The sequence below is a fragment of the Ruditapes philippinarum genome, unplaced genomic scaffold (assembly GCF_026571515.1).
Source record: "Ruditapes philippinarum isolate M1 unplaced genomic scaffold, ASM2657151v2 ctg4742_1_1_1_1, whole genome shotgun sequence".
Taxonomy (NCBI): domain Eukaryota; kingdom Metazoa; phylum Mollusca; class Bivalvia; order Venerida; family Veneridae; genus Ruditapes; species Ruditapes philippinarum.
In genome coordinates, this window is record NW_026861815.1 from 131027 (window position 1) to 203115 (window position 72089).

The 72089-nt window shown below is 31.4% G+C and overlaps 4 protein-coding genes across 6 annotated transcripts; 2 read left to right on the top strand and 2 right to left on the bottom strand.

Annotated features, from left to right (window-relative positions):
• Nucleotides 1-10410: 10410 nt before the first annotated feature.
• Nucleotides 10411-14148, top strand: LOC132716924 (uncharacterized). The gene is made up of 4 exons (XM_060700268.1): nucleotides 10411-10496; nucleotides 11861-11933; nucleotides 13507-13677; nucleotides 13869-14148. The coding sequence occupies exons 1-4, from the start codon at nucleotides 10482-10484 to the stop codon at nucleotides 14036-14038; spliced, it is 429 nt and encodes a 142-aa protein (XP_060556251.1). The 5' UTR covers nucleotides 10411-10481; the 3' UTR covers nucleotides 14039-14148.
• Nucleotides 14149-23421: 9273 nt separating this feature from the next.
• On the top strand, nucleotides 23422-33375 carry LOC132716923 (uncharacterized). 2 transcript variants are annotated; one of them, XM_060700267.1, is made up of 4 exons: nucleotides 23422-23567; nucleotides 29440-29512; nucleotides 31811-31990; nucleotides 32184-33375. In XM_060700267.1, exons 1-4 carry the CDS (start codon nucleotides 23538-23540, stop codon nucleotides 32351-32353), a joined length of 453 nt encoding a protein of 150 aa, XP_060556250.1. In that variant the 5' UTR covers nucleotides 23422-23537; the 3' UTR covers nucleotides 32354-33375. The 2 variants fall into 2 exon arrangements, with proteins under 2 accessions (XP_060556250.1, XP_060556249.1); XM_060700266.1 differs by lacking the exon at nucleotides 23422-23567 and adding an exon at nucleotides 25426-25549.
• Nucleotides 33376-37290: 3915 nt separating this feature from the next.
• On the bottom strand, nucleotides 37291-45696 carry LOC132716921 (uncharacterized). Of its 2 annotated transcripts, none has more exons than XM_060700265.1 (5): nucleotides 44283-45696; nucleotides 43831-43878; nucleotides 43463-43513; nucleotides 41390-41502; nucleotides 37291-40999 (listed from the first exon to the last, which is right to left on the bottom strand). In XM_060700265.1, the coding sequence occupies exons 1-5, from the start codon at nucleotides 44833-44835 to the stop codon at nucleotides 40109-40111; spliced, it is 1656 nt and encodes a 551-aa protein (XP_060556248.1). In that variant the 5' UTR covers nucleotides 44836-45696; the 3' UTR covers nucleotides 37291-40108. The 2 variants fall into 2 exon arrangements, with proteins under 2 accessions (XP_060556248.1, XP_060556247.1); XM_060700264.1 differs by having other exon boundaries at nucleotides 43463-43516; nucleotides 44283-45694.
• Nucleotides 45697-66543: 20847 nt separating this feature from the next.
• Nucleotides 66544-71028, bottom strand: LOC132716916 (uncharacterized). The gene is made up of 6 exons (XM_060700251.1): nucleotides 70402-71028; nucleotides 69955-70002; nucleotides 69679-69744; nucleotides 69256-69408; nucleotides 68725-68846; nucleotides 66544-68329 (listed from the first exon to the last, which is right to left on the bottom strand). The coding sequence occupies exons 1-6, from the start codon at nucleotides 70976-70978 to the stop codon at nucleotides 67430-67432; spliced, it is 1866 nt and encodes a 621-aa protein (XP_060556234.1). The 5' UTR covers nucleotides 70979-71028; the 3' UTR covers nucleotides 66544-67429.
• Between the last annotated feature and the right edge of the window lie 1061 nt (nucleotides 71029-72089).

Genomic DNA, 72089 nt, shown 5'->3' on the forward strand with positions numbered 1-72089 from the left:
AGACAGACAACGGAGAAGTGATCCCTATATGTCGACACTACTCTGTAGAGGCGACACAATAAATACTAGCTTCAATGCAATATTGAAAATTGTGCAATAGTGCCATATTATTGTTGTTCTGAATATAAAATGTGGAAATGGACTTTTATTTAAATTTTTGGGGTTCAAGCAGGGACTGGATTAGTCCAATACATTAGACGTTACAGGCTTGTTATAGTTTTATGTTGGTCAAGCCTGACGTCTAATAGTTATTGCTCATAAACGCATAGCATTTAAAAAAAATAAAAAAATGTCTATTGTCTTGCCTTTCAAGCTTTATTAAAAAGCTTATCTTCTTTTCTTTCAATTGCATGCTCTACCATTAACAAAAACTCTCAAACAAGGTACTTTGTTATTTCGTTGGAAAAATATTCCGTTAGAAACTTCTGGACTCATTTAAACGCTTGCATTTGAATTAGCCAATAAGATTTTGCGCACTGTACATTTGTATATCGGCTGTACAAGGAATTTAATTAAATGAGAGGATTTAATCATGATTTTTCGGATGTGACAGTTTAATTATTTTGTTAAAAGGTATTTATTTTTTAGTTTAGTTCATAAATAGGTCAATATTAATGTAAATACACACTGTTTTAATTGTCTAAATGCATTAGATCTCAGTGTTTCTTTTTCTTTATATAACTACTACCATAAAACGGTACTGTTCCCAATAGAAAATAGACATTAAAATTCCCAATTTCCAAAGTTTAACTTCCCAAAATGGCTGTTCAAAATTGCCACAAGGCCAATTGCATGGGTGCAAGTTAAAAATTTTGAAAAACCTGAACTATTTGTTTGGGGGCCAGGGGGCCGCAAGGGCCCCCAGTGGGTCCAGGGCAACGCCCGGCCAGGGGTCCAGGGGGCCGGAGGCCCCCGGAAGCTCCTGCATTATAGCACATTTGAAGGCCTAAAATGCAATTCCCTTGAATGATTACATGCCAGATAACATACATACTGTACAGTATTTTCACTTAAATATTGCTCACATAATTATTTTCTTTTCTCTCTCTCTTTCTTAATTATATAAACAAAAACATTTCAACAAAAAAAGAAATGTGCATTCATATATTGTTTCCACTATTTAATATTGTGGTTCCAACAGTAAAGAGTGATAAAACAAACCAATATATAAATAAATTGAAAAATGAATTGATTTGTATACCGAGTTTACGTTTTAATTAGGGCTGAGCTGACCCTGATTCCATACAAACAATAAATTGTTTTCAAAAAAGATAATTAAAACAAGCCTGGTTATGTTTCACAGTAAGTTTGTTTTTCATATGGTTTGGATCGTCTGTGTGCATTTAATTCTTTTTTTCCCGCTGGATTCATACTTGATGGATTTTCTACATACAGTGCAGAAAGCTACGCCAGGAACGTCTGGCTTTTCCAGGCAGTTTCCGTAGTTATCCCCGTTTCGATCACATACAGACAACCATTCCCATCTCCATTTATTTTTTGAGATCTTCTCGATATCTTTTGTTTTAAATCCTTCGTGTAGAAACTTCATTTTGACTAACAAATTGTACAATTACTTTCTGTTTACATATTACTCTGTAGCCGAATTGGTAACGAAGCCGCTTTTTCATTGGATGATTATAATTAGCGCGCCAATCTAAATCGTTGTAATAAATTCACGGATAAAATTGCATGCCGGGATTAATAATTCATGTTTTCGTAAACATCTCGTATATCTTCGGAAACTATCAGCAGTTTCCGCGAAAGTTTACTATTGACGCTTCGAGAACAACCGTGAGCATCCGTATGTTATATAGCGTTCTCGATTATGAACTTCTAATCGGTGGTACTTCTCAGTGTGAAAGAGTAGACCCGCACCATACCCCTCCAAATATCTCAACGGATTTACGCGATTCGCAAAAATGATCCCTCCGGCACGTGAAAAACCGGAACTTCCGGCACATGCCGGAAAACTTGCACCCATGCAATTGATTTCTCTGAAATCATTTTAAATACAATATTTTCATATAAAGCACCACTCAATAGTTCTACATACACAGTGGAAGCTGTAAGCTATCTTTATTCATGATGACTAATCTTATTTGTAGCTGAAAAAATGCATGAAAAAATTCCCAATATAATTCAAAATAACGCATTTTTCCCAATCAGTCTGGTACCAGCACCATTCCCAAAGTAGAGAAAAAAAACACTGGATCATCTAAATCGATGTCTTATGTCGATTTGTTTGCAAAGATCTGTTAAGACCTAACGTAACATGGAAAATGAAAAATGTAAAATATCAGATTAATGAATGATAAATATGAAATAGGTTACATATAGGTCTGATATAAGGACTAGGACAGGAGAATTTGAAGGGGGGGGGGGCACACTTTAACAGTCTGGACAACATCAATTTCAAATCCAGTGGTCCGGCAAACCACTACTAATAAAGTTACAGTCGAGACCTGTAATGGAGTGACGAGCACTGGTGCCATTGATTAATAAAATGTAAACACTGAGTCGCTGACAGTGCAAATTTCTGGTAAAAACAATTCCGTTTCGGGTCTGTAGATCGCCTTGCTTTATACATACATACTTAAGCGGGAAATAAGTTTATCTTAAAATATCAAATTATAGACTATTTATAGTTACAATATCATACTATACCTATTTTTTCCTTTTTATGCGATAAAAATATATGCAGGAAATTCGTCCATGGTTTACTTGATTAGATTTAGTTTTTCATCAGAACAATTTAATCGAACGATTCCAAATAAAACAGACAGAGATAACTTCGTGTAGGCCTATGATTAAATGTCAGTATTAAATACACATGCTATAATTGTTGAAATATTTCTTACATCAAAATTTTTGTGAAATTTATGTTTTTCCAAAGTATTTTTGCTACAAACCATTTTTATCAACTTGAAATAAGGTACATTGTAACTACCCCCTCTCACTATAAAGTAACAATGCAATCTACTTGTTAAATGGCCGATGCTGTTGCATTTTAGGTGAAATTTAGAAACGTGTGTTATAAATTGTGCACATGAAAATGAATCAGAAACCATCATTTAGTATTTAAAGTATTTATAACGGTCTCGTCTAAAGACAGACATTTCTGATATTGAAGAAACGTTACTTTTAAAGTGTGCACGTGAAAATAATCTGAATAATTTGTAGATTTATATTTTAAGAAATCGACTAGAATATAAAACTCTAGAGTCTGAAATATTGTGAAAAAATATGTAGACATTTCTATTTCAAAACGTGCACCTAAATTGCACCAGAAGCCACCATTTATAATATGTAGCTTTCATTTCTTCCCTAAGGGAAGACCCCAGACCCCCATTAAAAAGGAAAGTTTGGTCATTTCAAATTCAAGCCCCCCCCCCCCCTCCGCCAACCCCAACATCCATGCTTTAAACATTGTAGATAACACAGTATGAATATACATAGTGCCACGAAAATCATTTCCAGAATTTCCAAAAATACATGTAGATATGTATACATTACAACCAGAAGACATTGTTTAACAAAAATCATGAAAAACTGAAGATATTAATTCAGAGGTAAAACAATGCTAACGACTTTATTACTTAATTTAATTCGGAAGAGGATTTGAAAACATGTCCAAGACTTATATAAATTCATTTCCTCAGTGGGTTGGAAATGAAGACGGCTGACTACTTGAATACTGTATTATCACGGTGTATGTGCATAAACAGAGTAAAATGTTACGGAACAAAATATTCTGCTGCGATGATTTCAGACTTGCCCTACTCGCAATTTGTTTATTCTATGTATTCTGTCATCAATTCATTTTAAACACGACATTAAAATTATTTTCAAATAGAAAGAATATAAAAATTTTCAATCCCCACCTTTCTTCTGTTGACTCTGATATTGACAATGTGTCAGATTATTTGGCCAAAGTTGGTTTTGAAGGGAGAAGGAATGAACTTCTGAGCTTTGTCCATTACTCTAGGGCTTTAGGGTCTGATCCAAGCAACCAATCAGTGACTGATTCCACTTCATGTGCCAATTTAGCAATCAAGAACAAGCCTAGTGATCCTGCTGCTGCAGAGGCTGCCCAGAGATTCCTGATTCTGCCCGTGACAACAGCTGATTGTGAGAGGGGCTTCTCCAAGCAGAACCTTATAAAAACTTCACTCAGAAACTGTCTGACACTCCCCTCCCTTGACAATCTCCTGAAAATTTCTATAGATGGCCCTACTCTGCCCACATTCCCATACCAAAGAGCCTTCAGACTGTGGTCTACATCCAAGAGTAGAAGAATTATAAAAAAAATTTCAAAGCCCCTTCCTGATTCCTTGCAAACACATGTTACAGAATCCAGCCCCCTTCCTGATACAAGCCACTATTTACATGCATTTTTAAGAATGTGTAAGTCTAAGTAACATAATATGATATTGTTAAGATTTATAATTAAATATATTATGTATGAGATATGATATGTATGATACATGTATATGATGTGCTAATTTTAAAATGTAATGCTATTAAAGTTTACCTTAAAAATAAAAAGTTGAATGATATTCCTTGTTTTTGTTGATATCACATGCCTTTTTAAGTGTTCATTGAATAGCAGAAATAAACCATTAAATGTAAAGTAAATATAGAGATAGTAAAGTTCGTATAGATTGTTAACGAAAAACAGCAAAGACATAGTAATTTTGATGTCAGCCCGTCACGCTAAAACTGGCTCAAAGAAAAAATTAGCCAGTGCTAGCCCTGATCACCATTAGGATATGTTGCCTGCTTTTCAAATTTGTCTTTTGACGTCTTGCTGTGATATGCAGGCTTCATAACTACAGATCCCCTTTCAAAATCCCATTTTATTTAGTTCTGCCCATTGTTTTCTCGTTTAGAACACACGCATTCTTTTACTTGGGAACAATACGCCGCTTTTCATGGAATGACACTACTGTGTCAGATTGAAGGTTCCAAGATAACCGCCGTATGAACACATCTGCGGATGTTTTCAAAATTTAAAATTTCACCATTTTTGTGTTTAAATGTTGAATTCTGCTTAAGCCGGTGCTAGGGGGCGTGGACTTTAACTTGTACTTTCCAGTACCGTCCATGAACAGGCTCAATCAAACCATGCCTGCAACATTTTACAATTTTGCAGTGTTGGGCTATCTGTAGGCATTCTGTTTTTCTCTATTTCGTCAAAATAACGTGTAATGTTTTGCTACCGATAAGACAGTTAACTTAATATAATCTATAAATCATGCTTATGAATTTGCTCTGTAACATACGCCAACACTTTGATGTGAAACGTTTGGTGGCGACAATGTAATTTTGGACGCACTTATAAATTGCATGTACTTTTGTTTTGTTCAAAGTTGAAATGTTCAGAGCCATTTAGTAGATTTTGAACAGTACAAGGACACTGAAGGTTTGTAAAGAAAATATTTCTTTGAACTTGAAAGTTTGGACAAGAAGGAAGATTATGATTTACTAGTATAGTTTCAATATTACAACAGGAACAGTGTAAGTCTTTGACAATAGATTTGCGAAAAAGAATTTTAATAATATAAAGAACTACAGCCTAGAGGTAGATGAGTTACAAGTACTTGTGCTTTTCTATCACCAGTGAGATAGTATAAGGGGGAATTTTAAGTTGGCCATTCAATTTTGATTTTAGGATTTCTAAGGTTGCACTTGATTTAATTTCATCGGATAGATTGTTCCAGTCTCGGATGACAGAGGGAAGATATGAATCTTGATATAGTTGAGTTCTTGAGTTTACAATTGGTATGTTATTGAAGTTACGTAATTGGTATCTATTTTGTGTTTGTTCAGAGATTAAGTTTGGGTAATTTGGTGTAATGTGGTTTTTATATCCCCGCACAACAAAGTTGTAAGGGGGGTATACTGAAATCAGCTTGTCCGTCCGTCCGTCCGGCTGTCCGGCCGTCCGGCCGTCTGGCTGTCCGTCGGTTTTTTCTTGTCCGCCCAATAACTTAAGATTCCTTTGACCCTTAGTCTTCATATTTGGCATGGAGGTTAGTCATGATAAGTAGATGACCCCTATTGATTTTGAGATCACTAGGTCAAAGGTCAAGGTCACAGGGGCCTTGACTTCAAAAAGCTTGTCCGCCCAATAATGTAAGATTCCTTTGACCTACAGTCGTCATATTTGACATGAAGGTTAGTCATGATAAGTAGATGACCCCTATTAATTTTGAGGTCACTAGGTCAAAGGTCAAGGTCACAGGGGCCTTGACTTCAAAAAGCTTGTCCGCCCTATAACTTAAGATTCCTTTGACCCACAGTCTTCATATTTGGCATGGAGGTAAGTCATGATTAGTAGATGACCCCTATTGATTTTGAGGTCACCAGGTCAAAGGTCAAGGTCACAGGGGCCTTGACTTCAAAAAACTTGTCCGCCCAATAACTTAAGATTCCTTTGACCCACAGTCTTCATATTTGGCATGGAGGCAAGTCATGATTAGTAGATGACCCCTATTGACTTTGAGGTCACCAGGTCAAAGGTCAAGGTCACAGGGGCCTTGACTTCAAAAAGCTTGTCCGCCCTATAACTTAAGATTCCTTTGACCCACAGTCTTCATATTTGGCATGGAGGTTAGTCATGATTAGTAGATGACCCCTATTGATTTTGAGGACACCAGGTCAAAGGTCAAGTTCACAGGGACTTTGACTTCAAAAAGTTTGTTTGCCCAATATCTTTAGATTCCTTTGACCCACAGTCTTCATATTTGGCATGGATGTTGATCATGATTAGTAGATGACCCCTTTTGATTTTGAGGTCACTGGATCAAAGGTCAAGGTCATAGGGACTTTGACTTCAAAAATTTTGTCCACCCATTAACTTAAGATTCCTTTGACCCACAGTTTTCATATTTGGCATGGATGTTGATCATGACTATAAGGTGACCCCTATTGATTTTGAGGTCACTGGGTCAAAGGTCAAGGTCACATGAACCTTGACAAAAAAAGCTTTTCTTCTTAATTGCTAAAGAATGTCCTGTCCGCAATGTATTGATTTTGACATTTTCACATTTGAAGCATGTAGAATACATAACTTAGCAATGCACTGGCTTAGTAACCTCAGATTTGGCAGGGAGGTTGTCCTTGAGCTCTAAATGGCCACTGTTGATTCTGACAAAGTGGTATGCGGGGGTATTCACGCCATGATAGTGGCAGTTCTAGTTAATTTTGTAAAATGTGATCAGTTTGTGTTTGTGCCTGCGAGTTGCTAAGGTTTCCCAATTTAGTTTCATTATAAAGTTTTTCAATGCTACAGAGTTTATAGTCGCGCCAATGATAATACGCGCTGCTTCTATTTGAACAGATTCGATCTTTTGCTTTTCGTAGTTATTGCAATTATCCCAGCCAACATCACTATAATCTAACAGTGGTAGCATGAAAGTAAAATAAAGTTTTTTAAGATAGTTCCTATTTAAAGTAAATTTGAATGCTCTTGAAATTCCAATACGTTTCCAAGCCCGGGATACAACTGACAAGATATGAGAGTGCCATTTTCCTTCGCTTTGTTACATAAAGTTATGCCTATATGTTTATGTTCATCGAAATTTGTAATTGTTTAAAACATTTTATCACACACCCGTGCCGATTTTGCGACTCCGTAAAAATGGTATTGCACGGCAGTGCATATATTTTGACGTGACGTCATTAGCGTTATACAAACATAGTGTAAAGACGCGCTAAATGTTAGCGTTATACTATAGCCGCGCCAATGAAAAACAAGAAAAGCATTGATGCAAAGCATCAAAGGGCGTCCAAGCAAGAAAAGCAGCAAGTGAAGATGAACTAGAAGACATATGATTACAAAATATTCTTATACACTTTTCAATGGTAAATTGGTTTTTACCAGAATTGTATATCACTTATGAATGAGCGTGTTCATTATGAACTTTGATTGGCATGGTAGAGATTAGAATATTACTTTTTATTTTTCTTTATGATCGTGGTTATTAATAGCAACGGATATACATGTATACAATTATTTATAATCCATATGTGTAACGCATGATCAACACGTACCACACCTTTGTAATTGTCCCTTATTATGTTATCGCTATTAGCGAAGACCCCCTATTAAGGAATCTGTTCACACTTTGTAAAAATATGACAATGGTTATATTAACATGTTGATTATGTTGAGCATAATTGTTTATTATACAATAATTGTATTATCTATTAATTTTAATTAAAAAAATACAAATATGAATATTGTTTTCTTTTCTTTTTTGTGTTTTATGTCCTATTTTAATACTGAGTTTTTATGTTTACGAGCGTACTACTCTTTTTTTTTATTAAAATTGTAAAATAAATTTTTAAGAATTCAATTGTCATATTGACTGACGATTATAAGTCAAAACTTAACTGGAAAAAGTCAGTAAATTATGGTTTATCTTTCAATATATAATATTGTTTATTCTTAAACCATGTACATGTACATTTGTATTTTTCTTTATCATTTTTTAAATTATCAATCAATTGAATAATTCATAAAATCTAATTTGTATTCCTCGGCATCTTTACTAAACACGGATAACAAATTAAATAAAATGTTTCAAAGTTGATAATGTCTTATTAATACCATAAAAATGTACCCTTTTCTCAATTATTGTACATATTTATTGTTTTTATCTCATATAGATAAAATGAAACATGCTATTGTTTTTTTTTTAATTGTAACGATATCAAACATCTACTTCAAAACCGGGAGAGATCGGACAATATAAACGTGTGGTACTATTCGCCGGTCACTATAGACCGGGAGAGACCGGGAATTACCGATACGAGTGATAAATAGATATATCTTTAAATAGATTTTCGGAATATTTAGGTCATCAACTGATCATTCTAGGATGCATGTACAACAACAATAACATACCCTGATAACCCACTGTGTACTACAAAATGATAAATAAAAAACCCCGAAGAGCGCGATTTATTGACGGAAAAGGTTATTTCATTTGAAAATGTTTGCATTGCGAAATTCTCCAGTTCGCTATTCATTGCAACATATCGCGACATTTAATTCTTAATTAATAATCAAGCACCCTCATACCGATCGGAATTATCGGCTTTTATTATGACCGACTAAAAGGCTCGAGAAGTTGCTGTCGCCCTTTCACAAAATCTGATTTCATTCCATAAGAGCGCCGCGCTTCGGCGCGGACGCCAATGACTCTTATTTCTCTTTAAACGGTCTTTATTTTGGGTTATGTGATAAATAGAATATTAAATTCGTGTAAGTTCATTACTGAATTTATTGCACTCGTTGAATAAAATAATATTATGCTCGCCAGAGGCTCGCATAACATAATTTTATTCAACTCGTGCAATAAATTCAGTATTGCACTTACACTCATTCAATATCCTCTATTTAATTTTTCATTTTTAAGTCAGGGTGTAGAGGTTTGTTTTTTACGCGAGAATATCATAGATGGGATTGGAATCGATTAACCGGGGTTTTGCCCAATAATGTATATTTTGCATGTCATTGTTAAGAATAGAAGAGGCAGAGTCAGGTAAGTCAACAATAAGATAGAGACTAGTGTCGTCTGCAAAAAGTCTGATATTTGATTTTACTTTACTGACAATATCATTTATATAAATGAGAAATAACAGAGGTCCTAAGATTGAGCCTTGTGGCACACCAGCTAATATATTACTCCAGGTTGACTTTGAATTTCTTATAACAACACATTGTTGACTATTTGACAAATGCGAAGTGAAGCATTGGTGAAGTTGACCGTTTTTTTAAAATTTAGTTGGCCAGTTATAGAAAGACCGCAGCTCCCGAAACATAATGCGGGCATTTCTTTCACTTTTTTTTAAATTATACATATTCAGATAGAATTTCCTAAATTTCAATAAATTTCTGCATTGAAAGTATTTTATCCGAAAGATGAGCGAAGTATAACTTTAAATTGTGTCGAAATTGTTCATAAAAAGTTTATATCATTGTTTTGCTGTTGTTTTTTTTATATTAATAGCGGTCGTTGTAAACAAGTGGATAACTGTCTATTGCCAGTCAAGCGTTCATTTATATGCAATTTTTATTATGCAGCGATTTATGTGTAAATTGTAAATTTTTATACGAGCAACTGTTCACGTAACAGTAATTTAATAGACAAGCGGCATTAATAAATATTTTGCAACAACAACATCTTATTTTTTGTTTTGCAAACTTTTCCATTTATCTTTTCTCAGAATTTTCATTCAAAACAATACGAATTTAACTAAACCGATTCTAAATACCACAATAGAGGATTGTTCTTTTTTTTCAACGTCACTATTTTAAAATAAATTTCCCTAAATAAGCCACATCCGTCTTCAAGTCTGATTGTTTCCGTGATGTTGAGCCTATATAAGATAATCATTTTGTTAGAAATTCATATCAAGTAAAGACTTTATATTTCACCATCTATAGTGTTTATACAAAAGCTGCGCTCAACATGGACACAACAAAGGTATGTTTTTCTTTTATTGTTGCAGGGTCCTTTTGGTTTCGCGAGCAATGAAATTTTATGGAACGTCATCACTGTCTTTATTAATAGGAGCAAACCTTTTATCTGCTATGAAAACTGGTATATCGTAACGGGATGCGCTAAACATTATATTTTGTTCGATTTTCATTAATCAATCGAAACTATAGTCAATGGTTATTATATGATGCTCGATAATATAATGCTCTTTTTTGTTCATTTTCTATATTGTAGCTACTGCAAATATGTCGTTACAAAATGCTTGTTTATTATTTTTATGATATTTATATTCCATTACATGATGTTAGTTTGTCTAAGTAAGAAACATGTTATGATCCGATGACCTTTTCCTATTTTTTTTGATAGTCTATCATTTTAAACAATTTTATACCATGATCACGTGAACTTTCTGAATGCCTTAATCGGCCCATACAGAAACAGGAGTATATCTATATAAAACACGAAATAAATTAAGGAAAAATAAATAAAATAGCGAAAAAACAACAACACACGATTTTTATTATTCATTAAATAATGCACAGTAAAGACATTACGTTGGCTCTTATTCGACGCTGACTTCATATTGTATTGACTTCATACAATATAATACAATGATACTTAATTATTTACTGTATTATTATATCCTACTTACTATAATATTCTGCGGTTCTTATATATGTATATTTGAAACATCACTATGATTACAGTGAAGCATGCTTTGCACCTGTAATATATTCCATTGAATTTAAATTATATGACGAAATTCACATTCTTTGTTTGGGTCGCGTTTGCCAATTTTCAAACATACCTTAAAATTTGTTTTGTTTATATAGTACGGTGTCATACGGTGTCACGTTAGTGTCTCCGCAACACACACATAACTAATCACAAAATTACGATGGTGAAAATACGAAATAACGAGACCTCGATGGTGAAAAGCCGTGTTTTCACCATCGTACTTTCGACCTTTCACCATCGTGGTTTCGTTATTTCAACTTAACGCCATCGTACTTTCGATATTTTATCATCTAGGTATAGGCTTGTTCACGTGCTACAGGGGTAATTACGGGAATGTGCTTAAATGCGAACGTGCTTTCACGGATAAAACGGTGATGAAACATGTCTAAGACGGTTGAACCAAAACACTTTTAAATATTGTGTTATATGTGACTTCAAACACATTGTGACAGCAATACCGAATAACCATTTGATTTTAGTATTCAACTATCATCATTTGATAATTAAAATGAGGTAAAATGACAAGTTCGACTGAAACCTCTTTTCTTCAAAGTTTCCCATTTGAAGAATTCTAAGTTATAACTATGTACCAATCATAATTATATTTTCAGAATATCGTGAGTGTTAGTCTGCTCGTGGTTCTCGTGCTTGCCTTCACCTCCCTGTCGGTAGATGGGGCACCATGTAAGTGATTTGTATACTGTATTTGTTAATCATATATATCATATAGTGTATATCTAAGGAGCCAAACATTAGATAAGACAACATTTCAAAATTTCTAAAATGGAAAATTTAATCAGCATTTACAATGTCTATCGCCATTTTTGGCGGTCACAATAAACAAAAGAAGAACAAAGTATGTACTCGTATATATATTAAAGATATAAATATAAACATTTACAAGTAAATTATAAATGTTATATTATTATCATTTCCATGCATAGCCAAAGTTCAAAGTTTACTAAATTTAAAACTGCATGCTTAAAGATGAGCCAAACTATTTTTAAAAAATCAAATTTGAGAAAAACGTACTAAAAATTTTTAGGGAAAGTAAACATGTTCAAGATTTAAGTACATCTAATGATTTACATGTTATGTGCGGTTTATGACTGATTTTGCAGTACATGTAATATTGTTAATTATCGCGTCTGTTTTTGTAATCTTTAATCTTATAATCAGAGTTTATTATTTATAGAACATATAGAGGAAAATGAGATTAATTTTAAAGCACCCATGTACATGTACTAGAGCTTGTTTCAGAATAGGTAGAAAATGATTTTTATTGTACGAGAATATGACGAACAATTTAAAGATAGAGGATATTGAATGAGTGTAGTTTAATACTAAATTTATTGAACGAGTTGAATAAAATCATATTATGCGAGCCTCTGGCGAGCATAATATTGTTTTATTCAACGAGTTCAATAAATTTAGTATTGAATCTACACGAATATAATATTCTATTTATCACATATATAAAATAAGAACAATAAACTGTTAAAATGATTAATTTTTCAATGACGCGCCTATAGTACTAGTGTAACGCTTACATTAGCGCGCTTTAACGCTATGTTTATATATGGCACAAATGACGTCACGTCGAAGTGTTATTACACTACTGTAGTGTAATATCGCTTTTATTAAATGGCTTTATTACACTCCTGCGCCGCGGCTTATGTGATAAAGAATGATATTGCTGATTATACAAAACGAATAAAGTACACAATTGCTGATACAAAAATTAGAATGATATTGGTGATACAAAACAAATAAAAAATGACAATGGCATGGCCGATACAAACAAATCGATAATGATATTTCTGATACAAAACAATTGGAAAATGACATTTCTGATAAAATCATTTATAGAATGATATCTCATAAAAACAAATAGAAAATGATATATCTGATACAAAACAAATAGAGAATGATAAATATGTTACAAAACAAATAGAGAATGATATATATGTTACAAAACAAGAGCAGAATGAGATTTCTGATACAAAACAAGAAGAGAATGATTTTGTCGATACAAAACAAATGCTGATTTAAATAGAGAATGACATTGCTGGTAAAAAAACAAATTGAGAATTATATTGTTGATGATACAGAACAGATATAGTTTTAATTGCTGATTATACAAAACAAATATAGTACGATATTGCTTGATTAATGAAACAACTTTACACACTATTCTATATACATGTAACATAAATCAGAATGAAGTATATAAAACAATATATTTTTATTTCTTTAGCAAACTGTAAGATTGGCAGGTATTGTAACAGATGTCCAGCAGGTGATTTTAAGGTTGTCAAGGTTGGAACTAGAGATGTCAAAGTGTGTTGTCCAGGTTGCAAGAAGTATTGTAATGCCGGAAACAGAAAAAGTGACGGAAGACCGTTTTGTACGTGCAATTACCCAGAAGGTATAATAAGGAACATTTCATATACAATCTTTTAAAGTCAATTAGTGTATTTAACATCATGGTATTCAAAAGAAATAACAATAACGTTGCAGAAAAAAGCTTAAATATAGATACATGTTTGATTCTTAAACAATGTCTCTATTGACGTGTCCATTTATGTTATAATGTATATCATCTCTTTTAAATTTTAGAAATAAAAGGAACATGCTGGAAAGGACCGCAATGTGAACCATGTTTAAACGGAGCAAACAAAACATACGTTGGAAGCATCAACAGTATTCCAGTCTGCTGTGCGCATTGTGAGAGGTCTGGGCTAATGCTTGGCGGAAAACTGTGCAATTGTCTACATAATGGTCCGTAAACGTTCCAAATGATTGAATAATATTGTTAATGAAAGTAGACCGCAACTATGTTCTTTTCTTGATTTGTTGTTTAAACTGAAATAATATTAAACGATTGTCAATGGAAGTATTGATTTGTCGTTATAATTTACTTTTCTTTTATAAACTACTTTATTAAAAATGATTCTGTAAATATTACGCTGTTGTTCATTATGATAACATGTGATAATATACATGTAGTAATAGCGTTTGAAATAAAGAAAATGATAAATAAAATATTGAGATCGTTGATCACTACATGAACATTGATAATCAACTAATAGAACAAAAGAGAACATTTAAAATGACTGAAAAAAATATCGCTTTATATTACTATTTGCACACACCACATGCCATGTATTTGACATTTCGCATTTTTGCCGTACTCTCATAGGTCTAAATATTGATTTGAGATAATAAAGTTCTGACCTATTAAAGAATAATGAAACTAAATACTAAGGTTTCACAAGTTTTGATGTACTTGTTTAAGGTTTTATCCTGTACGGGTGTTTTTTCATAGACCAAATATTTTATAAAGAACACAGGGAAGTAAGAAACATGAGCGGGACGTATTCAATATAGGTAGCAGAATATTAGCAGATTAAAACTTGCATCCCCATAAAAGGGATATAATAAATATGATTCAACTCTTAATTAATATGCAATATTATTTACTTTAGACTTGTATAGATTCAAAAATAATAAATAATACAAAAAAGATAAAACTTAATATCAAAAAAAATGATAACACTTAATGTAAGACTATAACATTCTTTGCTGTACATTTAACTTGAGCAAAATTTAATGAACAAGTGTAAGTCTTAAGGTTTTATAAATAAAGACAACGATTAAATGTCTGTAGGCTATGCAGTGTTAAGCATATTATGTCTAAAATACATTATATTACTGATGCCTCGAATTTCTCTACATGCAAGCTTTTCACCTGATAATGTCATGGTTTGTTCATGTCTTGAGTAAATAAAGGTATTTGTTTAAGACTGTACGACAGTTGAAAAATCTTATGATCAAAATCAACTTCATAATATGTAAAATACAAATACATGTGTAAATCAAATTTAAAATCTTACAACTAACAATCGATAAAAGGATAAGAAACCGCACACACATATACGTTTAAAAGGTCAAAATGATTTAATATATTTAAAAAAAAATCATATTAAATTCTTGAATGGCACTAAATTAGAATCACATTGTCAAAACAAAATCATAGATCCGGATAATAATAACTTGAGCCTGTCAATTAAGACATGCTAAGGAAACAAAAACACCAACCAATTTACTTAAAGTCATCAACAACAAGTTAATTTTTTTTTATAGAAATGAAACATGCAGGCACATTGACACCCCTAAAAAGGTACAAAACACCAATACATTTATATTATTCTGCTCAATACCATATAACAAATTTATGTATAAAAGGCACAAAGCTATAATCACACAAATACTGAACTTTATGTTTTTCATATTAAAACTGTACAATATTAAAGATAGCTTGAAAATAAAAACTAAATGACAAGTATAAATACAATCAGATGTATCTTGTGCAATGTATTTGCACGAGTTGGAAACTTACCTGCTAATTGAGATCACCAAACGTTCAAATAAAGAACGCTGTAAGCAAACTGGAAATGCATGCTTCAAGAGACACGTGTACCAGCAGGTTTCAATTAAAAAAGAGATTAACGGAATTAACGGATGCTAAAACCGACAAACCTGAAAATGTTGCAGGCTAGGTTTGATCGAGGCTGTTCATGGACGATACTGGGCAGTGCAAGTTACCGTCCACGCCCCTAGCATCGGCTTCAGCAGAATTCAATATTTAAACACAAATATGATGGAAGATTTAATTAAGAAACATTCTGAGATGTGTTCATAAGGCAGTTATCATGTAATATTCAAGCTGGAACGTTCGTGTCATTCCATGAAAAGCGGCGAATGGTCCCAAAGTTATGAAAGCGGGTGAATTAATCGAGAAAACAATGGGCGCAACTAAACAAAATAACATTTTGAAAGGGGATCAGATTTCATGAAGCTTGCATATCACAGAAAAGATATAAAAAGTCAAATTTAAAAAAAGCAGGCACCATATCCTAAGGGTGATCATACTGGAACCACCCAACTTTAAAAAGGTCAAATAGAAGAAATTAAAAACACCACAAGCATGTGAATACAACAATTCTGTCGTAAAGTCTATCATCATTTCTGAACAGAGGAGTTACACATGTTATTCACGTCAACAATAATAAAATTTTGACTGAAAACATAAAAATGAACAAGGTAAGTGAAAATATTCAAACAATAAACACCATTCTCTCATATTTTCTTTATGGAAATTCATTAATCAAAAATAAGCATTATGCTCTCGTATTTCTGTTATCAAACGATCAACACCATTTTCTCATAGTTTGTGTAAATTATACAATAAAACAATTAATATTATTCTTACATAGTTCCTACGAATATAAGTTCTCAAGCCGATGTTTAGTTACAAAAGTTTAATGGTAGAATTGGTTTCTTCTTCAACTTGGTTGATTCCTTCTATTAGTTTTAGTGTTGCATATGAGCCTTTCTTTATAATGTTTCCCCCAACTACCATTGAAATTAACTGTACGTTATCTGGATTATCTTGATCGTCTGTACAAACTATTGCGACACTATCAAGTGGTTGACAGAAAACCTCCTTTTCCTTTCCTTCAGTAATGTTATCTTCGACAAAAATAAAATTTTCATCCATCCATCTACCTCTAACACCTTTAATCTTTGGCATTGAGACAGTCCCACGTCCTAATGGTGTGCACGCTTTACATATTTGAACGGGAAGTCCCTTCATTTGTTCCGTGGTGTTAGTTCTTAAAACGTCGTTTGCTCTTTTGTTTTCTGATGTTTTATATCACTTTGTTTCCAGATTTTTATATGTGAGGTCGAATTTAGATGTATCCTCCTTGATGGAAATTGCCGCGATATGTAAGACATTTTTTGGTTTTATTTTATTAGCAAATTAGTTATCAATGCATTTATATGATGCTACTGATCATTGAGACTGAGTCATTTAGTGCTTGTCTACATATTTTCTCCCTAATTAAATGATGAACTTGAATCATTTAAATTTTATATGTGCCTTATCATATGTAGTACTTATCTACCTGTGTGTGTGCGTGTGTGTGTGTGTGTGTTCGTGCGTGCGTGCGTGCGTGCGCGCGTGTGTGTGTGTGTTTGTTTGTTTGGGTTTTATGTCACATCGACAAAGTATAGCTCATATCGCGACGTTCCAGATTTACTGGTGGAGGAAGACCTCAGATGACCTTCCGTGCATTATTTCAGGCACGAACGAGTAGAACCACCGACGTTCCGTAAGGTAGCTGGATATCTTCCTCACCTGAAAGAATCCAAAGTCCCTGTCGGGATTTGAACCCACAGCGGTGAGGGGCAAGTGGTTTGAAGTCAACGACCTTAACCACTCGGCCACGGACGCCCCATGTGTGTGTGTGCGCGCGTGTGTGAGTGTATGTGTGCGTGCAAGGGCGCGCGCTCGTGTTTGTGTTTGTGTGATTTAATTTTTAGTTTTAGTTTAGCTCGTCGCCCAAAATTCCATGTGTCCGAGATCTTATAGCGACTATGTCGGTCCACTCTAGAAGTCTCATCGAAAACTTCTTTTGCATGCCGAGATTCCTTAAACCTGCTCTCCGTTCGTTTGTGGTTGGTTGAGGTACCACAATACTGTCAAGGCATCATGTTCCGTGACGGAAGCAAACATTAAACGGCTCTTGTTAGTACCACCCTCCAAGGTCAACCAATCGTCCCTGGTACTAGAGACGACTTGACCCTGACCTACCATGTGCCTTCTCCGCGACGTGACCCACTCGGGAGGGATTTTGAGAAGGCAACTATCTGTGCACTTAAATTTGCACATTTATTTCATGCACTCGGAAAATCTTTGGCTATTATTCATTATAAATGTCCTTATCCGAAGTCGGAAAGGGACGAAATGTTGCGATTGATATTTCACCGCTTAATTCGTGTAAGTCGGTATTGATAATGTTCCATTATTCATAAGCCAAATGTTAAAGATCCTGTACCTCATTTTTATGATTTTATAACATAAATATGATGCTTAAATGAAGATTTATCAATATTGTAAGTTCAAAAAGCATTATTTATAAAGATATTACCGAATTTACAGTTCATGTAAATAAAGGGAGGTAATTAGAAATGTCTAAGCCAAATTGTTCAATAAGAAATGAATGTACATGTATATATTTTAATGATAACATATGATGCGAGTAAACATTTGCAGTACAAATTTAACATATTCTTGGATGTTTGAAAACTGTTTTAGAGGAATAATTATATACGTATATAAAATTTTACTAAAATGATGTTACATCCTTAATTACAACATACTATATCTTAAAAGATATATCATATGGAAATTAAAATTTGAAACAACTGGTAATTATTTTACCAAAGACCATAGTATATTTTAATTTTTATGGTCAAGTTGAGTTGAGTTCAAAAGATTGACTAATAATGGTGTTTGACGAAAGTTGATACTGGAATATAATAGGATAAAATATAAATCTGCACAAAAATAAAACAAGACTGTCTCACACCCTTTTTTTATAAATTGAACTTATATACAAAAACTGGGGTGCCGTACCTTGGCTTGTTTTTACTATGCGCTAAGTTCAGTTCTTGGGCCAAAGAGTCGTTATTAACAGCGATTCAGGGGACATTTTAGGCGTAAATTGTTATTTAATAATAATAATAATAATAATAATAATAATAATAATAATAATAATCTCTATTGAAATCAAGATGTTTAGCATTTCTTTCTTCATTTTTTTGATTGTTTGTTTGTTTAAAATCAAGGAAAATATCGCTTTAAAATGACCTGTAGAACAATATAACTAACACAACAGATCAAATACTTTAGTATAACAACAAGTTATAGTATCCACACCACACCTACACGCGATCAGATAGGCCCCCTAAAAATACAATTTTAGAAGTGAGCAGTATGTCAATACCATATAAATGACACATTTGTAGGTAACAGGAAACATATCATAAAGATGTATGAAATTCATTTCTTTACTCAATAAGATAAGACAATTGAAATAACTTTCTGCAATGATATACCTTGTAAATATTTTATTTTACGGACTTAGATTTATAAAATATTTTCAATAAAAGGTTGAGTTCGCTTTGTGACGATAGATTTGGGCTATTGTTTGCAAAAATCAGATTTGAAGAGCGAAATCTATTCTGCACAATTTCAAATGAATGTAAAATGAAATGAATGTGACTGGCATATAAACGGACTAATAACTACAAGGTAAACTATAATATGAAGACATTCCATATAGCTAACCCCATTTTTGTTATGCTACAAACGCCAAGTTACAAACAACACATAAATGTGTAAATAAAGTGAACAAAATAAAAAAAATGTTCAGTTTGACTGATATTGAGTAATTTAGCACTTCTGGTTGGTGTTATAAATTGGGCATTTTCATCATTATATTGATTTCAACGAGGTAAATTATAAGAATTATAACATTGATTATTCAAAGCATGGGTCAACTCTTTTTAAAATAAACTTTACATTTTGTATGTCACTCCGTGGCAAACATTTTGTTTACTTAGTTTAAAAGGCTCATCCTTAATAAAATCCGCATATTGTGGTATAAATTGAAATAAACCTTGCCTTCTTAAAAGTTGATTAATAAGAATCCAGATAATAACCACAATGGGAAATTTCATGTTAAAATTACTCCCCGATGATATACCCAAGGAAATATTGTATTTTCTTGTATGGGTTTACTCCCTACTTTCATAACCTTTGATTGATTCACGATGCACTTTACATTATCCCTCATGTACAGACTCAATCAAACCGAGTCTGCAATTCTCTTGTAATTTTGTTGTGATTAATGCTTCCGAGGGATCACTTTGTTTCCAGATTTTTGTTCACGTTATCAAAATAGGTAAAAGGCAGAAAAGGGGATTATAGGAATGGCCTCCGTCTGTCAGTCCGTCCTTCTGTCCGTCCGTCAGAACACCTTTGTGTCCACTCCATAACTTTTAAACCTCTGGATTTTTTTAAATAACTTGGCATAAGTATCCCATTTGTCAAACTTAAAGGTCAAGTGTTAAAATGCCTTCATTTCATAATAAAAAGTCTACATTTCATGTCCGCTCCATAACTTTTTAACCGCTGGAAAGTGTTTGAAATAACTTGGCAGAAGTAATAACCATAATGAGACGATGTGTAGAGCGCAAAAATTGGGTTGCAACCCCCAAGGTCAAGGTCACACTTAAAGGTCAAATGTTAAAATGTCTTCATTTCATAATAAAAATTGTACATTTTAAACTGCCGATATTTTTTCGAAATAACTTGTCACAAGTGATAACCATTATAAGACGACATGCAGAGCGCAATAATTGGCTTGCTACCCAAAAGGTCTAGGTCACACTTATATTAAAAAGTCTACATTACGTGTCCGCTCCATAACCTTTTAACCACTGAAGTTTTTAGATAATAACTTAACACAATTGATCACCATTATAAGAAGATATGCAGAACACAATTATTTGGTTGCAACCCAAGATCAAGGTCACACTTAAAGGTCAACTCTAGAAAAGTCTACATTTCATGTCCCATCCCTAACTTTAAAACCTTTGTTTTTCAAATAGCTTGGCACAAGTGATCACCTTTATGAGACAATGTACAGAGTGCAATAATTGGGTTACTATCCAAGGTTAATGACACACTTAAAGGTCAAGTGTTAAAAGGTATACAATTCGTGTCCATAACTCCATAACTTTTAAATCGCTGAAAAGGTTTTAAATAACATGACACGAATGATCAACATTATGAGACGATGTGCAGAGCGCAATAATTGAATTGCTACACCCAAGGTCAAGGTCACACTTGCAGGTCAAATGTTAAAAGGTCTACATTTTGTGTCTGTCCATAACATTTAAACAGCTGCAATGTTTTAAGGTAACTTGGCAGAAATGATCACCATTATAACACCATTGGAAGAGCACAATAATCAAGTCACAACCCTGAAGGTCCAATGTAAAAAACATTTATTTTTCTTGTCCGCTCTATAACATATTGACAATTCTAAGGTTTTAAAATTACTTTGCCCAAATGATCACCACCATGACACAATCTGCAGAGTTCAGCATCCAGGTCGCTACACCCAAGGTCAAGGTTATATGTTCTCCATAACGATTTTACTTTATGGAAGATTTTAAATAAAATTGCACATTGTCAAATAATCACCACCATGAGTCTATGCTCTTAATATATGCATGGCATAACATCAAGGTCATGGCTGGTAAAAGGTCAAGAGGTACACATTCATGTTCACTGCGGAAGGGGATTCAGCTGTCCTTCAGACTGTCTTGTTCATTTTATACGCCTGTGCATATTCATGTATCGATAGGTACGCCACTGAGTCAATGTTATTAAAATAAAATACAATACAATACCATACAACTCACTTTATCTTTTCGTTAGATTTTTTTTCACAGATTACATGATATACATTTAACATGTATCAAGCAATGACAATGCACGAAAAATAGAATGAAGATTTAGTATTGGTAACAACATGATAAAAAATTTATAATTAATTATGTTTTGGATTGAGGGGATCCTGTAACACAAATGTTTATGGTTTTATATCATAAATGTGATGCTCAAATTAAGATATATCAATAAAAAAAGTTCCAAAAAGTATTATTTATAAAGATATTACCGAATTTAACATTTCAAACAATAACGGGAGGTAATAAAAATTATTTTCAATAAAGCCTAAGTCAAATTTTTCAATAAAAAATGAATGCATATATTTTAATGATTACATATACAATGTATGTACAAATACTTGCAGTACATATTTTACATATTCTTTGGTGTTTGGAAATTGTTTATAAGCATAACTATAATACATATTTAGTGTGGTATACAACCTCAATTACAACATACAAATTCTACTGATCAAGTTTATGTGTGAAAATTTAATGAAAATAAATTCAAATGAGATCCCTCATCAAAAAGCAAGGTTATCGTGATAAAACACATCAATATTAAAGTCGGAAAGTGTCATAATCTAAGTGTTTATAAGGAATTCAGTCCATACTTCAATGGTTGACAAAAAGCGTTTGCCGTTAGCAAAGACTTTTCTACTTATTCGGTCATTTGGGCCGAATATTCAATAAAATATATCAAACAGAGATTCGTCATCAAGAAGCATCGTTATCATAACAGAAAACATGTATGTTTTTCAGGCAAAGTTTCATAATATCCGATTTTACAAATACTTTTGCAATATTTTAAAGTGTGCTACTTTATAAACAGATCGATATTGAAAAGGGCGGACCTAGGTAGAGTAGGACTCATTGCAGTGCGAAAGTTAATATCAATCTATTTTGATTTCATGGAAAATTTAATCGGTTAGCTCACATATTTTTAATACATTTTGACCTTTTGGCGTTTCATTTTTGTAAAAATAGGAGTGAATCGCCTATGTGTAGGAATACGTTTTAAGAAGTGCTGCACGTTGAGTGTGAGATAAGCCCCTATCTCCTACGCAGTGATCTCCCCTTATCAGTACAGAGATCTCTCATTCGGAACTGCCTCGGCTATTATCTATAATTACCTCTGAAACAATACGGAGTGAAAGTAGTTCTACCACGGGGTTTCAGATGTAAACATAAAGAGAGGAGATGTAAAACGAATGTTCATATAATTGACATCCAAAAGAAAATTAAGTCTGTTTCGGTACAATTATGATTGAAAATATATCTGACAACCATTTTTAATTTAAATATGCCCACTGATGTACAATTTTAAACAAATGCGACTGAATGTCAACAGGTTGGCATTTTGTACTTTCGGTTTCTACAACCATAATAATAAATATACAAATAATGTATTGTTTGCTTTTGTATCTATGAATTCACTTATTTTAGGTGGGCATTTACTTGATATATTGGAAATAAACTTGTCAACAACTCCCAGCATTAAATTACTATTTGTTTACATGTCTAGTTTCTTAGCGTAGGAGTTTTGGATATACCCATGTATATTTTTAACACCGCTATTTTTAATAACATTTACGGATTTTTCTATCTGGTTTTTGAGAAAAGATTTTCCAACACCGCTATTTTTAGGAACATTTGCGAATTTTTCTATCAACATAACATTTACGGATTTTTCTATCTGGTTTTTGAGAAAACATTTTCCAACACCGCTACTTTTAGAAACATTTACGATTTTTTTATCTGGTTATTGAGAAACATAACAATAACATTGCAGCACTGGGTTTCCGTGGCATATCTATAAATATAACAAGTGTAATTCATAATTAATTGCAATTGATAAGTAAGTTAAAACAATATTATAGGCAAACACCAAAAAAAAAAGAAAAGAAAAAAGTAAAGATGGGAATAATTAGGATTAACCATCCCCAGGTATTTATAATAAATAAGTTAATGCGATTTTTATAAATTGTTTTTTTTTTCATGACAAACTTAACATGTACTACTATAGTATACTGTTACTAATTATTTGATTGTAAAAATCTTTGTTTATATCGAATTTTTGTTTGTAAATACTTGGTGTTGGGTTATTATAGTAAAATTTACTAGTATAGATATATTCAAATAGATATTTAGAAAACGTTAAGGGTCTTTGAATTATTTTGTTTACATTGAAATAGATATTTAGAAAACCTAATTTAAGGCTCTTATTACTGTGTTTGTTGTTTTAATTGTGTATTGAATACATATATACTCTATTTCTGATCTTTATGTCTGTTCTTGTCTACTCAACTAAATAATTAAAACCCAGAACCAATTCGCGTGAAAGTATTTTTTCAGTTAAAAGTAAGTGCTGTCGTGTGATTTATTGCGTTTGTTTTGTTTTGGCGTTTGTTTGGTTGGTAAGTTATTTGATTGGACGGAGTAGCAGTGTCAAGTCATCTGGTGGAATAATTGGTATTTGATTGCCGGTATTTTTCACAGGTGTTCGTCCAGTCTTGGTGCCCATACAAAAAAATTGAAATTAAAAACAAACAAACAAACAAAAAACCCCAACAAAAAACCCCAACTATTCTGGCTTGAGTGAAAGAAAATTTTTTTCCTATATACCAGGACTACGAAAGGGTCACCTAGTAGCCATAACGCTATGGAGCTTTACTAGGACACGCTGTGGAACAACCACAATGTCCAGTTCTGTAACAATACAGGCTACTTTGCTAGTCTTTACACATAATGCATTTAGAAAATAAATTGTTAACATTCTTCTTCTACCTTATATACAATCTTAAATGACTTACAATTAAACTAAGATACTCCAATTTGTTAAAATCTTGCAAAATTCCCTTGATGGTCGGACATGTTGTCGAAAACGAAAGTACAAAACCTACACTCCTGGTTTCGTACGACTACGTTCGCACCTTCGCAGAACAGTAGACAACGGTAACCAATTTATTGGTTACTGTTGTTTATTGTTCAGCGAACGTAGTCGTAGGGGACCAGGACAGTGGAACAATATGGTGTATATTTTGTACTTTCGTGTTCGACAGAATGGCCGAAAATCACTGTTGTTTTGCAAAATTTTAACAAGTTGGAGTGTCCAAGTTTAAATGTAGTTTATTTAAGATTGTAATCTATGAATCCACTTATTTTAGGTAGGCATATACTTGATATATCGGAAATAAACTTTTCAACAACTCCCAGCATTAAATTACCATTTTTATACATGTCTAGTTTCTTAGCGTAGGTAAGACCGAAAAAAAACGTCTTCGTTCTGTGTATTCATACTATTGTAATCGATGTCCTTATCCGAAGACTGACGAAAAGGGCCGAGTAGTTGCGATTGGAGGTCTCTGCCATCACAAACATTTTTATCAAATTTTGATATTTTATATTTTTTAGCTTTTGAATTCATTTTATATTATTTTGCATTCTTTTAATATTTTTTTTGGATGAAATATAACGAACATAGGTACGAAAAGTTAAAAATAAAACAGAAAGGGAAAAATGATTTTCTATGCAACGGTCGGTTCGACGTTACGTCATGTGACTTTCATCATCATGTGACGTCTGTGAAGGCAGTGATTACAATTCTGTAATCATTGTGAGAAGTTTGGATAAACTCATGTGAGATAAGATTTTCCAACACCGCTATTTTTAGTAACATTTACGGATTTTTCCATCTGGTTTTTGAGAAAGGAATTTCCAACACCGTTTTTTTAGTAACATTTACGATTTTTTCTATCAACCTAACAGTAACATTGCATCACTGGGTTTCCGTGACATGTCTATTAATAAAACAGGTGTAATTGATAATTGCAATTAATTCAGAAAGTTAAAACAATATTATAGGCAAACACAAAAAAAGAGAAAAGAAAAAAGTAAAGATGGGAATAATTAGGATTAACAATCCCCAGGTATTTAAAATAAATCAGATAATGCGATTTTTATAAATGGTTAATTTTTGTAATGACAAACTTAACATGCACTACTTAGTAACTTAGTAACTTAGTAACAGTAAACTGTTACTGATTATTTATTATTTGATACATAAACTTCTTTGTTTATATAGATTTTTTGTTTGTAAATACTTGGTGTTGGGTTATTATAGTAAAATTTACTAGTATAGATATATTCAAATAGATATTTAGAAAACGTTTAGGGTCTTTGAATTATTTTGTTTACATTGAAATAGATATTTAGAAAACCTAATTTAAGGCTCTTATTACTGTTTGTTGTTTTAATTGTGTATTGAATACATATATACTCTATTTCTGATCTTTCTGTCTGTTCTTGTCTACTTAACTAAACAATAAACACACAGAACCAATTCGCGTGAAAGTATTTTTTTCAGTTAAAAGTAAGTGCTGTCGTGTGATTTATTGCGTTTGTTTTGTTTTGGCGTTTGTTTGGTTGGTAAGTTATTTGATTGGACGGGGTAGCAGTGTCAAGTCATCTGGTGGAATAATTGGTATTTGACTGCCAGTATTATCCACAGGTGCTCGTCCAGTCTTGATGCCCATACAAAAAATGGAATTAAAAACAAACAAACAAAAAAAAAAACACACACACACAACTATTCTGCGCAGCGGCTATGGCAAGTTGAGATGGCTCAGACTGTGGCATAGCTTATGCTAGCACAGGTTTGAGACGGAAAGGGCATATTTACTATGATCAATTAACTTTTAGCTTTAAGGTGGGCTGTCTATGATACATTTCACGACTATCTTTATGGCAACGATTTTCTTGTTTATACAATTAACAACCATTTAACTTATGTCCTGTTCATTGCTTTGTTCGACGCGACAGGTCATCGTTGGATTGTTGCTTTGATTGCCTAATATTTGGAGATCATATATAAGTCAGGCAAACAGAATCAAGATTGTGATGGGCTACAAATTGGTTAATAGAATAAAGAACTGCATTTTTGTTTTTCGAGTTGATTATAAGTTTTTTTAATATATCCAGGTTTCATAAATAATTGTTTCATAGGAAAATGCCGGTGTCATTTCTTACTAGAGGGGGAGTGTGTAGATGTGTGTAGACAGGGTTAAATAATCCAAGTTTTTATTTTTTAATGTATACGGTAATTTATCTTAAAGGCCAGACCAGATCTATTGTGGTGTTGTGTTTATGTTTGTCTTTTGTCCTTTTGTTGTTGGTGTTTGAACTGGTTTTGAAAGTTGAATGATGGATTATTGATTTCGTATGAAAGTTATTTTTAGCTCGACTTTTTTTAAAATAAAGTAGAGGTATTGCTGTAGTCGCGGCGGCGTTGCCATTGCGGTCCGCAAACTTGTACCTCGATCAAAACTTTTTTTATTTCTTGGTGTATTGTCTTCATACTTGGCCACAACAACCCTTGGGACAAGACCTTTCAGTAGACTTACACTAACCTTGACCTTCATCCATGAATGACCTTGACCTTCAAGGTTAAATTTTGCTTGTTCATGCTGTTATTGGTTGTAACTGTGTTATTTTTGAATGGATTGTCTTCAAACTTGAACATAAAAATCTTCAAAGATATCCCTTAAAAATAACCAGACAGACCTTGACGTTCACTCATTAATGACCTTGACTTGAAGTTCAAATTATTGAAATTCACATTGTTTTTGCTGTAACTGGCTGTAACTTTGCCATTATTGAAGGGATCACCACCACGTGAAACCACCACGTGTCACCACCACGTGACTCCACCACGTGTATTTATTTTCAGAATTTTTTATTTATAGAATTGCGTGTTTCTATTTATAGAATTGCGTGTTTCTATCTAAATATATAATAGTATATTTATATATACAAACTATATAGATAAAACTAATGTGACAAAATAGACCGATTAATTTTATAAAAAGGAAACGTTAATATTTTGTTCAAACATTACTTTGTTTGCTTTTAGAGAAAGTAAAAAGTCGAGGGTTGCCCCCGTCCAGCGGTGGCTCTTGTTAGATGATTTGGTTCTGGGATAGCTAACATTTCCTGGTATATGACCACACCTTTCATTGCTTCCAAAGTAATAGGATAACTTTATAAAATCTTCGTTGTCTCAGTAATTTCTTAAAAGAAATACTTGATATTTATATTCATTTTATTTAAATTAGATTTCTTCTTGCAAAGCCTGGTTTATTCTTTACTGAAAAATATACATAAATATCACTGAGTGTTTATTTGACATAAACCCCACCACTACATAGCTAAAGCTTGTAAAGGTCTGACTATCATTTGTGTTAAGCAGTTCCTTAAAAATTAAGTACATTTTGTATAGTATAGAATATCGTTCTGAAAGAAGGACATATTAAAAGGTAATGCATCTCATCGCCAATGTCTCAGAAGTAACATTTTGTCATGGGTTTCCAACGACCCGTTTTCCCTAAGAAACGATGGTTATCAGGGTTAGAAGGGTATCCTTTGTTTTATAAACTGGCTAAATAGCTCCTACTCTAAAATTATTTTTAAAAAAAACTGGCGATAGAATTGGACTATTATTGATTATGTGTGTTTGATGTATTCATTTGATGTGTTATCAAATTGTGTCTCAGCTTGGCCATTTTTCAATTTGAAATTAGTTTGCGATTTATCTATTAAGTGCATTATTATTTAAAGAATTGGGAATTTCAGATTTGATTGATTAAATTTCGTTATCATCTTTTTTGAATTTATATCTTTAAAGAATTTGAAAACTTTGGAAATATTAGGGGCGTTCATAACTGGTTTGGATAACATTAGTAATCTTTCAGTTGGTTGGAGCTTATCACACGCAAAGTACGTCCATCATTATACCTGTGTTTACATATAAATGTATTCTGTTCTGGTATATATTGTAAAAATGAATTAATATATTGAAAATTAGGTATCATATAAGAACATCTAGTTCCATATATATGGCTACTTTGGTACCATATATTGAAGAACTGGTATCATATAATGTCATAATCAACTCATATGTTGCTACTTTGGTTCCATACATTGATAAATTGGTTTCATTAATAGCAAAAATTAATTAATATATTGACAATTCGTTTTTATGTAAGGACATCTGGTTCCATGTATGGCTAATTTGGTAAAATATATTGAAAAATTGGTATCATATAAAGTGATAATCAACTTATATATTGCAACTTCGGTTCCAAACATTGATTAAATGGTTTCATATCTTGTTAAATGAATCAATATATTGATCTTTTGAATCTATATATGGCTAATTTGGTACCATATATATTGAATATAAACGATATATTGTCATATATTGTGATAAACAACTAATATATTTCTACTTTGGTTTCATACATTGATAAATTGGTTCCATATATTGTAAAATGAATTAATATATTGCTAATTCGGCTTCATATGAGGAAACCTGGTTCTATAATGGCTTTTTTGGTTCAATATATTGAAGAACTGGTATCATATATTGCGAACATCAACTAATATATTGCTATATTGGTTTCATACACTGACGGTATGGCTTCATATCTAGGAACTGTGGATTAACATAACGGATTCCGGTTTAATAAGAAGGTGTTTTCAATTCATGAATAGTCGAAGTTAACTTATATATTATCCAAATGGTTAGATAAATTGAAAATAAACAATATAAGTCAGCCACGGCTTTCCTTAGAACGACGCCTTTCCTTGTTGATCTTGTTTATCATATTTAAACACATTGTTTTGACAGCAACACCGAAAAACCATTTGAATTAAGTATTCAACTAAGAATCATCTTTGCTATTTAAAATGATGTAAAATGACCTTTCCATTTGTAGAGTTTTTAAGTTTTAACTGTATCCAAGCATAATTATACTTTCAGAATATCGTTAGTGCGGGTCTGTTTGTGATTCTCGTGATTGCCCTCGCCTCCCTGTCGGCAGATGAAATACCATGTAAGTGTTTGGTATACTGTATTTGTCAATCATAATTATTATCATAAAGTGTATATCTAAAGAGCCAAACATAAGATATGACAAATTTCAAAATTTCTAAAATGGAAAATTTAAATCGCCTTTTTTGGTGGTCCTAATAAACAAAAGAAGAAACAAAGTATACATAAAGATATAAATCTAAACATTTACAAGTTAATTATAAAGAAAATGAACTAAGACTGTTAAGAAATAGTAAAAATATTCAAGATTCATGTAAATCTATTGATTTACTGTATGTGCGATTAATGACTATTTTTGCAGTACATGTATTAATCACCATATTTGTAAAGTATCGCGTCTGTTTTTGTAAACTTAACTTTGTATAATCACAATTTATTAATAAAAAGCAAAAAGTGGAAAATGACATTAAATGTACATTATCCAGAGCTTGTTTCAGAATAGGTAGAAAATGATTTTTATTGTACGAGATTATGACGAACAGTTTATAGAGAATGATATTGCTGATTATACGAAACAAATATAGTACACAATTGCTGATACAAATCAAAGTGCTGCAGCACTGAATGCGACGGACATGCAACCGGAGAGACATTAAGGCTTTTAAAAAAAAAAAAAAAAAACAAAAAAAACACAAAATATATAACAGAGAAAATTTGTTCCATACAAGTTCGAGATTTGTAGAGCAATATATTTTGTGTCCCAAACTGATATAATTCAGATTTTCTACTTTCAAGCACTTAATGAAATGTATGCCTAAAAACTCTGGTCAAACTTGTAAATCAGTGTCCTTATCGATTTATTCCAAGAAATGATATGTAAATAGAAAAAAAAAACTGTCAACGAAATATTTCTAAAATAAAACCATGCAAATAAATTTCAAGCAATTATTTCTCTTAGATATGTCTCATTAAAAACTTTTTGGTTAAAATCATCAGCAATTAATAGTGTATTTTTAGATTTTTTTTTTATTTACAAGGTAAAGATGTAGAGGCCAGAGCACATTGTTTTTATTTTAATTTAAATGTCACTTAAGCACTACAGTGTTTAGTTGTCCTTTTCAATTTCACACTAAATTCCATTTTCAACTTGTTTGCTTCTTACAATTGTATAGAATTTCTAAAAGTATTGCATGAAATCCCCTGGTTTATTACATGTATAATGTGTACTCCCTAATCGCCTGTCCAAAAATCAGCACAGTGAAGCAGAATCTATTTTAGAATACCGAAGGTATACATAAGGTGACCTAGAATAATAATATTATGTAAACAAACCACAAGAATCGGAAGTAGAACTGATATTATAACTTCCTTACCATGAAAGACTACATGGTGGTAAAGTGTTGAAAATCTCTCTTCTTACATGCATTTTCAAAAATAGATATTTATACTAACCATTGTACTGTATCTAATTTATTAATAACTGCTGAATATTTAGCTAAAGCCGCGGTATGAGTCACGAAAATAGTTCTTCTTTTATTAATGCGCGAGTTATCCTAGAGTCACGAAAAACTTTTGATTTGTTAATAATAATGTTTTGTATAATGTAGAAATATTTATTTCCTACTAATTATGTCTTGGAACTCAGAGCTTACATCTTTATTGTAGTATAATTTGCTGTCCTACTTTTTCGACAGCGGTAAATCGTTTCGGCAGTAATTTGCATATTGCGCAATAATACTATGGGACTACAACGTTTTTATCAATAATATACGTTCATATTTTAACTTGGATAACTTAATTTGAAAATGATGGGGCTAAATATGGAAGATTTTAAGATATCCCGACAAAGTATGAGAGTTTTGAAGGATCAAATTCATGTACTATTTCTTGGGCTGTTAATCGGTTTAGGACACTGCGCGATTGTAGCCGACGAAATCCCATGTGTAAATGACTTAGCTCTGAACGCCCCCGAGGGCGCGTCCGTCGCAAAAATGATATTGGTTATACAAAACAAATAAAAAATGACAATGACATGGCCGATACAATCAATTAGATAATAATAGTTCTGATACAAATCAAATAGAGAATGATATTGCCGATACAAAAAAACGTATAGAGAGCAATATATTCGCTGATACAAAACAGATGCTGATAAAAATAAAAATGACATTGCAGATAAAAGCAAAAAGAGAGTAATATTGTTGATGATACAGAACAAATATACCTTTTATTGGTGATTATACAAAACAAATATAGTACGACATTGCTTGATTAATGAAACAACTTTACATAATTTATATAACATTAATTAGTATTAAGTATATAAAACAACATACATTTTTGTATTTCATTTCTTTAGCAAATTGTGAGATTGGCAGCTATTGTGATAGATGTCAAGAAGGTTATTATAAGATTGTCAATGTGGAATCCATATATGTCAAAGTGTGTTGTCCAGGTTGCAAGAAGAATTTTAATGCCGGAAACAGAGAAAGTGACGGAATACCGTTTTGTACGTGCAATTACCCAGAGGATAGAAGAAGTAATATTTCATCTACAATCTTTTAAAGTCGATAAGTGTATATAACATCATTAAATTCAACAGAAATAAAAGTGTTGCAGAAAATAGCTTAAATATAGGTACAACATGCATTCTTATTCACTGTCTCTATTTTCGTGTCCGTTTATATTATTATAGACGAGAAATTATGTATATAATAATTTTTAAATTTTAGAAATAAAAGGAACCTGCTGGAATGGACCGCAATGTGAACCATGTTTAAACGGACCAAACAAAACATACGTTGGATTCATCAACAGTATTCCAGTCTGTTGTGCGAATTGTGAGAGATCTGGTCTAATGCTTGGAGGAAATGAGTGCAATTGTCTACATAATGGCCCATAAACGTTGCAAATGTTTGACTGGTGTTGGAAATGAAAGTGGACCCAACAATGTACTTTTCTTGATTTTTATTAAACTAAAACGTTTCAACAATTAAATATATATATATGTAGCTAATAGCTTTGTAATTAAAGAAAATAATAAATAAAATATTAAGATAGTTGATCACTCAATGAAAATTGATAATTAACTAATACAACAAAACAGAACATTTAAAATGACTGAACAATATCGCTTAATAATACTGTTTGCACACACCACATGCCATGTATTTGACATTTTGCATTTATGCCGTACTCTCATATGTCTATTTATTGATGTTAAAAATAACTAAAAGAAATGCTTTAAGTTTTCACAAGTTTTAAGGTTTCACAAGTTTTGATGTGCTTGTTTAACCCATTACTTCATAAGCATTTTGTGAAAAATGGCGGTTTTCAGTGAAAAGTATCCCGTTACAAGTTCAAATTGCTATAAAACTATAAAAACTGCTTCAATACTAATCAAACTTGGCACAAATGTTATCTGGACAATTTCATTTGTAACAACATACTCAGGCTTAAATTTCGTATTACCATGGCAACGAGAGGACATCTCAAAATTGCCAAAAATCACTATTTTGCATTGAATTTTCCATCAAAATTGATTTCAAAGTGCTGCAACTTCTCAATGGATTGAGAAAGAGTCAGATGCTTTTCAGCATTTGTTACACGTTACATTTTGATCGATCTTGGGTCATTTTTAGCCTCTCACAAGTCCAAAATTTTCTTCTTTTTTTTTTTTTTTTTTTTTTTTTGGGGGGGGGGGGGGGTCGAAAATGCGTTGTTTCGCATATATATGAGGTATAGGGTTAAGGTTTCACAAGTTTTGATGTACTTGTTTAAGGTTTTATCCTGTAAGGGCTTTTTATAGACCAAATATTTTATAAAGAACACAGGCAAGTAAAATAAAATGAGCGTGATGTATTTAAAATAGGTATCACAGTATTAGCAGATTAAAACTTGCATCCTCAGGGGTATAATTAAAAACTTGTAAAAGATTCTACTTTTTTATTAAAATGCCCAAAATTATTTTGAAAAGATTTAAAAACTATAAACGCAAACCCATAATAGCTTGATTTTTGTGAAATTTGAAAATGCAAGGAAAAAAAAATAAAAAAAATTGAAAAAAATCAACAAGGGAAAATGTCCAACAAAAAACACTTGTTTTAAAAAAAAAAATTTAAAAAAGAACATGCAGCACATTAACAGCCCCAAAAAACTCAAAAAAACCAATATTTTGTATATAATTTTTGCCCCCAATGTCAAAACACAAAGGTATTATCACACAAATACTGAACTGTCTGTTTTTCATATTAAAACTGTACAAATAATAATGGCTTGAAAAGAGTTACTAAATGATTACATGTATTATAATAAAAGCAGATATGTTCATTAGGTGGTTATCATGCAGACTTCAAGCTTACACGTTCGTGTCATTTCATAAAATAAAACTGTTAATGGTCACCGCGTAAAAAAGTGTGTGAACTAAACGTGCAACAATTTCCTTTTAACATATTATTTTATTTGAAGAAATCATATGTATATTCCGTTGTATATTCCGTTGTTGATAAAAATGATAACATTCCTATATACATATAACTATTGTATCATATTTTACGGACCTTAATTTCTGTTGAAAATGTATCAGAGTTAAATTGTATACATATACATGCACAGTGCGTTAACTGGAGTGCAAGTATTAGTTACCCGCACTCAATAGCATGCCCATTGATTGGCTCATTTTTGCTGGGGTTTAAATAGTGTGACGGCAGAGAAAAGGAAAGCGACAGAAATATTATATTCTGATGCTTGTTCATTGGTTACTTTTCCCGGGGTTTCATATTGTGACATCAAGGAACGTGCTTTTATCTTTGACTATGATACAAAAGAGAAAGAACATCCAAACACTCGGCAATCTGATTTAAACTCGGGGGCCACTCCCCCTCGTACAAATCAGGTAGCCTCGTGTGTCGATGCTTTTTCCATTACATAACTTTTCAAATAACAAAATTGATAAACAAAATATTGAGATCATTGATTGCTATATGAACATTGAATAAACTAATAGAACTGAACATTTAAATGACTGAAAAATACCGTTTTATTAAACTGTTTGCATATCACACATGTCATGTATTTGAAATGTTGCATTTATTCCGTAATCGTATATGTGTATTTATTGCTGCGAGGTAATGAAGTACTATTCTTTCAAAAATAACCAATAGAAAATCTTTATGTTTTCACAAGTTTTGATGTACTTGTTTATGATTTTATCTTGTAAGTTTTTTTTTTCATTTACCAAATATTAGAATAAAAGAGTAATAAAAGAGTACAGTCAAGTAAATGAGTTATTAATATCAACAAATGTTTTTGTTGTTTTTCCTTCACAATGGATGTCTGCTCTGGTTGCAGAACTTTTATCAATGGAGACAACATGTCGAGACACTAACACAATGGTTTTACTTTCATTGCAAATGTGTGACTGAGCATAACCGAATCCACCTAATGTCTGGTTTCGTCATCATCAACAATTGCTTTAGCTGTCGACCCAACCTTACTTAATTCTTGGATGTTTAAAGGCTCTACGGAAAATAATACGACTTTTTGTTTCCTCACTAATTTCTAAATTTGGAATGTATTGTGTTTTTACGGATATTGTTAAGAATCACACTTTATACTATGCTTTTAAACTGCGTGTGTAGTAATGTGTTTGTATGTAATGTTTCTAACTTCACAGAACGATTTTTATCAAAACTGATGCATAATTGCCACAATTCTTCCATATTTGTCTTTTACATATCTTAATTTGAAAGAATTGTATTCTCAACAATGCCTTAACAATAAAATAATCATTAAACTTTGCTGAAATTCGAGTAATTGGAAATAATTGGATTGTTATATAATAGGCATTATACGAAATTTGGTATTTCATTTAAGCAGTTAATTACAAAAGAGACAACCCTGGTATGTCATAAACTCATATCTATACCAGTTTTCTCCCTTTAAAAACAGTTGTTTTCTCTTAAATCTTTGTTTGAGTTCATTACCATAATGAAGTTTACGTTTAAAACTTATACAAATATGAATGTATGTTTAACACTGTTAAGGAATATTATGTTTTCGTAATATTTAAAGGTTTGAGTTGCTTTAATTTAGCAGTAATTTATTTTTTCTCTTTTATTAAGAAAATGGCTGCCAGTTAAACTATGATGCAATGTTACTAATTGTTGTTTTCCATTGTTTCGTCGAATGACTTATTTTCTATTGATTATTGATTATTCCTCAAATCAAGCAAAAAGTATTTGTACACTTAATGTGGAAAAAAATAAATATAAAAATAGACAGGTGCAGGCCTGCATCCTGTCGGCTTCTTAAAAGTCACGTGTTAGTCACGTGAATACCATTTGACATTGTGACTTTAAACATATTGTGACATCAATACCGAATAATCATTTGTATACTGTATTTGTCAATAATTTATTTCATATTGAATATCATAATGAGCCAAAATATTTCAAGATTTCACAATTTAACCTTAAACAAAAGATTGACAATTTGAGTAGCTTTACAAAACTTTACAATGTCCATCGCGATGTTTCTGCGGTCAAAATAAACAAAAGAAGACAATGTGTGTACAATATATTTTTAATAAAGATAGAAATATGAATATCAACAAATAAATTATTTATGTACCATTATTGTCATTTTCATGCATAGACAAAGTTCGGAGTTTATTGAATTTAAACCTTCAGGCCTCCAGATGTGTCAAACTATTTCAAGAAAATCAAGCTCGAGAAAAATGTTCTAAGATTTTCGGAAAAGTAAAATGATTCAAGATTCAAGTATATCTAATGATTTACATGTTATGTGCAATAATGACTGATTTTGCGGTACATATAAAAATTACCATATTTGTAAGTATTGCGCCTGATTTTGTAATCTTAACTTTGTATAATCAAAATTCATTAATCACAAAACATATAGAAAGAATATATCAAAAATGATTTTTTATAGGAGACTATGACAAAAACTTATAGAGAATGATATTGCTGATTATACAAAACAAATATAAAGTTGCTGATACCAGAAAAGGAGGATGATGTTGGTGATACAGAACAAAATTTAAATGAAAAATTGACAATGACATGGCCGATACAACAAATAGATAGTGATATTTCTGATAAAAGCAACTATAGAATGATAGCTAATAAAAACAAATAAAGAATGATGTATCTGATATAATAAACATAATGAGATTTCTGATACAAATCAAATAGAGAAAGATACTGCCGATACAAAACAAATAGAAAACAAAATAAATGCTGATTAAAAAAGCGAATGACATTGCTGATAAAAAACAAATAGTGAATAATATTGTTGATGATACAGAACAAATATAGTATTTTTATTGCTGATTATTCAAATCAAGTATAGTACAATATTCTTTGATTAATGAAACAACTTTACACACTATTCTCTATAACATAAATTAGTATGAAGTATATAACAACAACATATTTTTATCTCTTTAGCAAACTGTAAGATTGGCAGCTATTGTGACAGATGTCCTGTAGGTGATTTTAAGGTTGTCAAGGTTGGATCTAGAGATGTCAAAGTATGTTGTCCATATTGCTAGAAGTATTGCAATGCTGGAAATAGAAAAAGTGACGGAAGACCTTTTTGTACGTTCAATTACCCAGAAGGTATAATAAGTAACATTTCATCTACAATCTCTTAAAGTCAATAATTGTATATAACATCATGAAATTCAAAAGAAATAACAACGTTGCAGAAAATAATTTAAATATAGATACATTTTGTACATGTTTGGTTCTTAAAAAATGTCTCTATTGACGTGTCCATTTATGTTATAATGTATTTAATCTTTTTTTTAATTTTAGAAATAAAAGGTGACTGCTGAAAAGGACCGCAATGTGAACCATGTTTAAAGGGAGCAAACAAAACATATGCTGGAAGCATCAACAGTATTCCAGTCTGTTGTGCGCATTGTGAGAGGTCTGGTCTAATGCTTGGAGAAAAGTTGTGTAATTGTCTACATAATGGTCCATAAACGATGCAAATGTTTGAATTTGCAAATGGAAGTAAACCCCAACTCTGTACTTTTCTTGATTTGTTATTTAACTAAATCCTTTCAAAAATTAAAATAATACAAATCGATTATATGTTGATTTATCAATTTGTCGTTACAATTTACTTTCGTTTGTTTGTTTTACATACGACTTTAATAATGAAAATGTGAATATAACGTTGTTGTTCATACTGATGACATACATATATACATGTAATCAATAGCTTTATAAATAAAAAAATGATGAATAAAATATTGAGATCGTTAATCACTATATGAACATTGATTATCAACAAATAAAACAAAATAGAACATTTTAATTGACTAAAAATATCGCTGCACACATCACAAACCATTTTATATTTCGCATTTATTTCGTACTCTCATATGTCTATGTATTGATTTGAGATAAAAAAAAAATACTGTCCTGTTAAAAAAACCCCAAAGAAATGCTTTAAGTTTTCACAAGTTTTGATGTACTTGTTTAAAGTTTTATCCTGTACGGGGTTTTTATATACCAAATATTTCATAAAAAACACAGGCAAGTACGAAACATGAGCGTGAGGTATTCAATGTAGGTATCACAGTTTTAGCAGATTAAAACTCGCTTCCCCGTAAAAGGGATATAATTAATATTATTCCACCTCTTAATTAATATGCAATATTATTTACATTAGAATTGTATATATTAAAAAAATAACAAATAACCTAAAATGATAAATTTTAACGTTAGACTAAAAAATATTTGTTTGCACTGTTATCTTGAGCAACTTTTAATGTACACGTGAAAGTCTGAAGTCTTTATTAATGAAGACAACTATTAAATATCGATGACCTATTACATATTATGTTTATATATACATCAGCAAAAGAAGTGTGTTCCAGAATAAAACAAGAAAGCAATTTAATATAGTTAGTCAAGTACAACCAAACTAGTTTGAAATATACAATAGCGATTCACGGAGTTTATCGACAAGTTGTCTCTCATATAATCTATTTTTCCACTGAAATTATTCAGAGAAACCATGGTCTTTGCCGTGGGTGGTAACTGATTCTTCGTTCATACAATCATGTAAAAGCTTTCGAACACACGATTAGAGGAAGGGGGTCGTTCGCTCTAGGACCATTGATAACCTACTCATCGAGGTGATATTTGTTTTCACAAGTTTTGGTGTTACTGGTATAAGTTGTTAATATACCAAGTATCAAATTATAATATACACATATAAAGTCTTCGTAAATGAAGACAACGATAAAATGTAAATTGGCTATTCGGTGTTATGCAATATTATGTCTAAAATACTCTATTACTGATGCATCGAATCTCTCTATACATGTATCATTTCACCTTATAATGTCATAGTTTGTTCATGTCTGAAGTGAATAAAGAAATTTGAATTTGAACAAATTCAGGTGGTATGTAAGATCTAAACCAATTTCAAAATGTGTAAAATATATATAAACAAAATAAAAAATCGAACATTACATACTTGAATAACAAAATGATGGAATCACAAAAATAAAGTTTTTGTAAAAAAAATTATAGAAATATCATTCTGGACAATAATAATTGGAGCCAAAAAACTTATCAACAACAAGTAAAATATCGACAAGAACAACGCATAAAGAATAAGAAATTAACAAAATAAAAACAACAACATAAAAATAAGAATAAAACATCTAAACAGGTAAAAACCAAATACCTTTAAGTTAATATTTTTGTGTTCAATATCATAAAACGAATCTTAAAGGCATAAAATCTGATGCATTTTATTTGTACTAGTTCGAAAGTAATGTACTCATGGAGATTATGAAATGTTCGAATTAGGAAAGCTGTAATTAAAATGGGAACGTAAAATGCAGGTGAAATATGTACCAGCAGGTTCCCGTGAAGTCCACCATCATTTCTGAACAAAGGATTTTTTAAATACCAAGGAATGAAGTATTGATTGTGTTAAATTTTACAATCAAGGACCGTGGTCGCTATATTCCATTACATTCATGATTCTTAATAATCAAATTTTACCAAAAAACATAAAAATGAACAAGTTTCGTAAAAAAATCAAACAATAAACACCATTCTCTCATATTTTCTATATCAAAATTCTAAAACAAGAAATAAGCATCATTATCTAATATTTCTGTAATCAAACAATCCACACACACTTGGGATGGGGACATGAAAACGCTTTTAAAATCCAAATAAAATGTATAATTGTCAATCCCAGCACATAAACTGATCATATATATATAAAAAAAACTTAAAATAAGCCGTTTTGAAAAAAAATCATATTTCAACGTCTATAATAATATACACACTTCTTTAAAATCCAAATAAAATGTATATTTGTCAATCCCAGCACATGTTCTGATCTTATATATCAAAAAACTTAATATAAGCCGTTTTGAAAAAAAATCATATTTTGTTAAATAAAAAATGGCTCTTTTTAACATTTTGCCGTTTTTATTTTATATATGTGTTAAATAGAATATTATATTCGTGAAGATTCAATACTAAATCTATTGAAGTCGTTGAATAAAAATCGTTCAATAAATTTAGTATTAAACGTACATTCATTCAATATCCTCTATATGTTTTCTATTAATATAAGTTATGATGCTGATGATTAGTTACAAAAGTTTAATGGTAGAATTGGTTTCTTCTTCAACTTGGTTGATTCCTTCTTTTAGTTTTAGTGTTGCATATGAGCCTTTCTTTTTTATGCTCTCCCCAATTACCATTGAAATTAACTGTACCTTATCTGGATTATCTTGATCGTCTGTACAAACTATTGCGCCACTATCACGTTCTTTACAGAAAACCTCATTTTCCTTTCCTTCAGTGATGTCATCTTCGACAAAAATAAAATTTTCATCCATACATCTATCTCTTACACCTTCAATCTTTGGCATTGTTACAGTTCCACGTCCTAATGGTGTGCACGCTCCACATATTTGAACAGGAAGCCCCTTCATTTGTTCCGTGGTGTACGTAGTTAAAACGCCTTTCGCACTTTTGTCATCTGATGTTTTATATGTTGTGTCGAATTTCGATTTGTCCTCCTTGAAGGAAATTGCTGCAATATCTAAGACATTTTCGTGATTATCACCAAATGATTTATCAATATCAACAGATGCTCCTGTTTTTTTCCCTTCAGAATGGATAAATGCACAGGTTGCAGGACTGTCACCAATGGTAACGACATGTCGAGACACTAACCCGATCGTTTTACTTTCATTGCCACTGCATGATTTAGCATAACCAAATCCACCTAATGTTCCACACTTTCTGGTTTCGTCATCATCAAAAACTGCCTCAGTTTCTGATCCAACCTTACAAAATTCTTTGATATTCAACGGCTCTACAGAAAATGATGCGATTTTGTGTTTCTTCAGCAGGTGTTTCAGCGAAAATTTTAGATTCTGCGGATCGCAATCTACATCAACAAAAATGATTAAAGTGCAACCGCGGTATCCGCAACTTCTTATTGATGAACTTTTGTTTTTAAGATCTTCCTTCAACTGAAAATTGATAAATTTAGTTTTTATGAATCGAATGTAATTGTGTCAAGATTAAAACTTCTAATCCCTATTTATGGATAAAAACATATTTATTCACTATTAAAAATATCGTTTTGCATTTAAGACATTTAAGAGACAGATTCGTTTATCAATTATATACAATTTATACTTTCTTAACAATACCTTTTATGGTATTATAAACAGTATTTTGAAAAAAAGACGCTCTTTTGGAGCAGTAGAGCATGACAAAAACAAAACTGTCAGGCTCAGTTTGACCTGCATTAGTCAATACCAGACATATTATCGTTTTTGGAATGTAATATTTTTAAGGGTATTGTTAAAATTACTTAATACTAAGACATTGTTTAAAGGTACATATTATGAAACTACCTGTTTAGTAATGCGTTTGTCTGTAACAAGTGGTCTTTCATCATCTGGGATTAAACTTCGGCTAAACATGCCAAGCATTTCTTCAGAGAGGCGCTCTTTTAGCTGAATTGTCTCTAAAGATAGGTATCATATATAATATAAAAGTCCAAAATATAAAAAACTTCACTGAACGATTTTTATCAAGACCGATAAAAAATGCCAAAATTCACACATATTTGTCTTGGGCATATTTCAATTTGAAAATAGTATCCCATACGATGCGTTTACCATGAAATAATCTTTAAGTTTTACTTGAATTTTTCTCATGAAGGAACTTGTATACCGGTTGTTTGGAAATTATCGGACTTTTATATAATAAGCATTATACGAAATCTTGTATTTCATAAATGCAATTAATTACGAGGGAAACAACCCTGGTTTGTCATTAAGTGATAACCATACACTCAGATCTGCCTCGGCTAGTATCTATAATATCCGAAGACTGACGGAAAGGGCCGAGTAGTTGCGATTGCATAACCATACCAGCAATCGGAACATCCTCGGCTGTTATTCATTATAACATCGGAAACAATACGGAGTGAAAGTAGTTCTACCACGTGGTTTCAGATGTTAACAGAAAAAAAGAGTGTTATCTTCGATTATGTAAAAGGAATGAATATATTTGTTATATTGGTATGACCCTCCTTGTGTCTTTAAAATATACGAGCATGGAATCAAAAATATATTTTTGCCAATATGCCACATGGGCGCGCAGTCAAAAATACATGTTTATGCCAAAATGGGCATTTGTAAGTATGTATATTATATACCAAGTATGACACTTCCGACTTCCGGAGTTATGTATATATTAGTCTTCAGGAGTTACTAAATATATACATTAATGTTAGTATTGCCAATACGCCATTTTGGCACGCAGTCAAAAATGTTTTATGCCAAATGCGCTTTGTGATGCTAAATTAGCTTTTAATTTGTCGCCAAATGTGTTTTTTATATTTATATTTATTTATTTGTATGACACTTTCGACTTCCGAAGTTTAATGCTAAAATGTAATACTCTATTATGTTTGTCTGTAATTTGTCTAAAAGTGGTCTTTCAATATCTGGGATTAAACTTCGGCTAAACATGCCAAGCATTTCATCAGAGAGGCGCTCTTTTCGCTGTCTTGTCTTTAAAGATAGGTATTATATAGAATACCTTATGCCAATATTGGTTTTTACTCTGCACATGTGTTATATAACGTTTGTGTGCTTCTTCTGACTTTCGGAATGATAAAAAATACTATGTTTCTATGTTATATTGCTTATTCACTATCTAGGCATGCAGTTGATACATGTGTAATGTCAGATAGTCCTTTTAATTCGCTGTGCCAGATGGGTTTTAAGTTATACGTATATCGTATATATGTGTGTTTGTTTGACATTTAGATGGTTTACAACTCTTACCAGGAGTTAATTACAAAATATTTGTTCTGTGCAATTTTGTCCCTGTTCATGTTTGAGTATGTATCCAGATTTGTTCCATATAAATGTTTCCTTATCCATTTATTCTAGATGGTATTTAAAATAGATTTAATAGATTTCAATGAGTAAATGCATATACATATATGCATGCGTGTCTTAAACTTAATGAAAATAGCAAGCCAAATGTAACATTAACTGTTAATTAGTTATTCTTGCTATGCAATTTATAATATAATGTTTGGCTGAACGTTATAAATCAAAATAGCCATAAAAACTTATATCTTAGATTAATATCTTCTATTTCTTTGATAATTATTTTTGTATATTCAATCGCCAAAAATAACACTTGTATTCTAGAACAAATACAACCTTTCCTAGAATTGTCATAGCTGAATTATATACAAGTTCAAACAAACAAGTCTAAGATTTAATAGCAATTCAAGGGGTTTGTCGAAAGGTTGTCTCTTAAATAAGCTCATTTCGAACTGACATTGTTAACGGACGTTATGGTTTTTGCCATGTTGCAATTATTAGTAACTTCTTCAGAGTATTCTTTTACATATGATTCGAATGTATTCATATACAGCGTATGATTTGTAAATAAAGGCATACCAAATATATTCCTCTCTTTAGCTGAGCTAGTTCGCTTGGGCACGTATTCTTCTGCTGAAATAAGTCAGTTGTAAAATGTTATAGTAAAACGTTTTTCTTATATTCTTTTTTATTTTGTTTCATCTCACAAAATAAGTAATACTTAAACACAATAGAATATCTTCCGCACGAAAATTATAATTATGTAATACAACCATGTTATGCAGCAAACTTTTTCAAGTGAAAAGGCTATGAAATAAAAAAAGAATGAAAGCATACGGACGCATATTTGAAAAATGTAAACCATAAGTGAAGACATATAAGTAAGGTGCTGGATGATTTTCTTGCAAACTGCTGATTAATATATAAATATATAACCTCCAACATACCTCCTGATATTATGTCTTCTACTGACTTCGATCGTTGTGGCAATGACTCTAAAATATATATGTAAGATAATATTTAATGTTTAATTATCACATATCTCATAACCTGTTTCTAACCGATTTTAATCTAAAAACAACAACGAAAAACACACGTACACGCACGCACGCACACGCGCGCGCACACACACACACACAGACACAAAACCCCTATAAATTTATGTTTCTTAAAGTGATGTAAATAATCATATATTTACACACAAAAAAGACAAAAAAATATTCGGAGATGATTTTGTATATAAAAATATCGTAAATGTGAATAATAAATGAATTTTAGTATGTTTAGTTTTTAGTATATTTCTTTTCATTCATTAAATATTTCTTTTAAACCACTTAATATTTTCAAAGGAGGACATTAATTAATCAAACATGTAGAATCATATTTTTACGAAAGATACCTGTCTGTTGTTTTTCAAAAATTGTATTCAAATCTTGCAGCAGATATTGACATTTGCTTTTCATTCCTGATGCTTTGTATAAAATCAATTCAATCATTGCGCTGACACTTTCGTAAAGTTTTCCTTTGGAAACACAAAGCGTTCCTTGATACCAATCCGCATGGCTGTCATTCGTGTCAGTCACCAGGCAGATAGTCCCAACGTTGTTGTTTGTAGGTATGTCGTCTTCATTGATATCAGAAGCAACAATGATAACAAAAGAGTTTTGAAGACATCCTTTTCGAACAAGCTCTTTAACATTAGCGCATTTTTCTGTAATGCGATCAGGTATATCATTTTGTTTTGTTACACTTCTGATATCAATATCTTGATCATCGCCCAAGGTTTGTAGACATAGCTTGAACTCCTGTTTGTTGGTATAATCTCTGTACGAGGTCTGGTTCGAGGGTAGATAGATCTCATCGTAACGACGAAGAAGCGGGTCCAAGTGTTTGGATGCATACTTTACCCTTGGATAAGTAGAGAATGGAACGGTGTAAATCTTAAATTCCATTCAAATTGTAATTTGATTAGTGCTTCCTGTTTGGGAACTATGTATATGCCACAACTGGAATAAAAAATGTCAAGTATATTATTTTGTAAAAGATATATGTGTACAATAGTCTCATACATCCAAAACATCTTCAGCATTGCGAGTTAAAATCTATACAATTCTCATTGTCTTCGTGACAATTTCTAATGTGATTTTCGCATTGCTGATCAAATTTATTAAAACATGACATTTTCAAATAAGGTTATGAATTATAAAATTCATTACCAGTAATCATGTTCAAGGCCCTTGTGTGTATACATGTACACATTTATAAGAACTTGATTTTTAATTCGTTTTATAGTAAAATTAAAGCGGTTTTTATTTTCCAAATCACTTTTGTGTCGCCTCGACAGAGTAGTGGCGACATATAGGAATCACTTCTGCGTCGTCCGTTATTTGGGGTTTATGTGCTAGTTCTTGGATATTTATGTTGCACTTTCCCCAGTAAACAAGTAGACTAACCACATTAACCAGTCGATTTATGTGATTTCCTCCTTTTTAAAGTCAGATTATGCACGGACTACCATTGGATGTTTGCACGGACATCTGTCTGCCCGCACTCACAGGAGAGTAATTATGTGGCTAGAGGGACAATAGGTAACTGTTCTTTCTCTTTGATGTCATTCATTCCGTAATGCTTTTATGTGGCTATTTTCTTTTGCGTGGCTAAAAAGAACAATAGAGAGAACAATAGAGTAGCCACATAATTACTGTCCTGTGAGAACGTCAGTCCGTCAGGAAAACTGTCCGGACTACTCGACAAAAACGACGCAATTTCATTCAAACTTTACAGGAATAATCAGTACAAAAGCAAGTTGTGCATATCGCCGGCATTTCCCGGTTCAATGATTTTTTTTGTAGAGTAATGCCCCTTTAATGATTTTTATTTTTAAAGTTTGTCAGGCCTACTCTTCAGTTACCACTAATGCAATTCAATAAAACTTAACAGGATTGATCTGTAGGTCTAGTACTTGTGCATATTACACGGGTTTTCAGGTTAAATGATTTTGGACGAGCTATGGCCCTTGAATAAAAAAGGTGTTTTTTGTGTGTTGCCAGCAATTCAGACTTTTGTCTCGACTTCTTCTCAGAAACTACTGGTGCATATCATCCAAACTTTAGAGAAATGATCTGTACTATGTCTAGTTGTGCATATTTTTGGCGTTTTTTTTTTTTGGGGGGGGGGGGGAGGTTCATGATTTGTCAGAGTTATAGCCCTACTCCTCTTATACCACTAATAATTTCAGTGAAACTTTACAGGATTGATTGGTACCTCAAGTTCAAGCGCGCATTACATGGGTTTTCGCTTGAATGATTTTTGTCCGAGGTATGGTCCTTGCATAAAAAGGTGATAATAAAGTTTGTCCGGACTACTCCTCTTATACCACTTACATAACTTCATTAAAACAAAACAGGATTGATTTTTATTTTAAGTACTTGCGCATATAATACAGGCTTTCCGATTGAATGATTTTTGACCGAGTTATGGGCCTTCAATAAAAAGGTGTTTTTTGTGTGCTGCCAGCTACTTGTTTGGACTACTCCTCAGAAACTTCAGATGCAATTTCAGCAAACCTTTACAGGAATGATCAATACTTTATTTAGTTGTTCATCTCAACAATATTTTTCGATTTAATGAATTTTGTGCAGGTGAGAGTTATGGCCCTTTCAAGATTTTAATTTCAATTTTGTCTGAACTGCTCCTTTTATACTACTAATGTAATTTCAATAAAACCTTTTTGGATTGATCGGTATCTCTACTACTGGCGCTTATTTCACAGTTTGTTTTTGGTTGAAGAATTTTAAGTTGAATTATGGCCCTTGAATAAAAAACGTGTTTGTCCTGTTAATAATATTTATGTCTCCTGCTACACAGTAGCTGCAACATGCAATTGGCTGTCGTGAGGTGACACATATCATCACGGCCCTTGTTAATGTGATACATTTATAAGACAGCAGAACATTGTATTCTGTGAAGTGATCAATACGTGTGTATCATGAAAGGTTTATTTCTTTAAAACGCTTTTTAACCGTGTCTAAAACATTCATGCAAAGTTGGCAAAGAAAGGTTGAATTATTTTCAAGTGTCCCAAAAATGATTTTTCACACACACATGCATGCAAAATATCTACTTAATTTAGGTATTTTACATACTTGTAAGAGGGACCTTAGCCTTCATACATCGGATATGGAAAAATCATTATGTCCTCTCACATTTGAAAAAAATATATAAAATTTCTAGAATAGTCGTCTATTATAGGAACTGTAATTTATTTTTCATCAAGTGAATTTCAAGAGTTTGTGAAGCTTTTATTGCAGGTGGGCTTTTATAAAAAGCTAGTAAATCACATGAAGATACAAACACGCATAAATCTAAAGAAAGCAAACATGTAGATCAATAAAATTTCGTCTTATCTTGAATAGTATTGATTTAAAGGAACTGTTATATACTTTTCAAGAGTTTTCGAAGTTATTGCATGTAGGCTTTAATAGGCTAATAAAAACAACTGGAGACACAAACACACAATAATTGAAGTAAAGAAAACATATTAGTCCAATAAATTTCGCCTTATCTTAGGCCAAGTAAACAAGTCACAATGAAAAAATACCCGAATTTTCGTGTTTTTTATGTTTACCCAGACATTTTATGTCTAACACGTATAGTTTATATATAGAGAGAATTTAAGATTGATTAATAAGAACAAGAAAACTTGAAATGGTTTGAAGTACCATTAACTAGCATAAATTTTAGTGACATTTTTATGTAGATTTCTTCTTTCTTTATTTCTTTCTTTCATTAATGTCAGTTTAATATGTATTCAGTTTTTCCTTCGCGATTTTATGGGTTTCAAATTTATCTTTAAAATTATGCTCTGTCATAAATAAGTTTTTTTTTTATAAACATTCTCTTTGATCTGACCGACACTTTTAAATGTTCCTTACTTATATCGACTAAAAAGGGCAACCAATTTTGCTTATCATCGGTTGGAGTTTTGATGCTTAGGAATTGACCACAAGTCGCCTAAGTGATTTTGCATCAAAACGACCGGTATTATTTCTTAAATTTTTGTTAAGCTTGAATATAATGATCCGCTGACCATTTTAAATTGCACCTCATAAAGGACTATGTATACAAAAATTTATTGTTCATATAGTATTTCAAAAACTATAAAAATGGTCACATTCATGTTTTAATCATTACATGTGCTAAGTAAATGAAAAAAATGTTTAAAATTTAAATAAAGTTAATTAAAATTAAAATGAATAAGGTTAAAAAATTCTCAAAATAAAAATATATATATAACAAAAATCTAAAGTATTTTAAAGTTTCATTACATTCATAGAATAAACGTTTTAAACTATTATTAAGTAACTGCTAATGAAAAGACTGGTTTTATAATATACATTATGCGATTAAAGTTATATGTACCTTAAAGTTCCTACATTTCACATACATTACATTCAATACAAATATCCAAAATACATCAGTACATTTTTAAACTATGAAATAAAACGTTTCAGTCACTTTCAGGTTTTCGCTTCAAAGACAACTTTTCTTCCTGTCGTATATGGATAGATTCTATTTGCTGTATATAATGTAATTCTTTTGAATATGGGATGATAAATATTTTTTACTTTAAACAGGTGAAATTATCGATTTTGGCTAGATTTCAATGAAATGGTAAAGGACAAATAAGATAAATAAATCCAATACAAAAAACTACTCTTTCATAAGTATATAACTTTTTATTTAATAATAAATTTACATGTGAAATATTTCGAAATGTAAAAGTAAAAGACACACACAAAATTAGGCAACTCAGAATTACAACTCGTCAGACTGATAATCTCAGGATCTCTAACAGCGTGGGTTCAAGTCCTGTCGTCGGAATGTCGTTGTTTACTCGAGCAAAACACTTTACACTCATTGCATGGTACTGGTCGGTTAGAGAGTGTTTCAATAGGAGTAGAGCTTCCAAAACAACCGAACTTAAATACATTCAGTTTCAGTTTCAGTTTTTATTAAACCAAGGCATATAATATGCAACCGGTTATAACAACAAACAAACAGAAAAATAACAGTCAAAAATCACTAATATCACAATATAAAAATACAAATATGACTAGCTTAATAAACAAAAAGGAGATCATATTGTTCATTTCAAGTTCTGGATTCAATACAACATGTATTTTATATTGTAACAAATGAGAACGGAGAATGAGAAGTATTACTTATCTAAATTTTAACATAATGTTTTTACAAAATAAAGATAATTTTAGAAGAATATTTTTATCACAACTATTCATTAATGTGTCAAGTTTAAAAATATTGGGATGAGTGTAAAACCTGGGAAGAAGAGATTTACGTCTTATGTCATTAAAGTACGAACATTCAAATAAGTAGTGAAATTCATCACCAATAGCTTGATACGGACATAACGAACAGACCCTATTATTATGATCAATTGCCAAGTGTCTGCCTTTTTCGATTGGTAATAGGTGATTCATTGTTCTAAATTTACATAAATATTTGCCTATGTCAAAAGGAAGTACATCTAGATATTTTTCAAAACAATGAGTATTTTTATATGTACGATACACTAAACACTTAGAGGATGTATCAATAGTACTATGCCAATCTTGTAAAAATTGATCTTGTAGTCTAAGCTTCACAACATTTTTAAAGTGATTAATATTATCTACCTTCTGTAAATGAAAATATTCTGACATGCCAAGAATACTAAGTGTTTCTTTCACAAAATTTATCCATTTAGAATTAACAATATTCCTAGAGGACAAAGACAACATTGTGCAAAATAGAACTAGCGATAGGAATTTCCACTTAAAAAATTGCGTTAGTGCTTTTCCTTATTTTGTCTGATTAGAATCGAAATAATATCGATTTGACCGGTTTTATCGACTATTTAACACTGCTGACCATTTTAAATTGCACCCGATAAAAGATTATGTATACAAATATTAATTGTTCTTAGAATATTTCAAATACTTCAAAAATGGTCACATTCATGCTTTAATCATTACTTGTACAAAGTAAGGAAAGAAATGTTTAAAATTTGAATAATGTTAATTAAAAATGAATTGAATAACGTATGTAAGAGAATTGTTTACTTTATTTAATTCATTTTTAATTAACTTTATACAGATTTTAAACATATATTTCCTTACTTTATTTGAAATTTACATTATATTTAAAGAATATATTTAAAAAATGATGAATCGGTCCCTGCTAATGAAAAGGTTGATTTTAATTAATACTTTGTGTGAAATTCTAAATGATAAAAGTTATGTGTACCTTAAAGTTCCTGCATTTTATATAAATGTATCCAAATATCCAAAATGCATCATCAGTTAAGTTTCCAAACTAAAGCCTGAATATTTTTTTGTGTTATGAAAAAAAATGATTTTGTAGTCATTCTGTTTTTCGTTTCATTCCAAAGACAAAGTTCTCTTCTTGTCATAAATCGATATCAATTTATAATTCTCATTGAAGATAAAATGAAATCGATTTGAATCGCTGTTAATGGACAAATCAAAAGAAACCCTGAGCTACATTGATTTATAACAAAATTTAACATTGGATAACGAAAATCAATAAAAAAACACACCATTTCATAAGTACATAACAAATTAGATCATTTATTTTAATAATCGATTTTCATGTGAATATTTTGAAATAAAATATCATATATTAATTAGTATCGTATTGAGGGATGGCTTGTGGTTAACTAGAAATCTCAGGATCTCTTGGTTCAATCCCCATCAGGGAGAAACTTAACACCCAATGCTTAGTACTGGTTGGTTTCTGAAACGGACACGAGAGTGTTTTAATAAGCTACGACACCTCTACTAAACAGTGGCTCTTTCACATTTTGGAGATTTGTTCAAATCAAAGCAATCGACAGCCATCGACTTAAACAAAGTTGAAATAGGTAAACACAGCTTCTAAATATCCTCTTTTAAGAAATATGCTTGTTTTCTCTCAGAATGCCATTTAGAACTGTTTCTCATTATTTTGGATACAATATTGATACGAAATATCAAAATTGACGTTCGAACTGATGTGTTTTCTTACGTTGAGACAGATCTTTAGTGATTTCTTTATCGTAAAAACATATAAATGTCTGCTCAATTTTAAGTGTACGGAACATGATCTTAACCTCCCCTATGCTCAACTACAGAGCTGTCTTAAAAAAGTAACATTTGTTCAAATGTGATCGAGCCATCGACACGGTGCTGGCACCATTGGCAAATGAAAGAGCTAACACAAACTTTCAAAGTGTCGATATTGTGTATTCTTGCCCGATTAATATTCATTGATAGACTGCACGAGGATCTGCAAATTAAATGAAACAGTACTTCATTATCTACTTAGTCGCTTTATATCTATGAAAGTATGAACTGTGCAACTTTCAATAACCTTTTCTCCGCGGATTCTGTGTGGCATAACATTCTTCGATTTCTAAAAAAATCAAGCTTATTCTTTTAAAACGGATATGTTAAGAGACTTTGTGACTGTGTTTACCTTTGTCAGCTTTTCTTTGGCCAAGGGCTCTACAACAGAAGTGTTGATAGCTCTCAATTCAAAAGATCACAAAATATGAAAGAGCCAGCGTTAAGAAGGAGTTTTACAATCGAACTAAAATAAAGTTTGTATGAAGTAATTTAGTTTGTTCGGTGTAATCATAATAGCAAGAATAATAAGTTTTCGAACATGAATTTTGCGACTAGTCAGAACGAAAACAATTGAAAATTAAGGTACCATTATGTCGAAAACTTTGAAATTTATATCTATCTATCTTCCGTTAATGTCAATATTATGATAAGAAAAATGTTTCTTATAATAGCAGTTATAAAACTGTGTTGTGATGATGATTTAAACATTTTCCTTTTTTTCCTTGTCTTATATAAAGATACTAACTACAATCTAATTTACTTAATGTAAACATTTTTTTAAATTAAGTAAACAGACTCATCAAAGAAATATCATAAGTGTCTATATTTCATGTTTGAAAAGCAGTTTAACATACAAGTATAAATCAATGTTCTGTATTGGAAAAAAAAACCGAAACAAAATACTTGAAATAAGATAACGAACCATGATTCTAAAACGTGAATTTAAATGTATTGATTAGCTATGCAGCTAGTCTGTGAAAGATCGTTTGTTGAAATTACTTTACGGTTGTCCCTGAAATTATCCTCGGTGGTTAAACTGAGGTCTTCACCCACTAGTAAAAGCTGGAAAAGCGCCACATGATCTTAAAAAGTGGTATGACAAAACCTACCGATAAATAGTTATTCTAAAGATAAACACACTCTTGATCGTAAACAATGATTATTCACATTCTATTTTTGTATCTATTGACGTGGTTAAGATATGTGCCATAGTTTTTTTTAAAAACCAGTCCTAAAACTGATAATCTACTTTATTTTGAAATATTACTATTTCGTTTTGTTTGCAAATTTTGCTTTTAAGTAAACGAGACAATGGTTAAAAACTGGCATTGCTTGCCGATGTGTTGTATAGAAAAAACATAAAACAAACGCAACATCTACGTTTTTCGTGTAAATTGGGAATCGTTAGCGTTTAAAATATTAGATCCTTAATGCAGAACCTCCTTTCTGAGGAGTATCCTTTTTCACTTAGTAAATATATTTTTCAATGTACATGGATTAAAACACCACTAGGGGCATATTTTTCATTATATATATTTTTTTCTGGTCAGAATATGGTTCTCTGTTTCATTTTTCGAAACAATGAATAGTTTAGAGATATTTGTAGTTTAAATTATACATTTTGGTGTAAAGTGAGAGAGAAAAATAGTCTTACAAGTAAAAATAAATATATGGCAAAACCTCCTTGATTTCTTTTACGTATGTTCAGAATTGTATCTAGATGATTATCTTTAAAAATTAAAGAAAAAGCTATGCCCCAAAGATAATAACAAATCTGAGCGTTTTTCGGAACTTCCCTTATTTTTTTTCTTTTCAAATATGCTTTTCTTTGCTTTTGTAAGTTATTATTCATATTTTTTTCTCTTTTTTTGAAAACTTCTTCTTATTCTCTTGTGTACGTATTTATAACAGTATATTAACAAAAGTAGCAAACTAGTTGATCCAAGAGTCCTAATAACTTTAGAAAAACATTATTGAATAATCTAAATAATAATGAAACTGTTACAAACCAAAACTGAATAAAAGTAGAGCAGTTTTGGGCATTTGTAGTACTTGATGTACAGTGGCTAGCTACTGAAATATGATTACTACATTCGTAATACGTGCAAAGTATAATGATTAACTTCGATCTCCGTATAGAAAATATTTAGGAACAGCTTGATGTTTAAACATATCATTGAGGAGAGATTTAAAAATATTTATTGACGCGGCATGTCTAATATAATCATCCAAATTGTTTCATTACTAAATGAATAAACTTAAGGAAAATAAAAGGTTTTGTAAATATGTGTTCGAAGTGCTCAAACAAGCAAATAAGATGAATATACATAAACACATTAAATTAATTTAAGTGCAAACATTGATCAAATACATTTCGTCTTATCTGGGCGCACACAGTTCGCAATCCACAATGAGAAAATACCCGATTTGTCAGTCTTTTATGGTTTCACAAGCATGTCTTACACGTTTAGTATCAATATGGAATTAAAGATAAAAACTTAAAATGTTCAATTATTCTTTATTTTTTAACGTACCATTACTAGCATAATTTGTAATGACGTTTATTGTTTGTTGATTTTTTTGTCTTTTGTTTTTTTCTTTCTTTCAGTTATATCAGTTTTGAAATGTATTCAGTTTTTCCTGCACATATTTTATGGGCTTCAAATTTATACATTGAAACTCAAATTTTGTTATGCCATGTCGTATGTAATCTTTTTATTCACTTTGTATTGACCGATACTTCTAGAACTCTTCCTTTCTTATATCGTCCAAAAATGGTGAACTAATTTTGCTGATTATTTCTTTTGTTTAATATTTATATTTATATCATAGCGACAGTAGAATGGGAAATAGAACAGTGTTATACAAAAATAGCGGGAGTATTCTCCGCTTGAAAAAATAACCTTTAAGTTAGTGATCTCCTTTATTTGTCTTGTTAGAATCTAAATGATATCGGTCTGACCGGTGTTATTCAGCTATTTAAAACCGGTTTGAAGTGTTTATGATTACGAATTGACCGAGAAGAGCCGTACGCCTATTTGGTTAATTCTTTTGCAATAAAACGACCGGTATTAATTCTTAAATTTATGTTATAGAAAAGTAAAGAACTTAAATATTATGATCCGCTGACCACTTTAAAATGCACAAAATAAATGATTTTATTACCATTCCAGATTTTTTCCGTCTTTTTGATTGGATATTGATCACCCGAAAGAAATTGATATAACCGAGCCAGACGGGTAATATACACACTAAATTTCCCCGTTGGGTACCCCACGTTGTAAACAACATGCGCTGAGGTGATGCGCGTACGGTTCGATTTTACGCGATGTAAATTCCGATTTACAAGCACTTTTTAACTGTCAAATGATAACTATTTACCAAAGTAGAGTAATGATACATATTCTCATCAGTATTGAAAACAAAGATGACCTGGTGAAAGCTTGATATTAATTGCAAAAAAGTGCGTTCAATAGACTACTCCTTTTCTCTTGTTTACATTCGTTAGGTACGGGAAAAATACGTCATGTATTTATGTGACGTCATGATGTGATGAAGGGGTATCCTAAAGGGAATCTTATTTCGACGTTTCATTTGAAACAGCAATGATTTTTTAAAAAATCGTCTAAACTCGGCAGGGGAAGGGTAATAAAATTATTATTTTGGTTTTGGAGTGATACATGTGGATATATTACCTGCCAAGATAAAATATCACCCGAGCCTAACGGCTCGGGTGATATAAAATCTTAGCAGGTAATATATCCACATATATCACTCCAAAACCAAAATAACATATAATGTATACTGTTAGTTTATTGTTCTAAAATTTACAAATACTTCAAAATGGTCGCATTCACGCTTTAATCATCATTTGTACTAAGTATCGAAAGCAATGTAAAAGTTTTGAATAAAGTTAATTAAAAATGAATTGAATAAGGTAAACATTCTCAAAATTAATATATATAAATGTATATACATGTATATAAAAAACTAAAGTATTTTTAAGTTGCATTATCTTTTAAAAAACAAACTTAAAAAATCATTATTATGTCCCTGCTAACGAATAGATTAATTTTATAATATAATTTGTGTGAAATTCCATATGAAAAAAGTTATATGTACCTTTAAGTTCCTGCATTTCATATAAATGTATCCGAATATCCAAAATACATCATCAGTTAAGTTTCCAAACTAAAGCCTGATTTTTTTTGGTGTTTTTTCCAGTCCTTCCCTTTTTTAATTCATTTCAAAGACAAAATGTTTTACATGTCATAGATCGATACTATCTATTTGCTGTGTCCCAATGAATTTATTATTCTCATTGAAGATAAAATGAAATCGATTTGAAAACTTGTAAGTGAAATATGATAATGCACAAAAGAAAACCTGAGCTACATTGATATTTAACAAAATTTATCTTTAGATAACGAAATCCAATATAAAAAAACTACCTTTTCACAAGTATTTAACAAATTATATCATTCATTTGAATAATCGATTTATCTGTTAACATTTTTAAATATAATATCATATCTTAATTAGAATCGTGTGGAGGCATGGCTTGTGGTTAACACGTCAGACTATAAATCTCAGATCTCTACGCCCATGGGTTCAATCCCAGTCAGGGACAAGCCGTTCTTACACTCAATGCTTAGTACTGTTTAGTTTCTGGAACGGACATGTGCGTGTTCTAATAAGATACGACAGCCCTACTAAACCGTGGCTCTTTCACATTTTGCAGATGTGTTCAAGAGAGAGCCATCGACTCTTCCATTGTAGAGCCATATACTAAAATAAAGTTGAAATAGGTAAACACAGCTTCTAAATATACTCTTTTAATAAATACGAGTATACTTATTTTTCAAAAATCGAAGTATGCTATGCCACGTAGAACTGTTTCTTACTTTTTTGGATAGAATGTTGATACGAAATATCAAAATTGACGTTGTTAGAACTGAGGTGTTTTCTCTTACGTTGACACAGATCTTTAATGATTTCTTTGTCGTAAAGTACATGTAAATGTCTGCGTATCCTAATTTCCTCTACGGCTCAACACAAAAACTATTTTACAGAGTTTTTCTTAAAAATAAAATATAAAGATTTGTTCAGATGTGATCGAGCCATCGACACGGTGCTGGTTCCACCGGCAAATGAAAGAGCCAACACAAACTATCAATAAGTGTCGATATTGTTAATATTCATTGATGGACTACAAAAGGATCTGCAAATTGAATGAGACAATTCTTCAGTATCTACTTTGTCGCTTTATATCTCTTAAAGTATGAGCTATGCCACTTTCAATAACTTCTTCATCGCTTATTCTATGTGGCATTACATTCTTAGATATTTGTAAATTCAAGCATGTTCTTTTGAAACGAATATGTTTAGAGACTGTGTTAACCCTCTCATTTCAAAAAATCACAAAATGTGAAAGAGCCAGCATTTTGTTGGGGTGTTACAATCGAATTAAAATAAATTTTTGTATGAACTAATTTAGTTTGTCCGGTGTAATCATAGAAACAAGAATAATACAAAATATCAACAAAAAAATGCGACTAGTCAGAACGAAATCAATTAAAAATGAACGTACCATTATGTCGAAAGCTTTGACATATATATTTTGATAAAATATTTCTTATAATAGCAGTTATAAAAGTGTGTTGTGATGATAGTAAACATTTTTTGTAATGACTGAGAATTCACAACATGAAACTTGTTTCTTTATATGAAAATACTACATACAATCTAATTAAAGTGACATTATGCCCATCCAAGGGTATATAGTGAGTGAACCTGTGAATATATAAATACGTTTTTATTTATTTTGCAATAATTTCTTTTGATTTAATAATTGACTTCGCAAAAACAATAAATAATGAACGGAAAGGAATTTTCTTTAATTATCAATTAGAATTTATGTGTTCCGTTCAGTTTATAAAAAGAGTGGGGCAGTCTTTTTATATTTAAGGCAAATTTATAATTTTATCCTAAACATTTTCAAATATCACCTGTTGGTCAAACACCATTTTAATAGTCAATCTTTTGACTCAGCTCAACTTGACTAAGAAAATATGAGCATAATGCCACTTTAACTTAATGTAAATATTTTGAACCAAGTAAACGGACCCATCAAAGAAATATCATAAGTGTCTATATTTCATGTTTGAAAAGCAATTTCACAGACAAGTACAAATCAATTTTCTGTACTGGAGAAAACCGAAACAAAATATTTGAAATAAGATAAGGTAGCATTATTCTAAAGCGTGAATTTAAATCTATTGATTAGCTAGCCAGCTAGTCTGTGTAAGATCGATTGTTCGAATTACTTTACGGTTGCTCCTTAAATTATTTGCCAGCCCGCATAGCTCAATCGGTTAGAGCGCGAGACTTGTAATCTCGACATTGTGGGTTCGATTCCCGGGCTGGCCAACTAAAATTACTAATCAGTCTTTCGGATGAGACTTTAAATCGAGGTCCCGTGTATGGGTGCTTAAACACTTGGCACGCTAAAGAACCAGGAGAAGCTTCTGGAATTGGGGCATCTTTCTGTATCTGTAATTGCACTATCCTCCAAAAATCTAAAATGACTAATACCCTTCTGGGGGACTCGCCCATATGGGCAACCGGTGGCGAGTATAAATAAACGCAAATACACACACACCTTAAATTATCCTCGGTGGGGAACTGAGGTCTTCATCCACTAGTAAAGTTTAAGCTGGAAAAGCGCCACATGATCTTTAAGTGTGGTGTGGCAAAACCTAACAATAAATAGTCAATTTATAAAATAGAAATTAAATAAACGCACTCTTGATCGTAAACAATCATTATTCATATTCTATTTGGTATCTAGTGACGTGGTAAAGATATGTGCCATAGTCTTCTTTTAAATACCAGTCATTAAACTGATAATCTTCTTTATTTTGAAATATAACCATTTCGTTATGTTTGCAAATTTTACTTTTTTTAAGTTTACGAGAAATGGTTATAAACTGGCATTGCTTGTCGATGTGTTGTATAGAGAAACACCAACGCAACATCTACGTTTTTCGTGTGATTTGGGAATCGTTAGCGTTTAAAATATTAGACCTCCTACTGAGGAGTATTCTTTTTCACTAAGGAAATATATTTTCCAATGTACATGGATTAAAACACCACTAGTGGCATATTTTTCATTATATATATTTTTTCTCTCTTTTTCTGGTCAGAATATGATTCTCTGTTTCATTTTTCGAAACAATAAATAGTTTAGAGAAATTTGTAGTTTAAATTATACATTTTGGAGTAAAGTGAGAGAAAAAAGTAGTTCTACAAGTAAAAATAAATATATTTTTGAATCAGGTGGTAAAACCTCCTTGATTTCTTTTACATATGTTCAGAATTGTAACTACATAATTATCTTTAATGAATTAAAGAAAAAGCTATGCCCAAAGATACATAAAAAATCTGAGCGGTTTTCGGAACTTCCCTTATTATATTTTTCAAGTATGCTTTTCTTTGCTTTTGTTAGTAATTATTCAAACAGTATGGTTATTCCTTATCAATTCTACAGTTAGATAACGATAAAATATGTAAATCTATTGTAAAGTTGTTAAAAACATGTTTTGTTTTTTTATTTTATGAAAACTTCTCCTTATTCTCTTTTTGTACACATTTGAGCCGCGTCATGACAAAACCAACATAATGCGTTTGCGACCAGCATGGATCCAGACCCGAATGCGCATCCGCGCAGTCTGATCAGGATCCAGGCTGTTCGATAACAAAAATCCTATAACAAGTAGAGAAACTGATAGCGAACAGCATGGATCCTGATCAGACTGTGCGGATGCGCAGGCTGGTCTGAATCAATGCTGGTCGCAAACCCATTATGTTGGTTTTGTCGTGACATGGCTCATTTATAATGATAAATGAACATTTATAACAGTAAATGAACAGAAGTAGCGAAATGGTTGACCCTCGGGTTCTTACAACTTTAGCAATATATTCTTCCTTGAACTATTGAATAATACAAAGAATAATGCAACAGTTACAAACAAAAGCTGAATAATACTAGAGGAGTTTTCGGCGTCTGCAGTACTGGATGTGCAGTAAATAACTACTGAAATATATGAAATATTCCGTACACGATTTTTTTTTTTATAAAAATCCGCACTACGATCACTACATTCGTAAAACGGACATACACTTCGTCGATCTCCGTACGTTGGCACGTTGTTTTGATGGACTTTGCTCACTTTTAATATATTTTTCTTTATTCTTGTATCCGACAATGATACCCAGTTCTATAGATATCGATCTAGTAAAGCATGTAACTATACATGATGCTTTGAATTGCATGGTATTTTTTAAGAGAGTGTTTATCATTTTCAGTAAAGCCGTCCAAATATAATGAATAGATGAACAAAAGCAATCGACCCAGGATTAGCATCCCTGGGGGATGCCTGCAGTAGAATGATTAATTTACAATATTATTTGGGTACAGATTTGAAAGATAGTTGCTCAGCAAAATTAATATACTGCCCCAATAATCAATACAGCATTAGTGCAGTGCATTTTAAAGATAAGCTACTTGTATCAACCCCTGTTAAACTCTTTCGAAATATCACAACAGATCGTTCAAGACTTACAAGTAGACATACATATAGACGTTTTTTGTCAAAAACCTGAGTAATGTTACGATAAATATCAACAAGTTTGCTTGATGCATGCGAGATTTCTTTTTGCCACTTAATCAATTGTTCAAATAGCGGGAACGTTAAGTATCTGATTGATCTAAAACAATAGCAACATATCAGCTGCTATTTGCGTCAGTAAGCTCTAATAAGGAATAATCGGCGCGGTGTTCCGAAGTTAAAGGAGCAGCAAAATTTCGGTACATGGTTCACTCAGTTATATAATAGTCTTTAGTAATATAATAGCTATAGTGTTAACAGTTACTACTTTTCGAAACATAACAAAGTTATACATTATTCAGAAGTATTTAAAGCGGAGCAGTCACATAACAGTTTTTGTAGACTGGTTCTAATGAGTTAAGGGTTTAAATGAGATTCATTAACTTCAATTTGATATACAAGAAATAGATGCCGCCAGCAAGAATTCTCAACAAGGTGGAGAGGACCTCTCTAATAAACCCTTATAGTTTTGTAGGTCTTTAAATGCATTTCATCTTTAATTACCTTATTGGCTTCTCTGATTTCCTATTTGAATAATTGATTGTGACATCTTGTTTGACTTTATGCCCGTGTGTCCTGTCCTGTTTGGAGACCTGCTGAGCTCATTGCCGCTGATCCTCTGCAGGGGGTTGCGTTCAATGAATGCCGTCCTTGCTTGTTGATCTTGTTTTTCGTAATGGACCATATTTACGAAAATTTATGCTGGAAACTGGTTGCATTAAACATGTCTTTCAGTGTTGATATTAATATTGAATTTACAAATGAATAAAGTCACACAGTCTATTACAATCGTAACACCTCAATTATTCACAATTGTCCTCGTTGGCATAATCATTAAAGCCGTGAATCGTTAAAATTCAAGATCTTATTTCATTTTAAAACTTAACGCGATAAAATTGACAGCAGAATTCAACATTTAAACACAAAAATGGCGATAAGGCGGTGATCATGTAACCTTCAAGCTGGCACGTTCGTGTCATTCCATGAATGGTCCCCAAGTTAAAGAAAGCGGGTGAATTAAACGAGAAAACAATGGGCGCAACTAAACAAAATAGAATTTTGAAAGGGGATCAGAGGTCACATAGCTTGCATATCAAAAACAAAATATATAAAGTCAAATTTTAAAAGCAGGCACCATATCTGATCATACTGGCACCCAAATTGAAAAAGGTCAAATAGAACATGTAGAAGAAACTAAAAACACCAAAAACATGTGCACACAACAATTATGTCGTAAAGTTTACCAACATTTCTGAACAGAGGAGTTACAAATGTTATTCATGTCAACAGCTGTTGGGGCTTGGCTCAGTCAATTACCAAGGAATGAAGTATTGATTATGTTAAGATTTCACATTCGTTGTTTCAAATTTTGACTGAAAAACTAAAAGATGATCATGCTTAGTGAATAAATTAAGCAATCAACACCATACTCTCAAATTTTCTTTATCAAAATTCTAAATCAAGAAAGAGGCATCATTATCGTCAAGTTCTGCTATCAGACAATAAACTCAATTTCCTCATATTTTTTGTTTCTAAATTCTACTATCAAACAGTAAACATTATTCTCTCATTGTTTCTTCGGATAAAAGTTCTCATGCTGATGTTCAGTTACCAAAGTTCAATGGTAGACTTGGTTTCTTCTTCAACTTGGTTGATTCCTTCTTTTAGTTTCAGTGTTTTGCTTATGAACCTTTCTTTTTAATGTTTTCCCCAGGTACCATTGAAATTAACTGTACGTTATCTGGATTATCGTGATCGTCTCTACAATATATTGCGCCACTATCGAGTTCTTTACAGAAAACCTCTCCTACTTTATTTCACTAACATTATCTTAGACAAAATATAATTGTCATCCATACATTTATCTCTAACACCTTCAATCTTTGGCATTGTAACAGTTTTGGGATTTATTATATCAGCAAATAAGTTATCAATATCAACAAATGCTTGTTGTTGTTTTTTCTCTTAAATGGATGTACTGCTACTGGTTTGCAGAAAACAAAAAAAACTTTCTATCAATGGGAAAAAATCGCATTGGTTTTTCCCGGGGAGGGGACCACTAACCCGATTGGTTTATTTTTATTGGACACTGTGTGATGAGATCAACCGACCGAATTCCACCACTGTCTACACTACGCCTCATGTCATCAAAAATTGTCACGCTGTTGACCCAAACCTTACTAAAGATCTATTTGATATTTTAAAGGCTCTTACGGAATTATACGTTTTCGTCCTCGCTAATTCATTAAATTGCTCGCGGTACTCGCAATTATCATCAACAAAAATTACTAAATTACAACTGCGGTATCCCCAACGTCTTATCAATTTACTTTCCTTTTTAAGATCTTTTTCAACTGAAAAATGATGAAATGAGCTTTTATGAATCAAATGTAATTGAATGTGTAAAGTTTAAAATTACTAATCTACATTAATAGATAAAACAGATTGATTTATTTTTAATGGAAATGTTGTTTTGCATGGAAAACTTTGTGAAAGAGATAAGTGAATAAACGTTTAATCACTTATATACAATAACCTACATTCTTATCAATACTTACAGTAACATTGAAAAAAGACGCTCTTTTGGATCAGTAGGGCATAACAATAACCAATCTGACAGGCTCAGTTTGACAGTGCACTGGTAGCCAGATAGCCAGTCGTTTTTGGAATGTATTATGTTTTTACGGGTATTGTTAAAAATCACTTTATATTATGTTTTCAAACTTCATATCTGGAACTACATGTTTAGTAATGTGTTTGTCTGTCTAACATGTGGTCTTTCATTTTCTGGGATTTAACTTCGGTTAAACATGCCAAGCATTTCATCATGATCAGAGAGGCGCTCCTTTTGCTGAATTGTCTCTAAAGATAGGTAACATACGTGTAAGATAAATATGAAAAACTACACAGAACGATTTTTATCAAAACTGATGCAAAATTGCCACTATTCACCCATATTTGTCTTTTACATATTTTAATTTGAAAGAATTGTATTCTCAACGATGCCTTAACAATGAAATAATCATTAAGTTTTGCTTGAATTCGGGTAATTGGAAATAATTGGATTGTTATATAATAGGCATTATACGAAATTTTGTATTTCATTAAAGCAGTTAATTACAAGAGAGACAACCCTGGTATGTCATAAACTCATATCTATACCAGTTTTCTCCCTTTAAAAACAGTTGTTTTCTGTTAAATTTTTGTTTGAGTTAATTTCCATAATAAAGTTTACTTTTAAAACTTATACAAATATGAATGTATGTTCAGGAATATTATGTTTTCGTAATATTTAAAGGTTTGAGTTGCTTTAATTAAGCAGTAATTTAATTTTTCTCTTTTACCATCTGAGACACAAGGAAGAAAATGGCTGCCAGTTAAAATATGATGCAATGTTACTAATTGTTGCTTTCCGTTGTTCCGTCGAATGACTTATTTTATATCTATTATTAATTATTCCTCAAATCAAGCAAAAAGTATTTGTACACTTAAGTGGAAAAAAATAGACAGGTGCAGGCCTGCATCCTGTCGGCTTCTTAAAAGTCAAGTATTAGTCACGTGATTACCATTTGACATTGTGACTTTAAACATATTGTGAGATCAATATCATTTGATTTTAGTATTCAACTGATAATCATCTTTTGATAATAAAAATGTCGACAAATGAAATGTTCAATCAAAGCCCCTTCCCTCAAACTTCCAATTGGTAGAGTTTCAAATATTAACTATTAACTATATTCCAAGAAAAATTACTTTTTAGAATATCGTGAGTGCTGGTCTGTTCGTGATTCTCGTGATTGCCTTCAACTCCCTCTCAATAGATTGAACACCATGTAAGTAATTTGTATACTGTATTTGTCAATAATTTATTTTATATTGAATATCATATTTGAGCCCAAATAGTTCAAGATTTCATAATTTAACCTAAAACAAAAGATTGACAATTTAAGTAGCTTTACAACACTTTACAATGTCCATCGCCATTTTTTACGGTCGAAATAAACAAAAGAAGACAATGTGTGTACAATATATATTTAATAAAGATAGAATTCAAACATTAATATTAACAAATTAGTTATTTATGTAACATTAATGTCATTTTCATTATGTCATAGACGAAGTTCAGAGTTTATTGAATTTAAACTTTCATGTCTCCAGATGAGATAGGTAGATAGGTAAATAGATAGGTAGGTAGGTAGATAGGTGGGAAAGTTGGTGGACGGACGGACGGACAGACATACATGTCAGACAGACAGACAGACAGACAGACAGACAGACAGACAGAAGATAGATAGATAGATAGATAGATAGATAGATAGATAGATAGATAGATAGATAGATAGATAGATAGATAGATAGATAGATAGATAGATAGATAGATAGATAGATAGATAGATAGATAGATAGGGAGATAGATAGATTTATTTCGGCATAGAAAGCATATACATAGTTCACAACATAACATAGGATAAAATGAATGAGCATTATTAAATACTATATCACATATGAGAAAACTATGACATGCTCACCAACACCAAGGATAACACAAAAAGGTCAAGCCCTTATTTCCATTGTGGTCCTTTGTATTGGCGGCATAACATAAAGAGGCAGACCTAAATATAATCATGTTTAAATGTACTAATTAAGTCATAAAAATTTATATCACAGTCAAGTCTTGATTTAATGACACTCCCGTTTACAGCTAGGATTTAAAACACATTACTAAAATTGTAAAAAGATATTAGCAAACAATTTAAAATCCTGAACCGAAATATGTAAAAACATAGTAAATAAATGCTGTTCATAAGGTGAGTTTTGATGGCAACCTTAAAATTTTGCAACCTGTTGATCTCCGTTAACTCTACAGGAAAATCAAGCTCGAGAAAAATGTTTTAAGATTTTCAGACACGTAATAAAATGATTCAAGATTCAAGTATATCTAATGATTTACATGTTATTTGCAATTAATGACTGATTTTGCGGTACATGTGACAATCACCATATTTGTAAGTATTGCGTCTGATTTTGTAATCTTAACTTGGCATAATTACAGAACATATAGAAATAATAGGTTGAAAATGATTTTTTATACGAGACTATGACAAAAATATATAGAGAATGATATTGCTGATTATACGAAACAAATATAAAATTGCTGATACCAGAAAAGGAGAATAATATAGGTGATATAGAACAAAATTGTAATAAAAATATGACATACAAAACAAAACAAAACTGATACAAAACTATTGAAAAATGATATTTCTTAAAAAAAAAACAATAAAAACAATATAAGAATGATATCTCATCAAAACAAATAGAGAATGATATATCTGATACAAAAACAAATAGAAAACAATATATTTGCTGATACAAAACAAATGCTGATAAAAATAAACAGAATGACATTGCTGATAAAACACAAATAGAGAGTAATATTGTTGATTATACAGAACAAATATAGTTCTTTTTGCTGATGATACAAAACAAATATTGTACGATATTGTTTTATTAATGAAACAACTTTACACACTATTCTATATAACATAAATAAGAAAGTTTTACGGTTTTTTTATATACCAAACATTTCATAAAAAAACAGGCAAGCAAGAAACATGAGCGTGAGGTATTCAATATAGGTATCACAGTATAAGCAGATTAAAACTTGCATCCCCGTAAAAGGGATATAATAAATATTTTTCCACCTCTTAATTAATATGCAAAATTATTTACATTAAAATTGTATATATTAAAAAAATAACAAATAACGCAAAAAATGATAACTTTTAACGTTTACTAACAACTATTTGTTTGAACTGTTAACTTGAGCAACTTTTAATGTACACGTGAAAGTCTAAAGTCTTTATTAATAAAGACAACGATTAAATATCGATGACCTATTACATATTATGTTTATATATACATCAGCAAAACTAGTGTGTTCCAGAATATAAAAAACAAACAAGAAAGCAATTTAATATAGTTAGTCAAGTACAACCAAACTAGTTTGAAATATACAATTGCTATTCAATGAGTTTATCGACAAATTGTCTCTCATATAATCTATTTTTCCGCTGAAATTATTCAGAGAAACTAGGGTCTTTGCCGTGGGTGGCAACTGATTCTTTGTTCATACAATCATGAAAAAAGCTTTCGAACACACGATTAGAGGAAGAGGGTCGATCGCGCTATGACCATTGATAACCAACTCATCGAGGTGATATTTGTTTTCACAAGTTTTGGTGTTACTGGTATAAGTTGTTAATATACCAAGTAGCAAATTATAATATACACATATAAAGTCTTCGTAAGTGAAGACAACGATAAAATGTAAATTGGCTATTCGGTGTTATGTAATATTATGTCTAAAATACTCTATTACTGATGCCTCGAATCTCACCTCATAATGCCATGGTTTATTTTCATGTCTGAAGTGAATAAAGAAATTTGAATTTGAACAAATTCAGGTGGTATGTAAGATCTTAACATATTTCAAAATTTGTAATATATAAAAACAAAATAAAAAATCGAACATTACATACTTGAATTACAAAATGGTGTAATCACAAATATAAAGTTTTTGTAAAAACAAAATTATATAGAATTAACAATCTGGACAATAATAATTGGAGTCATGTAAAGGAAAAAAAAAAAAAAAAAAAACTTAAACTTATCAACAACAAGTAAAATATCGACAAGAACAACGCGTTAAGAATAAGAAATTAACAAAAAAAATAAAACATAAAAAAACACATAAAAAATTAAAAAAACACCTAAACAGGTAAAAAAACAAATACCTTAATATTTTTGTGTTCAATATCATAAAACGAATCTTAAAGGCACAAAATCGTATGCATTAATTTCTACTAGTTCGTAAGTAATGTACTCATGGAGATAATCAAATGTTCTAATTACGAAAGCTGTAATTAAAATGGGGAACGTTTGCTGCAGGTGAAACATGTACCAGCAGGTTCCCATGAAGTCCACATAGGATTTTAAAATGTTATCATGTCAGCAGCTGTTGGGGCTCGGCTCAGTCAATTACCAAGGAATGAAGTATTGATTGTGCTAAATTTTACGATCAACGTCCGTTGTCGCTATATCCCATTACATTCATGATTCACAATAAACACCATTCTCTCATATTTTCTATGTCAAGAAAAAAGCATCATTATCTCATATTTCTATAATCAAACAATCTAGACACAATTGGGATGTGGACCTAAAAACGCTTTTGAAAATCAAAATAAAATGTATATTTGTCAATTCCAGCACATATACTGATCATATAAAACTTTATATAAGCCATTTTGAAAAAGAAATCATATTTCAACGTCTATAAAAATATACACACTTGGGGTGTGGACCTAAAAACACCTTTAAAATCCAAATAAAATGTATATTTGTAAATCCCAGCACATGTTCTGGTCTTATATATAAAAAAACTTAATATGAGCCGTTTTGAAAAAAAATCATATTATATTTTTAAATGAAAAAAATGGCTCTTTTTAACATTTTACCGTTCTAATTTTTTATATGTGATATATAGAATATTATATTCGTGTAAATTCAATACTAAATTATTGAACTCGTTGTATAAAACTCGTTCAATAAATTTAGAATTTAATGTACACTCATTCAATATCCTCTATACGTTTTTTACTAATATAAGTTATCATGCTGATGATTAGTTACAAAAGTTTAATGGTAGAATTGGTTTCTTCTTCAACTTGGTTGATTCCTTCTTTTAGTTTTAATGTTGCATATGAGCCTTTCTTTTGAATGCTTTCCCCAATTACCATTGAAATTAACTGTACGTTATCTGGATTATCTTGATCGTCTGTACAAACTATTGCGCCACTATCAAGTTCTTTACAGAAAACCTCCTTTTCCTTTCCTTCAGTTCCTTCAGTGATGTTATCTTCGACAAAAATAAAATTTTCATCCATACATCTATCTCTTACACCTTCAATCTTTGGCATTGTTACAGTTCCACGTCCTAATGGTGTCCACGCTCCACATATTTGAACTGGAAGCCCCTTCATTTGTTCCGTGGTGTATGTAGTTAAAACACCTTTTGCACTTTTGTTTTCTGATGTTTTATATGTTGTGTCGAATTTAGATTTATCCTCCTTGAAGGAAATTGCCGCAATATCTAAGACAATTTCGTGATTATCAGCAAATGATTTATCAATATCAACAGATGCTTCTGTTGTTTTCCCTTCAGAATGGATGAGTGCACAGGTTGCAGGACAGTTACCAATGTTAAAGACATGTCGAGACACTAACCCGATTGTTTTGCTTCCTTTACTACTGCATGACTTAGAATAACCAAATCCACCTAAAGTTCCATACCTGGGTATGCCATTACCAAAAATTGCTTGACCTTCTGACCCAACCTTACAAAATTCTTTGATATTCAACGGTTCTACGGAAAAAGATACGATATTGTGATCCCTCAGAAGCAGGTTTTTCAGGCTAGTTTTTAAATTCTGCGGATCGCAATCTTTATCTACAAAAATGACTAACGTGCAACCGCGGTATCCGCAACTCCTTATGGACGGACTTATGTTGTGAAGATCTTTCTTCAACTGAAAGCAGTAAAAGGTTTTAAAAGAAACACATTCAGAGTAAAATGTAAAAAAAACACGTTGAAATACAGGTGACGTTTTCGTATATCATGTGTAAACGAGTATAGCTACAGGTACGTATAATATGTTTCTTATAGTCTATAATTCTGGTGAAAATCTATTTAAATTTATGCATACAAGTTATTCTCAAAGGAAATTGACTTCAAAAATCATTGTAATAAACTCGCTTTGGAATTAAATTAAATCGTACGACACGATAATATAAATGTTTAGCCCAAACCTGTTGAAAATGCAAATATTGATAATATGAATAAATTTAATGAGTTGATTATTCTCCATTCATTGTTCTATATGAATTTCTATAATGTTTAAACCATTCAGGTCTGGAAAGCTACCTGTTTGCTGATCTGCCCGCCCTGAAGCACTCCCAGCTGTGGCCTTTCATTTTTTGGAACAGAACTTCGGCTAAACATTCCAAGCATTTCATCAGAGAGGCGCTCTATTTTCTGAATAAGCTCTAAAATTACATGGTATGAATTAGAGATTTATAGGTGCAAACTTGCTGTTTAAAATATTGAGATTATATAGAACTACATGTATTTCATTAAAAATGGTACCATGCATCCATATTGTCTTTAACATATTTTGATTAGTAAATGAATTTTCTACACGATATCTTAATTCAGGAGTTATTTTCAAGTTCCACTCATGAGGAATTGTTTGTATTGAACATGATAACCTACGCCTGATTTTGTTTTTGATTTTAGATTAAATGATCATTTAGTTTGTCCGTTCGTTAAACTTTCAGATATGTGTAAGGTAGTAAGGTAACGGATATATTTCTATCTTCAACTAGCATTTGAAGGGAGGTTAACGAAATAAGCTCATCAGTAAGTGGGAACTTCTATTTAAATTTTAAAAATTACCTTCATCCAATAAACAATTCTTATCACGAGTTACCGGCAACTGCTTCAAAATGTGTCCTTTCTTATCCTTTTGTTTCTGCTTTGATTTGTTTAAATCGTCCCGCAGTTTCTTTATAAATGTTTTTGTATATAGTTCCCCTCTTTCAGTACCTTCTGGTAAATATATAATGCAATTAATGAATCGTCAGTGTTTATTTTGAAATACATGTAATTAAAACATAACGAGACCGGGGACAATAATTTCTAATGTAAATCTAGAAATTACTCATACAGAAAGACAAACCACATTTTTTGAAATTAACAGTATTTTGACTGAGGCAAAACAGTCTATTTATACAAAAAGAGTATGTTGACAAGTTGTTTCTCAAATAAGCTATGTTTGCAAAAATACACTAATAATCATTTTACATTGTAATAGCATACCAGATATACTCTTCTCCATATATGATGTAGATCGCTCTAGAATAAGGTCGCTGGTTGATTCATCCGCTGAAATAAAGGTCAGCAACTACATGCTAAGGGTTAAAAGTTTATATTTTCGTTTCTCTTTAAAATAATAAATCACGTAATGCAGCAAAACCAAAAGAATAAGTAGCACATTGATGAAAAAACAACAACAAAGTTAAATTATTAAAACCTCATACAAAAATGATTGCTATATTTTATGCAATTACACTTGCAAAAACAAAATGTACATACTTCTGCATATCATGTTGTCTTCAGACTTCGAACGTTTAAGAGATGACACTGGAAAAAATAATTGCTTGCAAGTTTTATTTACCATAGCTCATTTTTCTCTATTTTTTACTCTCCGGAAAATGATACATTCTTCTCATAATAAATATAATCACAAAAAATCAACATAAAATATAATTTTTGCTTTTATATCAGAAAACAATACTGGCAGATGACTTTTATTTTGTTAAAAAAATGAATAAATAAATAGAAAAATGAAAACATAATTATATAATAAAAAGAAAAAATAGATATATACATAAAAATAGACAACTTCATATTGTAAAGTTATCTCAAAGAAAATAATTAATTACATGTAGCTACTAAAATACTTTATTCTTCATTGTCTGGTAAAAACATACTTTCTTAAAAAACAAGAAAACTTAATGCCGACATCAGTGTCACAAATACCTTTCTGTTTATCTTTATCGACATGAAATATGGCGTCCAAAATATGCAACAGACATTCACATTTATTCTTCATTTCTGGGGCTTTGTACAAATTCAATTCCATTAATTCGCTAACTGTTTTGTAAACTTGTTCTTTGGAAACAATCTGCATTTCTTTAGTGGCTTTTTGATTATCACTGCCTCTCAAGCAGATAAGCTTCACGTTCTTGCCCTCTGGTATGTCATCTTCATTCATATCAGAAGCAACAATAACAACAAAAGATTTTTGGAGACATCTTTTTTGTGAAAGCTCTTTAACAGTAGCGCATTTTTCTGTAATGCAATCATGTAAATGGTTTTGTTTTGTTACATTTCTGATATCAATATCTCGATCACCGTCCAAGGATTGTAGACATAGCTGGAACGTCTGTTTGTTCATGCGATCTTTGAAAGGCATCTCGATTGGGGTAGTCCATTTTTCTAGTTGGATCTCATTGGTAAGATCATTATACCTACGTAGAAGTGGTTCCAAGTGTTTGCATGCATAATGTACCCTTGGGTAGGCAGAGAATGGAACGGTGTAAATCTTGAATTCCATTCAAATTGTTGTATGATTAATGATCCATGTTTGCGAATTATGTATATGACACAACTGGAATAATAAAGGTTGAACAAATTATGTTATGAAAGAATGAATTAATTTGTTAAATAATAACACACACAACTAGCCTATTATAGCTGGACTTAAATTTACAGCTTTGTGAGTTAGAAGCAATGCAATTACCTTTGTCGTTGACAGCATTCCTTATTCAAGTATGGTATGTAATATATCAAACAAAACTTTAAAGCCTCTAAATTATTACTATTTTAAATTGTATGCCTATGTTTTATAATATTAACGCTACTAAATTTCAAAATTGTATCAATTTTATTAAACACCATGTACATATTATTAAAAGGAGCCTAGTTGTTGATCTATTTGCACTACATATTGACGCGAATTAAACATCGCATTGCTCAAGAGTGGTAGAGACATTCATAAAAAGTTGGCGAAGATTTACAATTTCAAATACATGTATCTATATACATATAGATATGTTCGGAACAATCACGCCTCGGTAAAAATAACGTTTCTCGGGTGTATGTTATTTACAATGATGTGATATTTAGTCTATATGGTAATACATGTAAGTGTCATGATCTGGACAAGGCTTGTCAAGTTGCCGGCCATGGGCGGGTATTTAATGTACGGCTATTCCGGTCAGACTGCAAACACATGTTAGATATATTTTCTTGCATATTTTACCATATTGTAAATAGATTATCTCATTAAATATTATGATATGAATATTGTCATTTATATAAGTGAAGATTTAATACCTAATTGATTGAAAAGATGAATAATATCGTTTTTATTCAACGAGTTCAATAAATAATGGACGATATTGATACGTGTTGCGTACATGACCCGATAAAACATTCCTGTATATGATATGACATATATAATATATAGCAGATGATAGAGTGTTCTAGAACAAAATATTTTATTCATCATGTATGTTTTCATGATAAATCACTTTACAATATTTTTCTAACAGTATTTAATAAGAATATACAGATGGTATATTTCTATTGCTTTTAATTAATTTGAAAAATATGAGTATTATAGGCAAATACACGTTAAATATGTAGCACGCCTGTTCAACGCA

Coding starts and splice junctions, on each gene's coding strand:
- LOC132716924 (XM_060700268.1), top strand. Junction 11,934..13,506: donor GTCGGTAGATGGGGCACCAT/GTAAGTGATTTG, acceptor TTATTTCTTTAG/CAAACTGTAAGATTGGCAGG. Junction 13,678..13,868: donor TACGTGCAATTACCCAGAAG/GTATAATAAGGA, acceptor TTTAAATTTTAG/AAATAAAAGGAACATGCTGG.
- LOC132716923 (XM_060700267.1), top strand. CDS start 23,538: ATGGGAATAATTAGGATTAACCATCCCCAG. Junction 29,513..31,810: donor GTCGGCAGATGAAATACCAT/GTAAGTGTTTGG, acceptor TCATTTCTTTAG/CAAATTGTGAGATTGGCAGC. Junction 31,991..32,183: donor TTACCCAGAGGATAGAAGAA/GTAATATTTCAT, acceptor TTTAAATTTTAG/AAATAAAAGGAACCTGCTGG.
- LOC132716921 (XM_060700264.1), bottom strand. CDS start 44,835: ATGGAATTTAAGATTTACACCGTTCCATTCTCTACTTATCCAAGGGTA. Junction 43,517..43,830: donor AGAAGACATAATATCAGGAG/GTATGTTGGAGG, acceptor GACTTATTTCAG/CAGAAGAATACGTGCCCAAG. Junction 41,000..41,389: donor ACAAACGCATTACTAAACAG/GTAGTTTCATAA, acceptor ATCAATTTTCAG/TTGAAGGAAGATCTTAAAAA.
- LOC132716916 (XM_060700251.1), bottom strand. CDS start 70,978: ATGGAATTCAAGATTTACACCGTTCCATTCTCTGCCTACCCAAGGGTA. Junction 69,745..69,954: donor AGACAACATGATATGCAGAA/GTATGTACATTT, acceptor CCTTTATTTCAG/CGGATGAATCAACCAGCGAC. Junction 68,847..69,255: donor GAATTGTTTATTGGATGAAG/GTAATTTTTAAA, acceptor ATGTAATTTTAG/AGCTTATTCAGAAAATAGAG.